We start from the raw sequence: 61368 nt of genomic DNA, 5'->3' as shown, positions 1-61368 counted from the left end.
TGTGTTGTTGATAACCTGCTGAACTGAAGCAGTGATTTCTGTCAGTGGAGGAGTCGGAGTGCGTCCTGGTAGGAAGGATAGATTTTGCTGTCCTTCTCATAGAATTAAAACTTGGAGAAAACTGATGCACAACCATAGCAGTGGGTGATTGGCACTTTGGCTTGGGTGGCACACAACCTTCACAAGAGCAGCTGCTCCTCCCAGCAGGGGGCCAGGAGGGCAAACGCCACCCCATGCAGTCAGCAGCAAAGCCAGAGAAGCTCAGACCTTGTATGAGCCCCAGCATGGGGAGTTCTACAGCAAGAGATCATCCTGGACACCACCACTGGCCAAGGAAGTGTGTCTCCACCTGTAAACAGCTGCAGGACTTCAGCGGGAAAACACTGAACCCGTAGCCCTCTGCATAGTTTGTGTGGCACATGCAATGTCTGTTAAGGAGAGGGAAGAGAAATACTGATGAAAAACGAGAAATACTGATGAAAAACGAGAAATACTGATGAAAAACGAGAAATACTGATGAAAAATGAGAAATACTGATGAAAAATGAGAAATACTGGTAAACAGTTTGCAAAAGAAAACTGAATTAGGTGTAAGAAAACATAAGCCTCATGTGCATGGAACTCATGTTTAAATGTGGTGTTTTGATGTTGTTTATAGATGTGAAAGTTGCTTGTCCCTTATCATGAATTTTTCTTTGTTTCAGGTAGGAATGAATTGATAGCCAGATACATCAAACTTAGAACAGGGAAGACACGGACCAGGAAGCAGGTAAAATAACCCAGTGGGGAAGTATTCATGTCAGCGAATGATAAAATATGGCATTTTTGGCTGCAGTGGCTGTGTGTGCTTCAGCTCTGATGAGATGATGTATTGACTTCACTGTTCAAATTAAATACGTGTTGTTTAGAAAATATTTAAAACTATGGTTTCTTTATGTTGTGCATCATTTCAGTGGCGATTTGAGGAGGTATTTTTTTATTAACCTACGTATACATGAAGCTATTATTCCCCGTACTTGGGGGAAAAAAAAGTCGGAACTGAAAGCAGAAGCATGGCATTGTGCCTTTTTTCTCTGTAAGGACAAATGCAGAATATCATGATTATTTTGAGATGGTGAATAATGTAACTTGTAAAAGTCCAGATAATTTGCCTATATAATAGAGGTTATGATCCCTGGATACGAGAGGTAGATAGATATGAAACTATCTAGCAGGACTGATCGTAATCATGCTCTCAGCTCATGGGCCCTAGTAGCTACAGGATGAAAAAATAACACAAAAAATCCCCTAAGAGCCTTCAGGCTCCTGGTCTGTGACCACCCTAAGATTTCATTCATCAAAGAGTCAGAATAAACCTCTAACCAGTTGTAAGGTGGGGTTTTTTTTGAGGTGATTATCACATAACCATTAACTTATACAACTAAATCCTTTATAATATCCATGGTGATCAGCAGCCTCACGGAAGGCACACACTGTATGTAGTTAATGCAGTGGTTACTAAACCCTTGCACTGTTTAAAATGCTTCGCAAATCGCAGAGTCCCCTCGCTTTCTCTAACGCCAAGTGCCAGATTCCCCTTCTCCCCATCCACGTGCGTGACAAAGGGGACGGCAGAGGCATATACGCTTGCATGCTACGTGTGTTTTGTAGTACAGGGAAAGGTGATGCTGAGTCGGCACGCACAAAGGTGGCCTGCTGCCAGCGCTCAGATTTAAAGCACTTTGAACTGGGTGATATTTTGCCCTGGGTGGTATCCTTTGTCAGTCAGGAAGAAAACATATGTACAAGGGATGAAAAAAATAGTGAGAAAGGAGGGAAGCTGCAGCACGTGGAGAAGGAACAAACAAAAGATGGGCAAAGAAATCTGCAGTAAAAGACAAATTCCCAAGTTCTGCATAGCGCCCATGTGAGCTCCAGGAGTCGGGGGTTATGCTGGGATATTAAAGTTGCATCATGAGTCAAATTGCAGACCTTGGGGCTACATTCTTGGCCAGCATGTGCTGGTGGAACTGTGACGAATCCAAGAGGGCTGTGGTGGCTTACGTATGTCCTGCCTCCATACTTGTACATCCCTCTATAGCAATTCATAAATCATGTTAGACCAAGTGTTTAGGGAAGTTCGATTGTCATTACTTTTGAGTTTCAACTGAGCACTTAAATGTTATGATTGTGCTTCTTGTATAACCTTTAACACCGCTAATATCCCACTGAAAGCAAAACAAATGAACGCGTGTGAAAACTTCATCTACACGTTTGACTGCAAAATTGCTTAGTAGGCAATAGTATAACTGAATTACTGCAAACCATTTCCTGAGCTGCTTCCCAAAGAAGTCTGAAGGTGGCCTTCAGGGTCTGTGCTCATTTATCCATTACTGTTTGCTTCCCTACTGAAAATACAGACTTTTTGGTCCTATTGTCATGGAATAGTCTTCTAGAGGGAGGAAAACAAGCTCTGTTTCTCCTTTTCTTTTGCTTTGTTCTTTCCCAGACAGGACCTATAACTAACTTAGGAAAAATGTGCAACATCTGATATGGTATGCCCTGGGCCAAATAAGAGTAAGAGATTTATCTGTAGCAGTTGTTACCATCACTGCAGGTTTTAAACCTTCACACAGAGGGATGTAGGATGCATGCTACCGAGCAATGCTTGCAGCAGCATCATTAAACCCTCATCATCAATGGAACGGATTTCAGTATGTGCCTGAGTAATCAGGAATGTGAATTTGGGCCCGGACCCTTAGCTGCACAGGCAAAATGAGGCAACGACCAATAACTGGTCTTGTGCAGGACTGGGTTTACACAGGTTTCTTACCAAAATGTAATGACGATGGGCCAAACCTGGATATCACTCAAGCTGATGTCAGTTAGTGGTCCCCACTTACATGTGTGTTTCTTGGGCAGACTTGATGCTGAGGTTATTAAGGAAGCCAGCACAGGTTCAGGGAACCTATGTTGTGCCAGTATTTTATCGTTCATACCAGCATTTAAAGCATTTCACGTGGGATCAAAATACAGCCTGAGGCTCCTCGTTGGAGTTGCAGAACACAATAAATAATGAATAAAAATTCTTGGTGCCAAGTTACGTCTCAGGCCTAGTGGCAAATGGTCAGAGTGGGCATCTGCATGTCTGACAGATGGGGTAGAAATCCTGTAAGCTCCCCGCGCAGGAGCGTAGGGCCTGGCCACGGATGGGATCGGTACCAAAGCACATGGGCTGTGTCCAACTGCGAACTGTGTCTTCTGTCTTGTAGCTGAATGCACAACCTGGTAGGGTATGATTTATTTTATTTTTTTCTTTTTTTACTCTTTCTTTTTTTTCCCCTTAATCAAGTCACTGCAGTGATGACCGGTATTGTTAAGCCTTGGTGCTAAGAGCTTGGTATCTGGCTGGGAATGTGGTATCTTTAACAGCAGAGCTTACTGAAGATGCAAATAACTTCCTCCCTTCAGAAAAGTTTTGTGGGTTGTTTTGGTTTTTTTTTTTTTTTTAAGTAGATGTTTTAAATTTGATTTGCTTTTTGTTTTTCTTTTGTTTGTTGTTTTTTTTCCCCCCTATAAACCTGAACAATGTAGGTGTCTAGTCACATACAGGTCTTAGCAAGAAAGAAAGTTCGAGAAATTCAAGCCGCCATTAAGGTACGTTTGGCTTGCCCAGTTGTAGGGGGCTTTTCATCTCCATGGTTACAGGCTTTTCCTTTGTTTCCTCCCTTCCCCTACCCTGCAGGTGTCTAGTCACATTCAGGTTCTTGCCAGAAGGAAATCTCGTGATTTTCATTCCAAGCTGAAGGTATGCGCTTTTCTGCTTTTGGGCTTGTGGTTGCTATGCCTGTCCCTTCCTCCTCCCCGCGGTGATGGGTGAGCGCCTGGTGCTGCTGTGCCTGTAACCTCCTTTTCCTGCATGTGGTAGCTGTGTTGCGTCTCTTTGTGTTTAATCTCCAGTTCCTGCACTAGCATCCACATTAAAAAACGTTGTTTTAACACTGTCCAAATGCAAAGTGCACTACTCTCTGTAACAGCTCAGCATCTAAACCTGTCTCTAACCCGTTAGTCTATTTTTTTTAACAGTTTAGTGCTAGGAGTGTATTTAAATACATGGGGGTTTTGTGCAGTTGTGTAGACACTTTTTCTTTTTTGCTTTTTCCAGAGGGGTAATTGGGGTAATTGTTTTCCATTCCCAAATGTTTTTTGTCTGTGCTTTTGAAATACTACCAAGAATACTCAAAATAGATCATTTATTCGAAGTGCCAGAGAGCACAGCTCATCGAGATTGCTCAAACTGTAAGGTGTTTCTAGAGAATCACCTAGTATCACCTCAAGTTATGTACTATTTACAAGATTCCCTGAAATTTAATTTTTTAAGTAAAATATTGACATTTAATCTTTGGAGAGCCTCAGTCAGAGTCCTGTTCAGGGAATATCAAGTATGTTTGTTTAATCTGACATGATGAATTGTACATGTCCCTGTTTTGCCTGCTTTCCATAAAGAAAAATATATTCTAAGGCTAAAAAGAAACTCTTGTAAATGCATAATAGGGGTTTCTTGGACTGCTTGTTTTTTTCAAGATCTCCAGTGGACATTCTGGGATGTGTTTTGTTTTGTTTTCACATTATTTAAAAGTGGAAGAGGGGGTTTTGCAGTTTTTGCTCGTTTTTTGGTTTTTTTTTTCTTTTTAATAAAAAGCAAAAGAACTTGTAAATCTTTTACTTCCCTCCTTTTTTCTTTTTGTCGATTTCCCCACACTCCTCCCCCCCGAGATGAGAAGAAATCACGTTTTTGTTCTGGCTTAAAAGCAAAATGTTTCAGAAAGTAATTTCACGATCCTAAGCGGTGAGCACTGCAGATGCTTACCACGATCCTGGAACTGCAGCGTGTAAATAACAGCCTGGCTTTGTAGCAGGCCTCCTTGACAGAAGCACTGGGTTTTTCGTCCGCAGTGGGCAGCATGCTGGCAAGCTTGTATGGCTGTTGGTGGCTGGCTTTTTAGCTGCACTGGCTGAGCAGTTGGGGTTCATAAAGAACGACTAAGACAACTTAAACATACTGCTTTTTAACCGAGGGTGCAATAATACAGAGATATGTGGCATTTTAAGCTTAAATTGTCAATTCTTGATGCCTAAAAGTAAGTAAGTAAAGAGGTGGCCTTACTTTCAGAGGTGCTCAGCACCAGCAGCTCTCAGGGAGTTTCGTAGGACTGGTGAGCGCTCAAGGCTACAGAAGACAGGAAGCCCACTTAAATACCAAAACCCAGGCCTAGGAGCCTAACAGAAATATTGGAGTTACTCTTCTAAAATATCTCCCTTTCTGAATGGCCAAAACAGCTTAAAATATGAAGGTGCTTACAAAGCAAAAACCCACTTTTAAGTACTGCACCTGCTGTCTGACTTTTGTTGAAGCTTTCCAAAGAAAAAAGGAAGTTAGCTAAACCCTAATAATATTTGAGACCTCTAGCCTCGATACCACTTGCAGTAAGTAGAGATCCAAAGGGTTTTTCATTTTAAGGAGTCTCCTCAAGAAGGGAAGATCCGTTAGGGCAACAAAATACTTTGTAAGGGCTTCCTTCCGCCTGTGGTGCCTCTTCACAGCTGTCAGCGGGGAGCTGTCGTTTTGGTGCAAGGAATTGCTTGCTTCAGGAAGAGTCTCCCATCTCCACACCCCTCATACTCTGCAGGGGCATTTGCTTTGACCCTGCACTACACGGTGAGGATGGAGTGCACACTGTTGACAAGGTTTGTCAGCCCCTGGCCTTGCCACCTTCCAGGCATCACTGATGGCAACAGCTGTCCCAGCCCTTCCCCAACTTCTTTTGCTGGCCAGTGGGCCCCGCTCTGCTCCTCCCGCTCTTGCTCCTGCCCAGGTACTCATGCTGGCCCCAGGATTTAGCTCCCCAGGAGCCCTGACACAGCCCTGGTGACTCCTCCATGGAGCCCAGCCTGAGGGGTGACCAGAAAGGGCAGACCAGGCTTCCCACATCTCCCTCTTCTTTTTCTTGCCATTCTTAGTCTCAGTGAACTAGGTGCCATGGCATGACATCTGCCCCCTTGCACAGGATCCTTCCAGAGAAGTTGCAGCATCCCACAGACCTTGTTCTTCCCACACAGAAGAGATGAAACTTTGGTGCAGGAAGGTGCTGTAGGGAATCTGCCTTTATGAGAAAGAGAGCCCTCACTTTTTCTGCTGGGGAGCTGCAGTTACTCCCTGGAAGTGGAGAAGCTGCTGAATTTGGACCTGAGATGGAATGTCACTCCTCCAGAGATTTTGTTAGTGTTCCTGTCTGGTTTTCTTACTATTTCTGTATTTAACCATCTGTATGAGCTAGTGTCCTTTGAAAACTGTCTGAGAGGGACATCACTGATGTGAAAGGAAGACAAAGTGAACACATCTACAAGTGCCCACTATTCCAACAGGGGCCATTTTGGCAGCAGCCTGGACCTCCCCACAGACCTCCTCGGGAAGATGATGGAGTCTCATTTTTCTGGAGCGGGAGCTGTCCATGCTTCCTCTTGAAGGGGTGACCAACAAGAAGATAGCCAAGGGAAGCACTGCTTCCAACCTGGGCCAATCTCATCCTTTTAACAATGAGCTGGCACTTGCAATTGCTCTCTAAAACCTGTGACTGGTGGCATCCAGGGGAGCAGTTGCTGCTAAAAGCCCACATGCATCTGATGTCCAGTTTCCTACCTACGATGTGAGGTGAAAGCACTCTGTGGATTAACGAAGACGTCCTTCATGACAGTTCACAGCTACATGTTCAGTCAGCTCTGATGGGAGGCCATCTCCCATGTTTCTTTCTCTTTGCCACCAGACATCCTCTCTGTGCACCTCTCATGCATACCCGAGGCCGGGTATTGCGGAGAAGCTGATTGTTCCTTATGTGCCAGTGCTGCTTTAGCTGACATAATCACAGGCAAGATGTTGAGGATTTCAGGGGAATGTCATGGAGGCTCTTGTCCCCCAGCTGACATCTGTTGCTAGAAGTTTTCTTCATAATGCCTTTTCTTACCCATCTTTCGGGATGTGGCCGATCTGTGCCATTGACCTTAGTTTCTGGTCTTTTAGTTTTGAAGAGGAGTATAACAAATAACTCTTGTTCCCCAAGTACCTGCTGAGTTTATTTGATACCAAGACATCTTTCTGTCTTGCCTTGGTCTGAATCTTGCTCATGTCAAGGAAAGGACTTGGGTGAATCTTCTTGTGTTTATCTTCTGCAAAATCCAGATGGATGGAAGGATTTCAGAATAGAATATTACTGAAGCCTACCTAGTAGACTGAAATCTCACCTGCATGCCATAAAGTCTGCATGGTCCAGCAAAGTCTGTTTTCTTTGATGCCTACAGTCACTCTGGATGGATGGATCTTTAGTGTGCAAGAAAGTGAAGATTTGCCTGTAAATGCTATTGCTGCATTTCAAGACCACCAGTAGAGAATGTCCCATAAGCCCTTCCAGGGATGTTGTACATTTAATTTTATCTTTTTTTATTGCAGGAAAATATATCTGGTTTAGAGATTTTAATCTAATTTTCTGAAGTTTTTGAAGTCTTCCTCAAGTTAGAGGAATTTCATCTCATGAAAATGGAGAAGCTGAGATAAAGCTGTCCTTGGAGACAGATCTGAAAGGCAGCTTCTCTTCATGACATTTCCTTTCATGCAGAGGCTGGAGGAAGCAAAGCAGAAGTTTTACACTCTAATGTGTTTCTGTGTCAAATGCACCAGTCCATAGTGTTAGGTTGCAACATTTCCCATCTTTGCCCTGTCAGGGAGCCAAAGTCACCTCTGTCCATTCAGGAGAAAAGATGGATTGGCAGTTGAGCATAAATAGAAAGTAAAGGTCTTCACAGCAGGATATACATCTATCTTACACTTTCATTTCAAATATTTTTTCATAGTGCAAGATTAATTAGACACAGACAAAAAAACCCCATTGAAATACCTACAGTTTATATTTATTACATGTTTTAAAATCCATTATTCTACATTCTGCATTGAGGGATAAGAAGAAAATATTGTTGTCAATTATAAAATGCTAAAGATAGCTCTATACTTTTTAAAAGAACAATGATAAAAGCCTTGAAATATTCCCTTTGATGTGAATGGAGTCTTCAGCATTTTGAAATACAATAAGATGGATTAATTGCTACTCATTAGGCAGCAAGTTGGGACAGCTTTGAATGCGCATTCTCTTCTTGGCATTAGCTATTGCCTGGCTGAAATAGCCAGCTTTTGTATTTACTCCTGTCTTCTCTAATAATAAGCAAATTGGAGATCAGGGCTAGAAACACTGAAGTGTTCTCTATCTTTTGTCCAGAACAATTGTATATTGTCATGATTTGTTTATCTTTTTTGAGCTACAGCTAATTATTGCAAAGTTTATTTGAATCAATACGAGATCTGAGCAGAAATAACATCTGCAAAATTGCTTATTAGGAATCTATTTTATGTGTTAGTATTACTGTAATATCCATTTTGTAAGCAAATTGTTGTTTCTTCTCTTATGTATTTTAATAATATTATTATTATTTTATTTTTCCTTACAGTTTTGTGTTTTAAGTATTGGTACAGGTTTTAGGGTTTCTTGAATTAATGCTGTGTTCTGTTTTGCTTACTTTTCCTTGTACTCTGATTTTTTTCTCCCAAAGTCATAGATTAACATAGTATTCAAAGCCCCATTTATCATTCTAGGATAACAGTTTTTATTTTTTGCTGTAGAACTTGTTTGAACTGATTGAATTATTCATCTGTTTATGTTGGATTAAAAGAAAGTCAAGCACAAATCCTTTTGTGCTTGTCATGTAGAACTCTTGTTTCATGTGGGGCTTTTATAGTTATTAAGATTAATAATTGGATGATACTGGGAATTACGATTATCTAATTTAACTATGTATTTTGCATTCCAAAACTAATGGGTGAAAAATAAACCTCAAGGGCCTGATTCATTAAAAGTTATAGTCTCCTTGCATTAGATTCTTAGCGCTCACACTCTTCCAAAAACAAAGTGTTTGCAACTGCAGCCAGAAGCAGTTGGCTGAAATGTGAGGCAGATCCTGATCTCCATTACAGTGGTGGCATTTTAGGGGTTTAGTGGAACTAGACCAGATTACCACTGATTGTACTCTAAATCCGTTTTGGTAATGTTCATTGCTAATTATGTACGACTGCACAGAAGAAGGACTGCTGCCTTCCCTTCCCCTTCTAAAAAGGAAGGCAGCAGTCTAAGAGTGCAGTCTGTTACTTACTACAGTGTCATTCCTGGGCAGCAGCAATCCCTTCAGACCTCATAAATGAAGTTGGTGCAAGCCAGGCCAGGGCCAGATGGGACCTATCCAAGGAATACCTTAAGCTCCAGCAGCATTTAGTGATTCAGTAGGAAATACTGTCCCCCCAAGCCTCTGCCGAACCTCAGCATGGGACTCTGCAGCACCTGGGGCCAAACTCTTATTTTATGTACATCAGCGTAAACCTCATTGACCCAAAAGTATTTATTCCACCTTGACACAGCAGCACAAGTGAGAGCAAACCCAAAGCCTTTTGTCTTGGACAAGATAGGAAATCAAAGTCTTAACTATTTGCAGTCATTAAAAATCCCACAACGTTCCTGTTTAGAGTAGGGGTGTTAACCCATTTGTCCTGGCCAAATTCCAACCTGGGTAATTACTGTAATCTGCCTGTTTAAATTACCCCTGCCGTTTTAATTGGATATATTACTTCTCTTGCTGCCTAAACTGTGATGTAATACCATTGTGTGTTATTAATCAGTTACCAAGTTTCGTCCCAGAAGCGGCCGTATTGCAGTGATAGGTAAAAAGACTCATTCCCTCCTGGTTACGAGCACTCTCCATTACAGCATAAAAAAACCCCAACATGTATTTGGGTTTTTAAGTGGCAGACAAGCTAATATTTCAGTTTAAATAAACAGCTTTAAAATGTGGTTTTCCCATTTGTTTTTGAAGACTATGAAGTCTGCCTGATTATACAAGCACAGGCCACCACCTTGCAGCTCTCTGAAATGTTCCTGGAACAAAAGGGACTCTTGGCAATCGAAGTGAGGGCCTCTTATGTATTTGTATTTGATTTTGTATTTTATTTCTTTCATGTTTGAGGGTGAAGATACAGTTACTTTGAGAAAAACTGATCTTCCAAACATGGAGAAGTTCCTAAGCCTACAAAAGGTCAAACTTCCCGTTGATGTGTGTTGGCCTGAGGCTGTTGATGTGCAGTGGAGCTGGCAGATTTGTCACCGTTGGGAAACTTTGTAGGAGTCATTGAAACTGTTCAACACTAGCCCTACTAGTATAATAGGAAGAGCTGTATGTCTGAGCTGTCATCCTAAATGTTTTTGCTTTCTCTCCATCCTCCTGTAATGTAATCAGTCAAAGTGGATGAGATGAATAGCCACCACAAAATGCAGAACGTTCTAGGGTGAAAAGCAGCAGTTAGTAAGAAGGAAGGCACGTCCCTTCTCATGTTATGAAACAAAAGATGTTTTCTCCCTCTGAAAATCCTTGTCACTGTTCCTAAAATTCTGGATCACCAGACTTGGTGCTAATGGCAGCTGAGAGCTCCACAGGACGGTCTAAGTGTCCCTCCTTCTGTGAACAGAACAGATCTTGAAGGAAGTGTGACTCTGAAAATTTTTCGTTAGTTCATCTGTTACGGTGGGATTTACCTGCCCTGACCATTGCCATGGGGTGTCCAGGCTCCTGTTCTAGGCCCTGGACAGGGATAACATTACAGAAAGTAACACACTCCAGTTGGTTTTGATGCCTGGTAAGCAAGGTATACATCATCTCCTCCTCCAGTAGGTGCTTACTGCACTGACAATAGCAGGGGGTTAGCCAGGTGCCTTAGATTGGAGACTTCAGATGGCTAAAGCGAGGCAAGATGAACTATGTCATAGGTATATCATTAACCCTGGGCTCATGCAACTCCCAGGTATAGTTTTTTATATTCCTAACAAAACTTTTACTTTCCAATTCTTCTTTAGTTTAGATCCACCTAATAGCAGCCATTATATCAGCACAACAGTATGAGTTTAGGAACTCGGCAGGAGCATACGTGCTGGATGCTCCTTCCCATGGTGGCCCTGGCATGGCTGGCTGCAGTCAGGAGGCAGTGCAGGAGGGGGAAGGCTGTAGTGCTACAACAGCTCTGGAGAACAAGAAGATAGTCACAAAAGCAGTGCTCACGCAGTTTTGGAGGTTACTAGGACCCAAACGTCTCTTGAATCATGCATTTCACACACCAGGGTATTGATCCCCTTTATGTTTGGTTTTGTTATGATTCAGTAAACCGTGGGTGAGACTTACATGGTTTGGCATTTCCAAGCCAGCTCACCTGGAAAGAAAAAGAAAGGGGGAAAAGGAACAAAAGTCTGGTGGGGCTAGCATCTCTGTGTTGCTTAAGGACAATTCCTCATGTTTTCATGATGGATGGTCCTTCTTACCCTGCAGGAAAGCAGAGGGGTTGGCTTTCTGAACAGCTGTGTGAATGTCAGGACACTGCCACCTCTTCACACCCACCAAAGCATCTTTTAGCCCAGTGATCTGCAGACACCCAAAGGCAGGCAGTATAATGTGACATGCACAAACCTCCCAAGCACACCTGGGGCAGGCAGTGGTGAGTGCCAGTAACCAGCAGAGCCAGAGCTGACTTCCAGCTTTTACCCGGCAAACTGGTTGTGGTTGTATGGGAAAGCTACAACTTGGAGAAACCAAGTTGTGTTCACGCACTGATGGGTACCGTGTCCCCCTGCCTCCTGCCCACCGCGCAGCCACAGGGCAGAAGTTGCTCCGTGGGTGCACTGTCAGCTGTGGTGAGGCAGTCCTGAAGCTTAGGCAGGTCAGAAAGCAGTGCCCAGTGCTGCTGTGCGGGACACAGTGGGGGTGAGTCCGCAGGTGGTAACGCTGCTGCAGGTAGTGGGTTGCACTTCAGGCTCTCATCCTGTGCGGTGCGGAGGGGGACAGTGCTGGAGCAGCTACTCCCCTGCTCCACCTGCCGCTCTCCCAGGCTGCATCCCGCAGGGGCTCCTCGCAACAGCTTGGGGAAACAAGCTCAGCAAAAATCCCCTTCACTCGCTCGCTGCAGCTTTCACGCAGGGAGGTGGTGTTATTTCTCCCCAGCGTTGTTAGGGGTTTTTAATCCTTTTTATTTGTTTTCCTTTTAATGAATCAGTCCCTGGGTGAAAATAATGCATTTGTTTAAAGCTGATATTTGATGTTGAGCAAACAGCTCTTCCTTTTATCTCTGCTATTTTGTTCATATTTTGCTAAGAGTCTGCTGTTCTACACAAGCATTTTAATAAACTGTTTGTTGTTGTATCCAGGTAACAAGCATGGTAAGTATTTTAACTAAACCAAGTATTATGTACCTTAGCTGTGCTTGGCAGATTTTTTGGCTAGCTTTTTCCTGTACTTTCAGCCTGTGCTATTTCTAAAGGAGCTATTCAGAGGAGGAAACTGCTCACCTGTAGTACTACTACATATAAGCTTTAGAGGGAGCATATGTGCAAAGTCATATATCATATATAAGAGCATGCACCTCTTGCCAGCATGCTTGCTACTTTGCTTGTAAAATAAAACCAGGAAAAAAAAAACCCCAAACAAAATTCTTGCCTAATACTGCTTGTGTTCCTTCATTCTAAGTCACATACTTAAATATTAGCACTTATTAATACAGTACTTCTGGAGGAGGAGCCCCACTTTACCAGATAGTAACAGTCTGCTGTTTACTTATTTTACCTGACCTAAGATATCCACTTAGTTAACGCTGTTGCATTAAGAAGCTTTCCTTTTCTATTCCATGATCATATGTGTTTGGCAGTGGCTAGGACTCCAAATGCTGCTCTAATACAAGTAATTGATAACAACCCATCTTTTCCTCAACTTGTTTCTGTATGCTTAAAAACAACGGAAGTTTCACGGCTGATTATTTTCTTTGGGAACACTGTAAATCAGTAAAATACCACAATTGGAAGTTTAAAATATTATGTATATTTTTGTGATCTAACTTTTAAAATACTTGATGTAAAACAGAATCTAAAATGTTTCTCAATCTGTCAGCATGAAGAAAGATCTATCATTGCGAATCAGTCGCAGTTCTGTGTTCTCATTTTACAGTGTAATACAAAAGGCAAACTCCTCTTTGATCTAAATGATAGAGCTCCCATCTCAGTGCTCCCTGTCCTGCAGGCAGAGCCTTACCAGCATACTGTGTTTAGTCCAGCCTGATTTAAAATCAGCAGAATTTGCCCAGATAAACAAGTGGGCAAAAGTTTGCTCTCCTAGAGCTTCCTGCTTGTTGGCAGAGCAGACTCTGAGAACTCAGGTCTACCACGCATGTCTGAGAGGAGGTTTTGCCTTGAGGTTGTTTGAGTGTTAGCCTCTGTGCTGTATTTTTTTTTTTCCCCTGCATGGTTTGCTATTTTTGCATTTTCTGTGTGGCTTTTTAAGTTTTTAGTTATGTGCTTGTAGCTGCAGTTATTTAACATCATTTGTTGTGCCAAATGTTTTAAGACTCCATGTAATTGTCATATTAAAGGATCAGACAGCAAAGGACAAAGCACTCCAGCACATGGCAGCAATGTCATCAGCTCAGATAGTCTCAGCTACTGCTATTCACAACAAGCTGGGCCTGCCAGGAATTCCCCGTCCTACATTTCCTGGGGCACCTGGGGTAAGTTGTTAGCTGAGTCCCAAAAAATCCCTGTGTTCTCTAACAATGTTCAGTAGAAAATTAAGGCTGAATGAATGGATTAATACTTTTCACTTGTGTTTGCAAAAGGAATCATGCTTGTTCAGAAATATCCGAAGTCTTTCAACAAAGAAAACAATTATGGGTCTGTTTGTTTTTCCTCTTTAGTTTTGGCCGGGTATGATTCAAACGGGGCAGCCTGGATCCTCACAAGAGTAAGTCTGAAAATTTAAATATGCTTCTACTTGCAGCGTGGGGCTGGCTTGTGCACTTCACTGCCAGAGGATATCAGTGAGGCAAGACCTAGCAAATTTTTCCAGAGGAGGAGGAAAAGAAGAACCTTTTCGGCGATGTGAACTCACATTCAGAAAGTTATAAGTGATCCTCGACTTCAAAGCTAAAGCTGAATACGTAATGGACACGCTCCTTTTTCTCCTATTCCATGCTGACATGCGATGATAATACCAGAAAAGCAGCTGGTTAGGTTTTGTCTGTGAATAAGTTTCCGGCACATATACTTCCATCCTTTTTTAAATGTATGAGCAATACTAGAGGCAGGGCGCATGTATTTTTCTGCAGGGCAGATGGCTGCATGAGGCCCATTAGTGGTCAGTGGGGTTACTGCCCTTTGGCACGATGGTAGCAGCACCATACAGAGAAGGAAGCCTCTGCCACTCTGTCAGGTGTTATGTTTTCTGCCCTGCAGTGATCTCTGGAGCAGTGTTTCCTAGCCTTATTTTTCAGCTTCTCCTCACATTTTTCCTTTGAAGTCCATGGGAGTGTTTGTGCCCCTGTAGTTCAATGTCCTCTGGATTTATTAGGAGTCAAAGCAATCATCATCCATGTCTGCTGCACACTTGCGATGGGTGGCTCAGGTTTCCTGCTGCGTGACTGAGTGCAGATGAGCTGCTTGCTTGAAGATGTTGGGTGTAATTCTCCTTCTCCTCTCTCTCTCTTGCCTTTTTACTGTCTGTCTGCTAAATACGCTATTGTCGTGGTTCAAGGAAGAGATATGTATGTTTGTCGGTGAAGGTCATTAACAATGTATTTTCTTATGCAGTGTGACTAATGGAGTTTACTGTGGATGGCATGGTGTATGATATTTGTGTAACTCTTTATTCCAGCGTAAAGCCATTTGTTCAGCAGGCCTATCCTATACAGCCATCAGTCACAGCTCCCATTTCAGGTAATTCTTCCGTTTATACTCTCCTTTAAAAAGACTTGATTGCGTACTGAATGTGATGTATTAATTCCTGAGACAGACAGAGCCACTACTCGATGTCTAACATTCCCTGTAGCCAGACCAAACACCAGTTCAGTGTCCAATTAGCTGATTAATAGCTTTAAGCTTATTATACCTGAGGGAAAACCACTGGGTTTGGGGTTTTGGTTTTTTGGTTGAGGGTAGGTTTTTTTACATTTCGAGTAGGAAGCACTAATACATACGCAAGGAGTTGTGATATGTGGTCTTCAGTCAGCATTCTATGTGATAGGTAAATGCTTTGTAAAAAATGAGCAATAGGATGCATGTTTCTTTTTTTAATAACTAAAACTTGCTTCCATCTGTAATGAGAATAAGCCTTAATTTATTTTAAACTGTGGCTAAAAACTCTTCCAGAACTATGTATGTTTAGACTTAAGTATAAAACATCTCTTTGCATTTGGTAGTTGGTAACTCTTCCCGCTCCTGAAGGTCCTGCTCTGCCTGGTACAACTTTGATAAATACCTAATGTTTATTCTGACTTCCATTGCTCTGATGAGGCCCTTCCCATGGCTACTTCCCTACTCCTTTTCCCAACTCGGTTTCATGGCTGACTTCAGAACAGATCATTATTTCTTTGCAGATGATAACTAATTTTGTGTCTCCCTTGCCAAATGACACCATGTCTCTGCCTCTTTGAACTGCAGTTTTCTGACTCTTACCGGTGTTTTTATAATTTTCTAACTTGCTGCCATTTAATCTTTAAAACTAAGACTATCTTTCTGCATCCTTGACTACTTCCTTTTTCTTGATACTCCTAATCTATAACATCGTTTTTTAAGGCAGACCTTTCGAATCATCTTCTTTTATTCTTCCATGTTGTCTCTCAGAATAGGATTCTTAGTATTTCTAAATCAGTCAAAACTTATGCATGAGTTTTTGCTTCATTAGAAGTTCTGTTCATGTCTAACCAGTCACGTTTGTAATTCCCTATTTTATACAAGTCTCACATCTTCATTACCTGAATTTGAGGGTTGCAGTCAGGTACCATACCCCTGTTGCAGGATATGGATACACATTACCTGTGACCTCTCCCTTGTGTTCAACCTAGTTTGGGATTATGTTTGTTTTCTAACCTTTGATGCTTCTCCCCTGCCATCTTTGTGCCCACATCATTCCCAAGATCAGTTTTGCCTTTGAGCTGCTGCCTTTTCCTTCTTCCTTTACTGTTTTGTTTCCTTCTCATCTAATTTTCCATGATAAGGAGCAAGAGATAGCATTTATTCCTTCCCTTGAGGTGAATGGAGATGGTAGTTAACAACCCTTCTCTCTCTAGATCATGTAATTCCCTCTTTATTATCAATTTAAAACCTTCTTTTTCTTTTTAGGGTATGATTCAGCTCTCTACAGTAATTATTTATTATTATCTGTAATAATGCTCCCTAAGAGCTCCAAAAGAAGTCAAGGACCCAATGTGCCAATACATACTAAGAGACAATCCCTACCTTGGAAACCTTATACTCTAAATAGAAGGGGGGAATTGAGAGTGGCAGAAGAAATAAGCAAAAAGAGAGGTGATTTACGTGTAACATGTGGCATATTAGGAGCCAGAGATGGAGGCCAGTTCTCTTGACTCCCAAGGCAGCAATATCTCCTGTGAGTCTTGCTGCCAGTTTCCAAGGAAGGGTCAGCTGCAAGTCTACATGAAGTCTCTATAAATCTCTATAATCTAGTATATAATTCGAATAAAAATTCTGCAGTAGGTTACAAGGAAACAAAGAAATAGATCTTTTATTTGCACCATTATTAGTTTGCTGGGTTGAGACCTCTTTTTCCACATACTATTCTGTGTTTTTCCAATTTTAACTTGTTCTGAATTCATTATTTGCTAAAATTTATATAAACATCCATGGGCTACATGCATAATTCTTGATTATATTTGATTCAGAAAATATAAACTGAGGAATTATCAACTTCTTCATGAAAATGGCTCCTTTATTTTAGGGTTTGAGCCTACATCAGCTCCAGCCCCCTCAGTCCCTGCATGGCAGGGCCGATCGATTGGTACGACCAAGCTCAGGCTGGTGGAGTTTTCGGCTTTCCTTGAACAGCAGAGGGATCCTGAATCAGTAAGTGTTGTCCTTGTGTCTGCTGATCTTCAGCTTTTCCCCATTGCTCCCCACCCTCTGAGGATGCTTTCCAGGATTAAGCCAGATGGAATACTGTATCAACTTTTTTTAATTGAGGTTACCTATCTAAATGTTCAATCATTCCCTCTCCCTTGATCTTTAATTGTGTCTTAGGGTCAACTCCAATGTTAGGATTTTTTTTTTTTTTTTTATTTTTTTAAATTTTAGGAAGCTTTTGGTTTTGTTTTTATTTTCAGACTGTGCACTATACCTGCAAGGGTAGTTTATGAAGTTGGCTGTAATGTTTCATTTACTCCAGTAAGCTTTGGACCTTCATATTAATCATCATATGTTTGCCCAGAACATTTGTTAGTAGCCTAGCAGTATTTCTACTGCATTGCAAATAAATCAAAAGAGCTTCTTTTGGCTCAAAGCTGAGAATTTTTACTGAGATAATTTCTGAAAAGCAAATACTGTCATGAATAGAGATATTGACGGGCCATTCTTGTTCAGATTCCTGGTAAAATGCAGTAGCTTGGAGCAGAGAGAAGCTATCACTTGTTCTTTATAATTCAGCGCTGGAAAACCATAGCATTTATGGGCTCTGGCCAGGGGTATTATCCAGGGAGTGTTTGCTCTGTATAATGGAGGTTGGAGACATAGCCCAGAAACCTTACAACAGAGGAATGCTCCTGGCGGAGAAATGTCCAAGTGAAAACATACCCTATCTCAGCTATTCATACACTGAGTATGTGGCAGTGTGTTGTTTGCTAAATGTCACTTTTTGCCAGGTTGAATTAACTTTGAGGGAGGAAATGTTTGGCAGCAGGTACAGTTATATCAGCACTTACCTGGCTATTAGATTCTTCATGGTTTCCCTGGAATCCGTTTGCCTGCCTGTGGCCATGATTTCCAGGCTCTCCAGCAGTCCCGGCTCTGGTGGGCTAAAGCTTCATCTTAGTGTTCTCCAGATTAATCCACAGCTGGAATGCCTTCTCCAGCTCCAGCCCTGAATTCATCCAGACAGTGGTTTGTATTTCCAATGCAGAAACACAGCATCCAGGGTTTCTCATCAGGCAGCTGTATCGATACACAGCTTCTGGAGTCCTTGGCTTGCTGATTCTGTGTAACGTGTCCTGCTGATTTATGGGCTCTGCCATATCCAGATTGTTGCACACCAGGATGTGTGCCTTGAGGTTACCAGGAAAACAGGATGTGGCCATGTAATGCTTAGTGTTACTGTGCTGTTTTATCAATGAAATGGCATTTCAGTGCATTTTGATTTTCTGTTTCGCTAGTATACCACCTAATTATCCTTGTCCAATAGGTTTCTGTAACACAAAACTATTTGCAAAACCCACGGGCTTATATGGGATATAGCCTTTGTGTATCTGCATGGCTTTACATAAAAGAGAGTGAGTGAGTTCAGCAACGAAGTAACTTCTATGTCTTTCCCTGTAAGAAAGATCTCTGAAGCCTGCTCATAACAGGTAACATGTGGTTGCCTGTCACACCACGGGTGCCTGTGACATGAAACCAACTGAGTGATGTGAATACATTTGCAACACGACTGACAGGACAAAACTGAGAAGCCGCGGCTTTGGCAGGATGCGGAGCTGCGGGTCCCGCTCTGCCGTGGTGGCAGGGCTGGGAGCCGGCTGTGTTCACACGCGGTGTGTGGGCTCGCAGCCTGGGGACGTGTTGGGGCTCTCGTTTTTCAGGCAGGTGCAGGCTCCGGGGAATGCAACACATCCACTTGCAGAGGAAGAGTGGAGGCCTGAATAGAAACACGGTTACTCAGGGCTGCCCCATAAATACTGTCAAGACTTTTTTAGAGCAAGCTAATATTATTTGGAATTCCTGAGGGTGCAGTGAGGCCCACCAGAGCTTGTCCCAGCTTGCTGCTGAGAAACAACCTTTTAGATGCAGAGCATTTATGCAGGAGGTTTACTAGAGAAGCAAGAGCGTCAAACTACCCAGACTTACTTTGTAGAACTAGTTACTCGTGTGCTGTAGCATTGCAAAAATGAGACACGTAGAAAAGTCAGTTCCCAGTCATGCATTTATCCCAAATTCGATTGTTCTTTGCACCCATGCTGCAAGTGCCATGGGGCAGCGGTGTGCGAGGGCTGTGTGGGGACAGCCTGGACACACCAGGCAGGTGCTGTGGGGAGCTGAGCCCCCATGGGCAGCATGTCACCACCACTGCCCAGGAAAGGGGAGTCAGGAGAAGGGGAAGCATTGCTTAGATCAAAGTAAGTAAATTTGATGATTTGGATCTTAAAACAAGGGTGTAGCATAGTATGGGAAGTCCTCCCTGGTGAGAGCCAATCCCCAGCCTCATTTAGTGCTGTTGAAAATGTGAATTCTGCTTGTAGTTTTGTACACTTTTGTGTTGCTGTAGCATTTTTGTTGCAGATACGGTTTGCGCAGTGTAGAAAGGATGGAGTTTCTATTACTTTTTAAGTAACAAAATGAACAAGCCAGGCAAGATAACGTGTTTTGCGCAATGTGCATATGAAGTCATGTAGGCCTGTGCTGTGATTGCAGCGTCTCCTGCACACCAATATAGGTAGGTATGTGCTGCTATGCGAGAGCCATGTAAGAGTTCTCATGTACCTTCTGAAAAGAGATAGTTACATGTTCATGAACCTCTGGCTTTTTACAGAAAATAACATAAAGTATTATTTTGATCAAATGTGTTTCCAACATTTCATTAAAAAAAAGATGACCCTTCCTCCCTCTCTCCCCCAGCCCCAAACCAGGCCAGAAAGCCTCACAGTATTGGGGTAAATAGACCAATACCACCTTAAAATGTAATCGGGAAGGTTACTGAAAAAGACTTGTTTGACATAGCACCTCAGGCCAGGACTCAATGGTCCTGGGAGGCCCCTTGGAGGCTGTATTCCTGTACAGCAATTAGAAATTTAGGTCTGTCTGCCCGTGGTAACTCACAGCAACTTCAGTGGGGCTGTGCATGGGCACAAAGGTCCATTCCCACAGGGAATTCACCGTTAAACATTTCTGGGGTTCTTCCAGTGGCAGTTGGTTTGTAAAAGTACAAAAGCCCCTCCATGTCAGGCAGTTATGTTAATTCAGAGTGAGCGTTCTGGGGGGTTGGGAATGGTCTTCTTAGAGCCCTGTCACTTGTGGAGGGCTATTGACTTTTTCCCCTTGTCTAACCACAAACTTGTTCTCTTTACAAAAGAAAAAAATATAGAAAGGAAGCAATAAGCAACCCGTACTGTAACTGCGTGGCAGGAGATAGACTGGGAGACAAGAAGGCACAGTTGCAAAACCTTGGAATACTGAGTCTGCCGTTAAGGATGGATAAAATTGCTTCTCCTTTCACATGAAAATCGATTCAGTTTTCAAACGTCAAGCTGTATTTTCCTTTTGTGGCATTTTGTGGTCAAATACAATTCCTAAATGGTGCATAAAAGCTGTCCGGGTAGGTCCAAGCATTTCAGTTACCTTTTTGCTTACCCTATATAACTATATTGTTGCTTCAAGATAGGTTTTTGTTAATGGAGGCTTTCCATTTTTACTGCAGTGGTTCTGTGAAAACTCAGGACAAATGTTTAAGCCAAGTAATCCCATGTTCCCTAACAAGCATAAACTGAGTATGCAAGCAGATGAGAAGGGATGTAGGCAATTGACCGTTACACAAGTAGCTATAAAATGCAAAGACTCTAACTCTGCAATAATAGTTCCAATTATTTTATTATATATATATTCAAGCTGCCTTTTCAATCAAGGAACAACCCTATCACCACCCAACAAAAACAGCCCTTTCTTCTCTTCCTTTTTGAAGTTTCTCACTCTTGCTGCCACATTCATTTTGAGTGGAAGCGCTTCAGACAGCTTTATATCTAAAATACCTATATAGGGCTATAAATACCATGGCTGATGGGCATTTTCAGTATTAATCCACCTATCTCAAGTGTCAGATTGTGTTAGGTCCAAAATTCAAAATGTATTTTTAAAAGTGGTGAAGAAATAAAATATTCTTTATGTTTTAATTCAGGTTTTATTGTTGTTGTAAAAGGGCTTTGTGAGCCCAGGGAGAATTGTTCCTGAGAACCAGAAAGTGAAAGCAATTGCGCAAGGGCCATAAAACCAGCCTGCCATCATTAGCCAAACACAGTAAAATTCACCAAAGTTAATCAAACCACCTAGGTGATGAAAAACAAATGAGATCTTTTCAAAAGAAGCCCTCCATTTTTGAACAGTACCCATTGTTACAAACATGGTTTATCCATGCTGTATTTCCTGTGAACAGTGTAAAAACCAATTCAGCAGTTTGATCGTAAGGAAGCCATCAGTTTAGCATCTTTGTGATGTGAAAGGACGAGGAAGCAAACCACATTAGGATGAACATCCTGGAGGGGCAGACCATCTGAATGCAAGGGTCATTTCTTCTGCAGTGCTGGAAAAGTGAATGGCCCTGGGAAGCGAAAGTCATACGCTGTGAAGTGTTCATGCTCAGGTGTCTGTAGTTACTGAAGTGTTCATACTCAGGTGTCTGTAGTTACTGAAGTGTTCATGCTCAGGTGTCTGTAGTTACTGAAGTGTTCATACTCAGGTGTCTGTAGTTACTGAAGTGTTCATACTCAGGTGTCTGTAGTTACTGAAGTGTTCATACTCAGGTGTCTGTAGTTACAAGTGCCAAGAAACCACTTTAAGGGGGTCCAGTATTGACACAGGCTCCAATCTTGAAATCACAGCAGATGTGGAATCACAGCAGAGCTCCTGCCCAGTGATGTTGCTGGGGGACCCCATGGAGATGTGGCAGGAGGCCTCAGCCCAGTTGTAGGGTCCAGGGCTTGGGTCCTGGGGTGAAAATATGGGTAGAGAGGCTGAGCACAATTTATTCCTTGAAGTCGGCCCATATTGAGTGCTGATGCTGTGCGGGAAGACTTCTGGGGCCTCACTGCTTTTGCTGCTGCCTTCACACACGCTCCCTCCCTTTCTTCAAAACCCACCGCTGCTGCTGGCAATCCCTCAGCAGAATTGGAAGGCTGCTTTTACATAACTGAAAGGCAGCTCTGGTCCCAGCAGCAATGCAGCCAGTACCCCAGCCCTGCCCATGCCCCAGCCCGTGCTCTCACACAGCCCGGGCGCTGAAAGCAGGCAGGGTAGGGGCAGGTCCCTGACCAGGGAGGTGTGAAATGGGTGAGGAGGGAAGGAGCCAGCGTGTAAGGTTGTGGGGTGGCTGGAGCAGAGCCTCGTGCGCAGCCCCTGCAATGAGCCCAGGAGTGATGTAAAATCAGGGGTCACCACAGCACGGGGCCCTTTGCCTCCCACCGCCTTGCACGGAGCTGTATCCGTGCGAGGAGGAGCTAGGAGATGTGTGTGCTATGGCTGTTCATCTCCCCTGCCCTGCCTGTGTGCTGGATGCTTGTGCTCACCCCAATGGCTTTGCACCTGGCAGTGCCTCTGTCCCGCATTGTCCCGTCTTGTTCCATTGCAGCTTCCCCCACCCCTACACCCACCCCAAAATTGTTTAGCTGGGCTGCAAAGTCACGCTCTCCAAAGCTGGGAGCTGTCCTCGTGGGCCTGCTCTACAATGCAGCAGTTAATGGCATGCTCCCATTTGTTCGTTCCTGCGTCATTCAGTGTAGATGGCCCTTCTTTGATAAGTAGTTTGTTTTCTTCTGTTGTTGAAATGCGTGGCCCTGTGCCCTGCCTAACCTCCCCTCCAAACAGAATTAGTAATTCCTCCATTTGCATGTCGCAGATGTATTAGTGCAGTCATTTTTTAGATGAAGGAGCATTATTACCCACATTTGACAAACCAAGAACTTCAGGTGCAAAAGAATGAATGGGCCACTGATTTTGAGGGTCCCTTTTGATTTGTCGTGAGCCTGATTTTGCAGAATACTTAGCATTATTGAGGGCTTCCTATATTCAGGCATAATTTTCCCATCTAAGCACGCAGCACTTCTGGAATTGGAACTGTAGGGTCTTAAATCAGACAGGCCAGAACTGAAGAACGCATCTTCACTGTTGCAGGAAAGCTGTGCGAGCACCTTGCTCAACCAGGAAGTCCCAGCTTCACACTGGGACTCCTGTGGCAGTAGCTGGGAAGTACTGGGCAGCATTAACACGTCAGGGGTGGGAACTGCCCTCATTCATCACCTACCTCCCCATTTGTGCAACCGTAACAAAGCCAAAGATCTTTTACTTCACATTCCCGATTCAATTCCTGAGCAGATCCAGGAAGGAGTCTGAATGGATGGAGGTCCTTGAAAGACTAGGTAGACCGTGTATCTTAGCATACAAGCACAGAAAGTTCAATTAACGTTTCACATGAAAGCATTAAAAGTCTCCCTGGAAGGAGTTGCTACAGACTCCAGTTACAGCATTAAAATGTTACAAATATAACTTCCAACCTGGTTTAGTGGCAGACGACAGCAACAGGAATGGAACATTCAGTTACCCGTGTTGGGGATAGAAATAAGAGAAATTGTTGTCAGATGTACATCAGCATGAGAGAAAAGACCACCAGATGTACCAGATAGAGTGAGTCAGCAGAGCCGAGGCTGGGCAGTGCACGGGTCAGAGCCACACGCAGGCTCTGTGGTTGTTGGTAATCAACCCATCCCACCTGGCTCCTGTTTCCCTCCAAAAGTGCAGTTGCTGCACAGCAGTGGTACATACTCAGAGGATGGGTTGGACTGGTCTGCGGAGGTACAGAAAGGGAATCACTGCCCAGTGCCAGACCCTTGAGCAGTGTGAAAGGGTTGGCTTCACATCTGCGCCTTAGCCACCTCTGTTTGATAAACAACTTAGTCCTATACGGGCTTGTCAAGGCTTGGCGTTAGCTCCACAGGTGTGGAGAAGCACAGGGATGTGGCAGAGGGAGCTATAGCAACTCGCAAACCTGCATTTCTTGGACTGGAAAGGCTGTTGCCTTAGAATGTAAGTGCAAAATTCATGAGGAACTGTTAACAAATACATATGCTGGCTGATAAAACAAATGTAGGTGTTTTGTCTTTGTTCTGCACCAGCTTAAATGCTTGCATCCCCTGCCATTGGCAATTTGTCTTGGTTCTTTTAAATTCCTAAATGGATTATACTTTTTCTTGTGGTATTATTTGACAACAGTCATATTTCATGGCTTTACTGCATTCTTTGCATAGTTAGAATTTTTTTAAGGAAAGGAGCTCAGTAAGAGGTGGCCATCTCTAGGGCATGTCGTGTAATGCAGATGTTGAAGACAGCTGAAAATGTTCTTTGTATTTTTCTGTAGTTTTTATTCTCAGAAAATACAGGATTTGACCTATGATGGTTTACAGCATCTAAAGCAGATTAACACCCCAATGCCAGATGCAAATCCTTTAAATGCTGTAGTGTGAGTAAATTCCTCAGCATTTAATGTAGTTCAGTGGCTCTGGAATACTCAGTCTAAAATATCAGTGATTTCTCAATATAATGAGGATATTTTTAAGCTTTCAGGCACTAATCGGCTCAAAAATATAAGCATAAAACTTAGCTTCTTTGCTTTTATCTGTGCATTAATTCCTGTCATGGAATATGTTTGTATAAAACCAGCAGGGATCATTTCAGTATCCCTTTACCTTGCTCTGAATATTAGATTATCATTTGTTAGTTCATAGAAATATGCCATATCTAATTAGGTTAGTAATGATTGTACTTAGCACAGGAATTGCAGCAACATAAGGAGAAAATAATCACACGCTGCAGTATCAAAATAAACATTTTTGTCCTAGGAATGTTGTCAGGTGATGTCATACCATCTGTCCAGCTGTACCCATTCGGAAATCTTGCTGCAGCAGCATCTGGTGCTTTGGCGAGCCCTGCACACAACTGTGGTAGCTTTACAGCTGCCTTTAGCTTTGCTTTTACATTTGAACAGTATTTAGAATTCATGCTCCGTGTTCCTGTAAATGTGTTTGCTTTTACCGAAGTTCTGGGTACTGAGCACTTCGTGTGTTTTCCTGGTTTGCAGAAAAAGGCGCGTGAATTGTCTTGGGAATTTGCAGTTGCCAAACTGTAAAGTAGAGCTGTCCCTTCCTCCTTCACTCCACAGCCACCTTTGGGATTGGGAGAGAGACACCCTTTTGGGGAGGACACTTTCCGAGGTGCCAGAGAACGCGAGCCCTCGGTTCTGTTCCTGTAGAAATGTGGTTACTTTTACAACCTGGACCAACTCCACCAGCGAAGACTGAGAGGAAACAGTCCCAAATTAAATACTAACCTGGTCACTAATGGTTGGAATGGTTTTTTTCAAGCCCTTACTCTGAAGGAAGGAGAGCAGAGAGAAGCTTTGGGGCATCTCACATCCCCGGGGAGAGCACAACTGGGCGCTCCTAGGCAGGCTAGGAGGGTGCTGGGAGAAGGGAAGTGTTTGGGGTTAAGTTTTCAGAGAAGACTGAAGTGCTTCTGGGGAATGCTCATCATTCTCCTTGAAAAACGGAGGTGTTCGCTTGCTTGCGGATAGGCTTCCGTCCCTAGCCAAGTTCAGTGACCCACTGTGCGCCCCGTCCTCCTGCACTTCACCACTGGTAGTTTGGGAGAGCAACAGGAGCAGGTTCCTGGACTTCCTTTCTTGTGTTCCTGGCAGTTTCCAGGTATAGGGGGCCCTGACACATTTTACTAAGTTTTTCAGCTGTCAGCAAGACACGTAAGAAATGTTCAGCATGACTTTTAGTTCTTTACTCAAAGTACTGCCAGCTGAATGTGTGACAGTAGCGTCCAAAACGCAAAAGTTGGAGCCATGGTGCTTCCTTATATTCTTTTGTTTTGTTAGTTTTATCATGTTAAAACGTCTCCTTATTCCGCTTTTGCCACTACTGGGTAAAGTAACATGTTCAATCTGCCCGCGGACACTGCTATGGTAGGAACCCATGGTTGGCAACCATTATGCTTTCCTGATTGTGTGTAAATGATCAGTGTGCTGCCAGCTAGAGCAGTGCTGTGTGAGGGCTAGCTGGCACACAACCATGGGCACACTCAGTCCTGCATGCGTGCATTCAGCTCACCACCACCCATTTATTTCTCTGCCATGTCTGTTCTCCTCTTCAAGGCAGAAACAGCTTCTTTGGATCAGCTCTATCCCTTTTAGGCTCCACCTGCACTAACTAAAGGCTGGGCAAGTTTTCCACTTGTGCACAGAAGCAGCTTGGCTGGCATTTTTGTGCAAGAGGGCTACAAGGAAAATCTGTGGAAGTGGTGCTCTCGGACTTGGATTGGCTTGTGCAAACACCTTAGCAAAGTGTTACGCTTCCCTTTTTCCTTCCACAGAATTAAAACATGAATAGAGCCCTGTAAAAAAGAACAGACAATGCCTCATTTTTGGCCCATGCACAGATGAGTGGTCTCTGATTCTAAATTCAGATTTCACTGTACTAGCTGATTTCTAAACAGATTTCAGTTTAATTTCCTAAGTGCAGAAATCTAGCCAGTCCATTTCCTTTTCCCCAGAGTTTTGCACATCTGCTAGGGAAGACTCTGCTTACACCGAAGGAAGGCTCTGAGTGGTTGTCCAATTAATTTAGATTTGTCATTTCAATTTGTTCATTCGGCAGGTATATTGTAAACAAAACAGCTTAAATGAGTCTGGTTGGGGCTTTTAAATATTTTATCTGTGCTTAGCTTTTGGGAATTGCCCCTTATATGCAGCATCTGTTCCATATGACAGGGTTTTCTAGTGTTCCCTGACTGTATATCAGCTTTCCTTCAACTGAGTTAGCAAGATGTTTTGTGATCTGCATGGTTAAAAACACCAGCGTTCAATCCTGCCACTCTCAAGCTCCTTTGGTCTGCTCACACGACACTGTGAACCGCTGATCGACTGCCAGAGGGGGTTTGGGGTTCAGCCTTCTGCTTCCATTTCAGGTGCTGAGAGGTGCTCTCGTCTTGGAGAAACGGCAGCCCCTAAAAGTCCATGTTGGATCAGCAGGGGGCTGCTGGGGACTTCACCGGGCCATGATTTCCCCCAGGCAGGGAAGGGGTTGCTGAGGTGATTGCTGTGATTATAATGAGGTGTGATGGGATGAAGTTAGGAAATAGGAAATTGAAGCTGAATGTGTTTTGGCAGAGATGGTCATCTATGGAGCTAGCTCCCGAGGGAAGTGGTAGAAGTTTGGCTCTTTAATATTACATGGTCAAAATACTGGAGGGAGGACATACAATGAGGACCACTTCTATATTAACAGCAACACAGATTCTTGTTATTGTCGTTCTGCAGTTAAAGGAAAATCCCTTCCATTTCTATTAGTTAAATGGCATTAGCCTACGCTATAGTTTGAGGTTGGGGGTTTTTTTAATAGACAAACAGGAGGTGTGTATGTGCGGGCTATGTGGCACTGGCAGAAACTGAAGCTCTGAGGACATGGGACATTAAAAGGCGTGGTTTAAAGAAGCAGAAATAGGCTTTCCTGGTGAGCATATTCATCTTATTATGCTCTGCAAAGGGCTCTTTATCACTGTGCTGCCGCTGGGTCTTTCAGCATGCACTACTCTCTTGAAGATGACCATGTCTTCTGGTTTGCAGTGGAGACATGGGTTTTTGATGTTGATCCTTGTTCACAAGGGGCTAGAACACAGTCACTAAAGCTGTTCATGGAAATCATACTGCAGAAAATCATAGTCCCAGGAGTAACGTGTGAGTCATTTAATCCATCAAAGCACACCACCCTCCACAGGAGCACACGCAGACCCACGCGTGTTCTTTTTGTACAGCACTGATTTTCCTGTTTCTTTCTTGCAGTACAATAAACACCTCTTCGTACACATTGGACACGCTAACCATTCTTACAGTGACCCATTGCTTGAGTCGGTGGACATTCGTCAGATTTATGACAAATTCCCTGAGAAGAAGGGCGGCCTGAAGGAACTGTTTGGGAAGGGGCCCCAAAACGCTTTCTTCCTCGTAAAGTTCTGGGTGAGTAACACATGACATGGAGAACGTCTCTTGTCAATAAGGCCTGTGATCAGCATTTAGCACCCTTCAAGGTGCCTAGGGAAATTTCTTCGGCTGTCAATTAAAAGTGCAAAGCTGTATATCCTTCAGGTAGAACAGTGGCCCAGAGCCACCCTTGTTTTCAGCTCCACGAGAAGTCTGTGTTGCGGACAACATGTGAAGGCAGATGGGTGCCTCAATTGTGCCGGACGCAGCTGCTGGGCAGGAGCAAACAGGTACCAGGAGCCCTGGGTTGGAAATGGGGAACTGCCATCTAGTGGTCCAAGGAAAACGAGAAAGACGCAGGAATCGAGACTGCTTTTTAGTGAATCAGATGTTGAACCCCTGCCAAATGCAGATAGTACAAGCATCAGTCCTGCAATCAGTCCACACTTCTGCAGATAAGACCAAGTAGGATTTGATCTGAGTGTGCACCAGGATGACTGTGAGTTTGGAAGGGTTCCAGGGTATTTCTTAAACTGGTTTTGGTTGCTAGAGCACATCTGCTTTACCCTCGCCTTTCTGTTAGTCAGCCATGGGACTCTGCTCCAAATGTTGTATCTGTTCGTATCAGGTGTGAGTTAGAATGAAGAAAGAAATTGAATGGAAGGCTGAGATGTTGTATATTGATCCAGTCATGGTAAGTTTCATTGACACATCAGATTTTTCTTATTGTATGTAAAAAAAAATCTCATGTTAGTGATGCTAAAGATTCATCCACAAGATTCATCAAATCTCTAGGCTGTACCTTATGCTTATGTTAGAGCTTTTTCTACTCGTTAATTTGTTGGGGTGTTTTTGGTGGTATGCTCCTTTCAGAGCAACAGTTATCATCGAAGTATTTAAAATCTGTCTTTTAAAACCTGGGCATATTCAGGGTTTAATTACAGGGTGGACAGGTTGAGGCTGAAACCAGGAAAGGTTGGTCTGGAGTCACTGCTTGTGGTCAGATTTCTTGGTGTTTATTACTTTCAGTTAAAGTTTCTCTGTGGCCTGAAATGCTCTCCACCTTGTACATAGCCCAGGCTTCATATTTGCCAAGAGTTTCTGTGGCACCAGATTTGGAAGTGGAAACTGGGAATGAGGGGGACTCTCTTTTCTCAAATCTGGGTGTAGAAGGAGCTGTGCTGGACTGCAGAAGAAATCCTTTGAGAAATTCATGGGGCTTAAAATGGGGCATAGAAGCTGTAGATCAAGCATTTCAGGGCTGGCTGAGGAAGAAGGGCAGGAACAGAAGGCAGCACAAACTGGAGCTGAAATACAAGCAGGTACCAGGAGCCTGGTAAAAGCAGGTGAGAGTGTAGAGTCAGGAAGAAGGAGGAAGAGGGAGCATTTGAGATAAGGACTCCGCAGGGATGCATAGGGATGGAAGCACGCAGCAAAACCAGGTATGTGAGAGGGGAACGGGACAAGCACAAGGGCAGAAGAAATCTGGCTGCAGAGGAGTAGAGTTTGGAGGACTAAATACATTTCCTTGCAAAACTTGGGCTTGAACTGAGGACCATCATCTCACCAATCTACTTTGCATAATAAATGCTTATGAAACCCATGGGCAAAAATGAATGTCACCTCACTGGCCTGTTCTCAGTTCCCACAGAGAGTGACAAGCCTCAGACTTTGTATTAGACATGGAAGCAGCAGAGATCTGGGGTACGGTCATTGATCTTGTATATTACACTTTTTCTCAATGTGGAAACCAATTTTCAGCCATGCTGAATGCTCGAAGATGTACCTAGAGCCAGTAGAGATCTTCTTTGGATCATTAAGGTCTTCTCTGCTTGACCTCCTACAAGCAGTGCGCACCTTTAAGACTCTTACCTCAGTTTCCCATCTGTAATATGGGGGTGAGACTATCCCTTCACCTTAGGTGATCACTGAGCAATCACACTCATGTCTGTTTATAAAAATCAAGATAATGCCATGAGGAAAACCTTTATAAAATTAATAATTCTGTGTTCAGTACAGGTTTTGAGTAGTGTGCAGGAAATGGGGCCTGGGTGACTGAATAATGAAGAAATATTGTAGAGATGCTCAGAGGGTGAGTGTGCAGTTGTGTAGCTGGACTGTATCATGATGCAGTTCAGCAGTCAGGTTGTACGGGCAACTTCAACATTTCCTAACCTCACTGTGCCTTCCACTGTAATGGTCTTTTAATACAATTCTGTGTTGTATTAACTTAGAGACTAAAAACCGTACAGTGCTAACATCCTTCTGAGTTATACATTAAAAATGTGATGAGAAACTCTTCCTGAGATATGACCTGAAAATAGGCCAGTGGATTTTCTCTCTCATTGAGTGAGGCAGATGGAAGGCATGAGATGCAGTGTTTGGGTATAGCGAGAGTTATGACGAATGCCCTCTTAGGAATAAACTTCACACCGGTGCTCCCCATCTAGAAATACATACAGGAAAACCAGAAGAAGGCTGTGTAATGAGTCATGATAATTAGATCCTAACCTGCCAGCTCGCTGTCCTTCATTTCTTTCACCCCAGTAGGGCATTTCTTCAGAAAAAAGGGTGCTGTTCCCATTTTTATGGGAAGTGATGAAAAACTGTTCTAAACAGCCACCTATTTCCAGTGTAAAGCTGACAAAGGTTGCTGACAGTGGTGTTGACCCTATCAGTAACTTCAAGTTTATTAATATGGAAATAGATTTTTTCTATTTTTGTCCTTTTGAATTAGTTATCCACTTCTGAATCAGTATCTGTATCTCTCCTTATTATCCGCTACCTCCTCCTACTCTGAAAGTTCAATTTCTCCCAGGTTCTGTTCATGTGGTGTGGTTATTGCTTACTCACAATTCCCTCTCTCACCCTTTATTTAACCATTTCCCCCTTCCCATCCTTTCTGTTGTCTTCTGCCTTCATTATCATTTAACCATCTATAGTTTGGTCAGTGCTGTAAGCTAGTGCATCCCAGCATCAGTGTCCAGTGACAGCTCCCATTTTGGTGGAACTTGATTGTAATAGGAGTAAAAGAAGAACATGAATTTGTGTCACATAAATTAAGTACAGGTGAGCAAACACTGTAAGGAGAATCAACAGAAGAAGACCAGGACTGTGAGTGAAAGAAGTCAAGGGAAACCAGGAGAGAAGGCAGGTGTCGCAGCATGTGTATGTTTGAAAGCAAAGGTGAGGATTTGGTGCCAGCAGGGCTGGTAAGCGTGTAAATGGCTATAAGAGAAGCCAGAATGTTGCTGGAGGCAGCACGAAGGGGGTTTTTTTTTAGACATTTAAGTCTAGTGTGGAAAGGAAAGATGGGAAACAGTAAGACCAGAGACAAGCACTTGCATTGAGGATAACTGAGGCAGAAAGTGGCTTAGCTCTGGTAGCTGGAGAGTACTCCTCTTGTTCTTTCCCCTTTAGTTCTGCTTGAGGCTTCTCAGCAGCATGTTTTTTCCTGTGATGAAGGTAATAAGGTTTGATTACAAAAAAGTAGGAGGGAAAGGTCTGGGATCTTGCAATAAGACATTTGGCAATTGTGGAGTTGACTCTGCAAAGCATCACAGGTATGGAGTACAAAGCAAAGCATTGCTTTGGTTTGCAGAGGTTTATTGGTTCAGACAGATTGTATCTCCTGTGAAACACAGCCTGGTACTAGGAAGGGGTGAGCTTCTGGCCTCAGTCCTGCTGACACATCTGGATGTCACAATTTTGGGCCTCTTCCTACCTAACAGGGCAGGAGGTACAAAAGGAAGAGACTTCTCCTTTTACAGCACCTCACCCAACCAACCCTACAGCCCTGCAAAGCAATTTCCTGGTCCTTGTCTTGCACCTTGAATGCAGTGATTCTTCTGTTTATCCCATGTACTCACTGGGAACCAGAGAATTCAAGGAAGTCACCCCAGAGATGGGCTTTCACTGTAACAGACAGAAGGAGCTTTACTTGGTATGTTGTGCACTCAGTACAGTGAGTAAACAAGGAACAACATACTAATGATATAGCACAGGAAATTTGCGTGACAGTGATATGAAACCAGAGATTTACAGGGATATAAAATGAAAACAAAAATCAATGGTCTTAAATAAATGCAAAATGTATTTCCTAGAACACTGACATGGAATTCAGACAAAGCTGCAGAGTATCTGCAGATGAAGCCTTTCCCTGGGCGCAGACTGAGTGCACGACTCTGCTTCTGTTACCTTAGTCACTACCAAAATAAGCCCAATCTGTGTAAAACAATCGGGCATGATTCATGCCATCTAATCTTAATCTGAGTGAGGAAAGGCAACGTGTCTGTTGGTTAGTTTGTACTTAAACTGTTTTTGTGACTTCAGAAAGGCCCCAAAGTTTTCTGGTCTTTGAAGTTCTGATTAGCCTATCTAAAAGCTAAAGCAGCACATGTTGCCTCTGTTGGTTTCTTTTATTGATTGAAGTTCTACTCATATTGATATCCAATGCAGTCTCCACTGATTGCTCACTACTATTCTTAAATTTTCTAATACAAAATAATACAGCTGTAAGACTTCAAACTAAATGATAGATTGCATCTCCAGCTTTACCTCTCAAACGTTATTGCTGGCCTTGCCTGTTGAAACCACAGTGCTGATTGCCCAGCACTCTGCCTCCCCTGGCTCTCTGCTTTCTTTTGCGGGAGGTTGATGGCAACATCTGTCCCACTCACACCACCTCCCTTTTGAATCCAGTATTTCTTAGCTATACCTCCAACAAATGCCTTCATTTTGACCCTGCTGTTATGATCACATACATCTCCATTGATTCCAGCAAGGGAATTGCCCTAGGAAGGCATGATTCTATACCTATCTACCTTCGGCCCCTGCTAGCTTTGCCAGATCTGTAACTTGTCCTTGTCTAGCTCTACTTCACCCAGCAATCACTTTTCACTACCAGGAGCATCTTTAACATCAACTCAGCAGTGTGTATCTGCCTCCTGCAGATTCTTCTGGTTTAGCTAGTTATCTCTCTCTCATGTTTTGCCTCAATCCCCAGTTGCAAATTCTGAGGCAAGGATTCTCTTTTTGCAGAACATTTCTATGTAACCCACAGTATTGAGCAGTGGGTCCGTGCCTCCATTGGGATTCTCAGTGCTGGTGAAGCCCACCTTGCAATAGCATGGCCATGGATTTTGTGTCTCTGACGCTGCCAAATGCTCTGTGCCAACCTGAACACTGACTTCTGCAGCTACAGGAACAGATAAAGGAGGAGGGATATTTTCCAAGTAGTGACACAGGAAAAAACCAGCTCACACAAATTAATATTGGGCTGTTGGGCTGTCTAGAGAGCTGATCCACTGGCTTAATTTTGAATGTTTGTGGTAGTTGGAACTATTCTTCAAACTGAGGAAAGCTTAGTCAGAGCTCAGTGCAACTCTGAAATAAAGACCTAAACTCATCTGAAGATGCATGGATGATATTAATTGATGTTTAAAATGAATGCCTCTATTTGCAGGAATCTGCAATGCAAACTAGGAGTTCTAGAAAGTAATGCATATTATAATTAGGGCAAGCTTTTAAAGATGCTTTGAAGTCCTAAACATTTTTGAAATTCAAATGTGGGATGGAAATAAAGGAATCTACACAATAAAGGGGCATTAAATTATGTCCCCCAAAATTTCACTGTTTTATAGATGTAAATATATGCCATAATTAGTGGTAAGTAACATGAGGAGGATAGTTAAGTTTATTCCTATTCTTATTCAAAACAGCTGTGGCATGAAAAATAATGCTCCTTCTCTTTGTGATACACTGGAACAAACAATTTACCCATGTAATCAGTGTTCAGAAATGGCTTGCGCTTGTGGCCTCCTCCCACCCCCTCCTGAATTTATCCCCATGTGCCTCCAGCCGTCTTAAAAGGTGCAGAGGAGAGTCTTTGTGCCCTTTGTGGCTACTGCCACCATTACGGCCACTGCCTTTTTTCGTTTATTTCTATTTTTACATGTAATTTATATTGCATAACCTGGAATCTTGGATTTCCCTCCGCACACACAGACACACATGCACACTCGCCAGCTTTGACTGGCAAACGATCTGCAACTCGCAAATGGGATCCGCAATGCAAACGGCTCTATGGCCAGCATGCAAATGTATGCAAAACAAATTAGATATGGAAGAAAGCAGACATCCATTTTCTCTTCCCCAACACAACCCTCTCGGTGCAGGGAGCTCACGTGGTGCCTGTGGAGGACCCCTTCGCAGATTGATGCAGGGGCATTAGCACTAGAGGCTGGATAATGAGTGGAAGGGCCGAGCAGCTGGGAAGCTGGAGCCAGCTTGGCCTGTCCATCACGAGCCCAACCATGTGGCAGACCTGGACGCGATTCCTGAGCTGCAGCGTAACGCGCGGCGAAACGTGCCAGCGACCCAGATGCTCCCGTTGTTGGAAAAACTTGCTTCACAATTTGGAATCTCTGCTCTTTGATCAGTCTTTGGAGAGGAGGAGGAGGGGAGGCATGGTGCGGTCATAGGAGTAACACACCTCTCTGCAGTCAGCAGTTGCTAAAGCCTATATATTGTTAATAAGTGACCTTCTGTGCTTAATGTTAACTGCTGAATGCCAGCATAAATTGCTCTGGCCCTCCCCAGATCCCACTGTTTCCAGTAGGTACTGTTTTCCTTCTACTCAGCAGGAAGGATTTAGGCTCGACTCAGCAATTTTTGCTGGAGTTGCTTTTTTGTTAGCCAAAGCTGTTATTATTGCACAAGTGCTCTACCCTCTGCCCCTCACCTTTAACACAGAGCCTTAGAGCTCTTCCAAAGTGGATGCGAAGATTTTGTTTTAATTATTTATTTTTACTCTATTTTGGTTGCAGCCAGCTCTGTTTTGGTGCCTGCTCTGGAAGAGGCTTCTCCAAGCAGCACGTCAGATGCTTGGTGCTCTTAATATTTGATATTTTCACTGCTATCCATTGACAAGCTATGCTTTATTAATGAATTAATCATGCTCTTACACAACCCCTGTGGGTTGCCAGAAAAGCTGAGTGCTTCTCCCACCTCCAAATGTATTCAGCTAATATAAATCTCAGCGCTTAGAAAGAAATCAAAATTAGAGTTTTACTCTTGAAAGAAAAAAAAACCCAAACAAACAGAATCCATTTGTGGTTTTAAGTTGTTGGGGTTCTTTTCCTAAATTGCATAGATCTTGTATTTTAAAATTCAGTGAGTAAATGGACTCCTGTTCATCACATATGATCATACCATATTTGAAATGCCATAATATTTGAAGTCATGCAAATATATTTGGAATTCAAAAGGTTATTTATCTGTATTTGCTACAACAGTGCTCACCAACCCTAATTCCTGGGGCCATGGGTCAGAGCGTAGTTGCATGTGAAGGTGTACGGAAGGGAAAGCTGGTTTAGAGCCCGGGAAGACACTGTTCAGATCTGACTCTGAACTGCAAGAGAACAGCTAGAGACAGAGCACCAAGGAAATAATGAGACAAAGGTGGCTGCAGCACGGGAGGCTGCAGGCAGCGCTCCAGAAGCCTGACTGTTGTCACATTTTTCACAGGCATCATTGGAAAAGGAAATTATGAGGAAAGGGTTAATTGAGGTGAGTAAGATAAATCACAATATTTCAGTTTTGCTGTTACTATATTTATCTAGTCTTGCTACTTCCATATTATTATAGGCAGTGAACCTCACTAAGTAATGTGGCTCTCTGGACAACAAGCCTGCTTGAACTAGAGCATGCCTGTTAGATATTTAGCTTGGTTAAGAAAGACCCCTAGTAATAGTGATTCCACCACATCCGAAAATCCTGCCGATATTTCATTGCCATCAAGGTTACCAGCCTCTGCCTTGTTTCTCATTAGCTTTTGTGCAGCTTTAGCTTTCTGTCTTCTAATGTCGTTTTCTGCAAGATTTAATCTATCAGAAGACTCTTCCCCATGTAGCAACTTGTAGGCTATGACAAAGTCGTGGAAAAACTTCCCTTGGAAAAAGTAAGTAGATGGAGTTTCATTAGTCATTCACTACAAAGGATGTTTTCCAGACCTGAAATCATTCTTGTAACTCCTTTCTGAACACTTTCCAATTTTCCAACATCCTTTCGAAAATGTAGACACAAGAACTGGAATCAATACTGTAGTAAGAGGCCTGCTAAATCTGAATACCAGGGTAACGCATCACCTTACTCCTGCTCAGAGCTACATCTTCAACTCCCACAGCCAGAGCAGTGTCCATTTTTAGCACAGCCTTTCAGCTTTTTTAGTCTCATAACCTTGGGTGGGAGGAAGAAACTGAATTTTAATTGTGACCCACTTCGGTCAGTTCAAGGAACACAATTCTGCTTTCAGGTGTATGTGTTCAGACAAATCCCTTGCTGTGTAAGCTATAAATATTATTAGCAAGTCCTGCACCATCATTTTTTAACCAAAGTTTTGTGTTTTAAGCAGTGATATTTTTTCCTTCTTTTCATAAGGAATTCAGCAGGGAACAGAGCTTTCAACACCTGGTTCAGAATACTTCCTCTTAGCAATGATAGGCAGTCCTCCCCTGTGTTCATGGATTTGGCCTCAGTGAAAAAGTTTGAACCCAGACTGAGGGGAAAGATTTGCTTTAGTATGTGAGAACAGACAAAATTCTTTCAGCGTAAAAGAGGCTTTGGTGAAGTATTTATTTGATGTTGCTAACTCCTAGGATTTTTATGTTGGTGTTACACTTTCTGGAGGTGTCTTAAAGCTTCAGTTCTCAGCAGTCTGTAATTCGTTTTACATGAAAACTGTTGTTTTCAAGGAAGGACAGAATTTTCTTTTCAAACAAAACACCTTCGTTGTGTGCTACACTCAAAAATAATCAAAGTGCACATAAAGATAATTCACATCTATATTATCATCATGGGACTCTTGCAACAACGTCGTGATTGCATGAGAGTAAATCATGACATTTGAGTTATAATCTCAAGTTCCTCACCGATACATCGGTGCCCCAGCCTGTATTTTCTGTGTACACGGGACTCGTGGTGGTTTCAGCACGAGTTGGAAGATGTGGGTGTGATCAACAGGGTGCCAGATGGCCACATGTGTTACTTCTCCAGGTTAAATGTCAGCATGTAAATACAACAACTCGATATTTTTTTCAGTGGGCTGCAAAATCAGAAGGCAGCATATAAAAAGTTATTCCTTGTTTTAACTCTCTAAACAGTTGTTACTGCAGCTTGAAATATAAGGTGTCTGACGACGTGAAATTGTGAGGAGTGGTGTGGTTATGGTTTCTTAAATATTTTGCCTGTATCTGAAAGGAAAAAACAAAAAGAGGAAAATGTGTTGCTAGTAAAATTGTAATTGTTTTAGCAGCAGGAATAACCACTTGAAAAGATCATATTATTATTGTTTATTGTTGTTGGTTTTGTTGTTGTGAACAGTGCAATTGTTTTATAAGAAATCCTTATTTTTCAGACATTCCAGAGGAGCAGCTGTGGCATGGCTGATGGCTGCTACAGTTTGTCATGTTTAGATGTTTGTCATGTTTCGATTTCAAGCCAGCTGTGATGGCAAATTGCTTATTTACAATTAGCTCAGAACAATCTCTTACAGCTCACTGTGAACACGCTGCTTTAGATGGACATTAAACATAACTGCTGACCGCATGCAAAACATGTGAAAGAAACAAGGTGGAACAGCGATAGGATTTCTTTCTGTTATGCAAAATACATGACTTTAGGGCTGTTTGTGTTACTGCATGTAAACCTCAGGAGACTTCACTGATTAATTTACCAAAGCCAGCCCGGAGTAATCTTAGACCTGTGTCTTCTGTGTACCACAAACTAGCTCAGTCTGTGCTATTATCAGCATATTGCCTCAGAATATTGTACCACAAATAAGGACTATAGACACTAAGTAGAATTAATGAGTTGTTGCCTAATTAAAAATTAAATAGCAGTTACAAATGACCTGAGCTATAGCAAAGGCAGGATTATAAACGTTCCACACTAAGTAGCAAAAAATCACGGACTCATAGAACAGTTTGGGTTGGAAGGGACCTTAAAGCTCATCTAGTTCCAACCCCCTGCCATGGGCAGGGACACCTTCCACTAGAGCAGGTTGCTCCAAGCCCCTGTGTCCAACCTGGCCTTGAACACTGCCAGGGATGGGGCATACATAAAATGGGGCTTATAAAAAGTCTCAAGGTAGACACGAAGGTATCTGTCAGAATTTTGGTGTTATTTCTATAGTAGCAACAAAAACAAGCAGAGCTTGACTTGCAAGTGAAACAGCTGCCAAAGTGCATTTCCCTGCTAAAATGCTCATCTCAGAGTAAGTTAAAAATTCAGGCACTTAGATGCAGTAGCTGATCAGCTATTTCCACATAAAAAGAAAACCCTGCCCACTTTCTCCTTGGGCACCAATGATGTCAGCAGAGCTAATGCCTAAATCAACAAATCCAGCTGTGGATCTCCCTAGACTCTGCCTGTATCCATATTAGTGCTCTTTTAAGTTAAGGGCTTTTGAAAATGGATTCATGATTACAAAGAGCACAGTGGCAGAACAGCTTCAGTGCCACTGCTGCAGGCCCTGGAGGCTGGGATCAGCATGTGACCTGTGCTGTTGCTTTGTAGCCAAATTAATCATGCTGTGCACAGGACTTGGATTCAGATATAAATAATTAAAGGTATCACTGTTCCTCACTTGATCCTGCAAGCCTCAGTCTCTGTTGCTAGCTATCAGAGGCAGCTGGATAGCTATTCAGGCTGCAGAGAAATACTGAAAGGAATAAAATACTTGCAGTAATAGTTTGTTGGTGTGGAGGCACGGCTCACTGCGCACACGGCTCGTGTGGAGCCTGAGTTGCATCATACAGCTCTGCGAAGTCAAGTATTTTGCTGAATCAGGGCCATATGGTTCGACAGAGCCTTATCAGAGATTGATTCCCGTGCTGTGCAGCTGCCTCCCTTTGCCGTGAGCATTTCATTGCTTTAAGAAAGGCAAAGGAGAAAGTGAACTGTGTCCCCTCAGGAGGGGGGTGGCTGGGTGAGTTGAGTCTGCAGAGCAGGTTCCTTCCAGAGAAGTTGGCTCTGGAGCCAGGCTCCTCGCAGGCGATCGTTCCCTTTGCTCCAGGGACTTCATCAGCTCTCTGCCAGGCAAGAACATCACCTGTAGCCCAGAGAAATACTGGGTCGTCCTTTGTTGTTTAAAGTTTGATGAAATTGCTGCTTCCCTAAGGTTTTTACTGCAACAATGAGGCAGGTATTTTCATGTCAGACTCCTTCCACTGTCACTCTTGTCACCGTGAAACTCCCCTCCCTCTCTCCCCGTTATTGCTGAACAGTGAGCTGGTTGGTTACAGCTTATGCTATTGGCATTGTCAACTGAAAAATAAGATCTTCAACATCTATTATTTTTTCCCAACAGGCTGACTTAAACTGCAACATTCAAGATGATACAGGAGCATTTTATGGTGTCACTAGTCAGTACGAGAGTTCAGAAAACATGACAATCACCTGTTCCACCAAAGTCTGCTCGTTTGGAAAGCAAGTAGTAGAAAAAGTAGAGGTGGGTGTTGTGATGTGTGGGATGATCCTGTTTCCCTTTCATTTCACTGAGGCTTTTCTCTCTCTTGTCTTTACCTTGCTCTTATCTGGATTTTATTTTCTTCCTCTAATCCTTGCTGAAAGAGTATTTTCCTTCCAGACAGTGTTTGGGTTCATTTTAAGCACCGTGTGAATGGTGACACTACAGTTGCCTGAGGAGAACTGTATGGCATGGTCAGGTTACTAGGTGGCTTACTGTGTAACCATACTGCAGGTGTTTAACTTGCCTTCTCTGTACTAAGCCCCACACCCATAGCTGTTATCTGCAATGCAGTTTCTGTACAGGAATTGTAGCCTAGAGCTGCAATCGAGCCTTTGTAGATGTCCTGGTTGCCGTTTATGCCTTTCTTCTTATAATCAATATATTTTTCTGTGCATGGTGACCATAAGTTTTCCACCATTTCCATTATTCCAGGAGTAGAGAAAGCCCCAAATCCCCACAAGCCACAGAGTAGCTCACTGAGCAGCTGGGCAGCAGGAGTCCAAGAGCCGCAGCCTTCCCCTCCTTCAGCCCTTTGTGAGTCCCTGCAATCTAAATCAGGGACTCAGCTTTCTTCCAACTGTAGTCTTGCATCTTTCCGTAATGCGTAAATTACCTATTACATCATGCAATAATATAGCTGTGTGTGTAGAACAATGCACAAACATATAAGCTTATTTTTGCTGTTCCCTTTGCAGACAGTTGCCTTGAAACTACTGTAAAATCATCTTAGCACAAAGTTTTCTGCCCAGTTCATTTTTACTTACCTTGGACTTAACCTTTGTGTAAGCCTCAGCTGTTCAGTTTTTTAATTCACAAGTTAGAGGACAAGTAGTGATATTACAACTTTAAATAATTAAGGGCCCTTGAATTTTTAGAGGGAGTCAGCAAGTAGGAGCGTGTGTGTCTGAGAGACGTTCTCTCTGTCTAGACAAAGAAAGAAAAAACCCCCAGATTTAGCATTTACTCTTTTGCTGTTTCTGAATTATCTTTTAGTCTAAACACTCTTTTTTTTTTTCTTAGACTGAATATGCAAGGTTTGAGAATGGCCGGTTCGTGTACAGAATAAACCGCTCTCCAATGTGTGAATACATGATCAACTTCATACACAAGCTGAAGCATTTACCAGAGAAATACATGATGAACAGCGTGTTGGAAAACTTTACGATTTTATTGGTATGGACTCACTTTTTATGTTTCCATCTCTAAAACGCTCTCAGGCTTTGCAAGGCTTTCTTAACTTGTCACATGGAGAAGCAGTTTCCAAAGCCCTTAGTCGAGTTGCTTACTAAACAAATCATCCCACTGAGTTCAGAGTAGTACTCATGGAATTGTGCACTGTAGACACTAAGGATGAAAAGCTAAGCAAGCTGGCTGAGAACGTGAACAAACATCTCTGTTACTTTCAAAACCCTCAGCTTACTGCTCTCCTTTTCTCATACTATTTAGTGTTTATAGAGAGCCTGAGGCAGTAACTTTGAACCAGCCCATTCATCTGGTGTCTTCTCACTGAGATGTCAGTTATAAAACTGCAAATGTCAGTGGTGTTAATTAGTTCTCGGGCCAGGAAGGCATGCAGTAATGGCTACACCCAAGAGGTGATCTAAAGCATGAAGAAAAGGCCACGTAGTGTGGCCTTTAAGCCAGTTTCATCCAGTTACCCAGCTAGTTTTCAGTGTGGCTTTGCAGTGGCATCTCAGCCAAGCACTTGGAGCCATGTGCTGCTGCTGCTGCTGCCACAGGATTTGGGAAGGACTGAGCGGTGGTGGCACAGGAAGAGGTAGGACCACGAGCACAGCAGCATGTGCTGCCTGCTCAGCTGCCTTTGGCAAGCAAACACAAGGTGACAAGGGCGCGTTGCCTTCCCTTTGCTGAAGTGGGGCTCAGGTGGAGGAAGGCTGAGCCAAGACCACGTTGGTGGCGGCTCCTGGCCAAGCAGCCAGGGTGGGGTGAATGCCAGTGCCCTGTGCCAGGAGCTCCAGCCCCAGCACACGGCCCCGGAGGTTGGTTTAAATGGTCAAAGAGAGCACGAGAAGACACATTTAAAACAGGCACATCTGAACATTGTCTAAATGAAGCCATTCATCTCTGGCGTTGGGCCTGGTGTTTCCAAGTTTGTAATGTAGTGTCTACCTCTTCCTTCCCCTCAAACAGGTTGTAACAAACAGGGATACACAAGAAACCCTGCTCTGCATGGCTTGTGTATTTGAAGTGTCAAACAGCGAACATGGAGCACAGCATCATATCTACAGGCTTGTAAAGGACTGAGCAGTTATTTATATATACACTTCATTTCACTTCTTTATCAAAACACAGACTGTAAACCTCAACACTAAGTGGCAGTGCCTCTGGCCCAACTTTCACCCACATTTTTCTAAATCCTGTTTTAGTGAAGTCATTTTTAATGTGTTCATATATAATTGTAGCTGTGAAATTCTGGTACAGTTGTAAAAATTATTTCTAAAACTAAGTGTTCTTCAAATTTGTAAACCACAGTTCTTTGGGAAAAACTGTATTTAAGAACCTACCGCCTCTGTCTGTGGAGGCCTATTTTTAATTCTGATAGAAAAATGTATGACAGAGCATTTGCCATGGGGAAAAACTGACAGCATTTATAAGGATTTATTTTGGGTTTTTTTCCAACATGAAATACTTGTTTTACAATGCAAGTGAAATTGAAATGGATCTTTAGCTATAACTGTAAATGAGTACACAAAGTTAATAATCTTTATAGAATTATCTTTGTAACTAATTAGGGTGGAAGATATGGACGAATGTAATTCACTAAATTATTTTTTAAACTGAAGCATTTTTCTGTTTGAAACCAAATGAAAAACATAGCCTTAAGAAATGCCTGATAGAAACAGACAGGTCCTAAAATTAGGCAAATTTTGTATTTTTTTCTCAACGCTAAAACTAATCTTCTAATCCATGAAACTTTCAAACAGGTATTGCAGAGAAAGAAACGTCATCCCTTACCCCTAACATATCTAGTGTATTTTAAAAGAGTATAAAGTTGTATTGTACTAATATGAAAATTTGATTATTTAATGAAAAAGATGGCTCATTTTGCAATAAGTAGGTAAATACTGAAGATTTAGACTTGCATTATATGTAGTCTTGTGTGTGCGGTTCTATTTTATATGGACGACTATGTTTTCTAGTAAGTTGAGCAAAAAACTTGCAACTCTGAAATTAACAGAGGAACAGAAACAACTGACATTGTGACAGCATCGTGTAGTTTGTAAATGGAAAGCAAAACACTAATGTGTTTGAAAGAAGAGTATGTACGTACACCTCTGAAAGGATCAACAGCTTTAATATCTATGAGACGCTAGAAAAATCACAACCACCATCAGGCGAAGAAGATTAGAAAGCGGAGAGGTTTCTTCTCCTTTTCCTCTTGATCATGGTGCTCTCACACCTCTCCCAGTTGTCTCTCCAGTTCTGACTGGAGAAGACCCTTTATGAAAGAAAAACCACGTATGTTACCACGGGGGGGGGTCTGATGTCCTCTTGCATCCAGATGGGGTAGTATTCATCCTTCTGATATATTCAGGGAAGACTCCAGGAAGTGAAGTACAGCTGGAGGTATTTTAATACTGTAAGGATTCAAACCATGGATGTGGGTGTGAGTGATTGATTGTCTGAGGTACGCACACGTGAGAGAACTAATCTCATTCCTCCTGGCTACACCAGAAAGTGTTGCTCACTGTCTTTTCTCCTGCTGCATACCTAAGCGCTGCCCATCAGTTGCCCAAGCAGCGGTTGTTTCAGCAGGTGCTGAGCCAGCAGCAGGTTCTCACAAAAAACATTTGTCTGAAAGGCTGAGGGCTGCCCGGCCAAGCACAAACCACCTTAAAGATTAATCCTGAGCTATCAGCAAAGTGTTCTTGGGAAGGTCTTTTGCAGTCCTGAATCAAAGAATTTAACGTTTAGCAGGCCCCTTCTCCCTGCCCTTCACAATACGTGCCTGTGCACTATTGAAGTGTAGAATTTACTCCCAGGCACAGTGCTGTAGTCTTCAAAAAAGACCGTCTTTTTTTAGTTATTATTATTATACTTCTGCAGCATAGGGCTTTCTGTTAGAACTGCCTTTTGTCAATTATCTAGTCTAGAATATAGGCTAGGTGCAACAGTCAGACCATGTTCATACTTAACTCTGGTGAGGACCCCGGTTAGAGGATGATACAGCCATCCCCAAGGAGAAGGGTGACTGCTTAAATTCCTTAGCCTGCCGCTGATCCAGCTTTCGCGGGTGGCTCTCTGCTGTGATGTCTAGCTGTTACCTGCTTGTGGATATTAGGGCTGATGATCTTTCGGTTTATATTCTGTGAACTGAACAGATAAATATGTCCATGGTAAGGTCTCTTAACACTCATTTTGAACACTAACAATCACATCAGGAAAAGCACTGCATTGTAACAGCCTAACGGTAGCCCTTTATTCTAAGCACTTGGTGTTACAAGTCAAAAACTACTTCTTTTTGTTTTATTTTGTTCTAAAGTTGTCTTTTATTTAGGGTTTGAATTATGGGTTTGGTGATTTTTTAATATTTTTTTTTAATAACAAGCAAACTCTTTGAGGCATATAAAATATGTAAGTCAATTTGCAAAACCAGGTACAGGTTTTTTAACAGAATCTGGCACACTACATATGCCATAACAATAGGGTATAAAGTCACACTGTTTATTGGTGTTCACGTATGTAATATTAGGGAACCTACTTCCATTGTCTTTTCTTTACACTTCTGTAAATGATCCATACCCTGTATACGTTAATTCTTAAAAGCCTTAATCCTTCAACTGTTCAGTGTGGGGTGTGTAGTCCAACAGGCTGCCTGTAAACTGTGAGCTCTTTTGTAAGCTGGAAGTACTTATCTTGTTACTGTTACTTTTTTGTAGGAACCTTTTAATTGAGAGCTGCCAAAGCATTACAATATGCAGTGCCTTAGCATTATATTAGACGTACCTTTAGCCTCTTAACGTAAATCTTATATATTGTTTTACTAATTGGTTCCATTTTTAAAAATATCTGTATTTTTTCCCACAGAATTGCTCTTTGACTGCTTGGTCTAAAAGTCAGTCCCATCACTACGCAGTTAAATGCCTATACCAAAAGGAAAGGTTACAGATTCTTAGTTCTCCGTGCAAAATGAATTGTATTAATAAATGCTGCCTTTTTAAATTTCATGACCAAATAATTAATTGTGACTCTTCTGCACTCTAGCATGAAAGTGCCTTTGGTTTGAAATTCCAGCTTAGAAAAGTGCTGCCATAATAATGACAATTTGTAGAGAGACCAAAAATATTTAGTTATCACCGTAATGCCTTTGGTTTATTGGAATAAGTTGAATCTACAGGCCTCCATTCTCAAAAGAGCACCATTTCTAGCAAAGTATTTTTGCTAACGATCAACCTGCTGAAGAATAATCTACTGTTTGCCATTTCTGACAGCATTGCAAACCAGCAACTGATTTGTCTGTGATACAAAAATGAGAATGCTTCAATTTATAGTCTCTTCATCCAGTTGTGCATCTGCATAATGAGAGGATCCATACACTGCAGAATTTCAGACAGTGGACAAATATGACTTTATTGTTCTCCTCTAATAATATTTTGGTATCTGTGAAGATTTTTTTGTTTAGACAGAAGATTTTGTTTACAAAGTTGTGCATGCTGAAAGTCAGATGCATAAAACAAGATGGAAACGGAGAACAGAGAACAGCTAGGGTAAATGCAATTGTGTGTTTCTAAGCATTGAGATGTTGAGCGTGAGCGTTGGGGATGCAGGTGCTGTTAGAGAAACTCTGGCCAGCACAATTCAAAACACAGGGTTGTTTTGGTTTGGTTTTCTCCCAGTTGATGTCTTGGAAAAAATAATTAGCTCCTCTTAATACTGTGTCTGCATTTCATACCTTCTGCGAACGGGGGCCATACTGCACAGCGCAACTAAAAGTGATGGCAAGAGGAGCAAGATTTAAGAAAACGATGTTAGAAAGAACAAATATCAGCAAAACCAAAAGCTGTCAGAAGGATTATATAGTTGTGAATACAATTTTAACTTGATTTTTAAAGTATTTGATGAAAACTAAGATTAACTTTTTATATATAGAAATATTGTGACACTGTGTGGTAAATATTGTGATAATTCAAGTTCCCCATCTCTAAAATATTATTTTTGTTATTCCTTCAAGGTCTAAATCTCACTTACCTCTACGAGACAAGTAATCCTGTTGAAGTCAATGAGACTGAGGTAGGGCAAAGACACTTTCGCCCCACAAGTAGAGCAGATGATATACCACCAAACATTTCAGCTGTGCTAGTCAATATTTGCGATAAGCCACACTTCCGTCTCATTCAAATATTAAAATAAACATAACGGTACCATTTTGTGCTGTTAAAAATTACTACTAACAAATGTAGTTTTACTTACTTGAATTCCAAAAGGATTTTATTTAGGTACTGCACCACTATTTTGAAGGAATTGCAGATCTAATGCCTGTTTCTCACTTTCCCTTTCACTGCAGCTACAGCTCATTAAGTCTGGCAGTAGCTTCCTCTGTTGAGACCTCCACAGGCCTCAGCAGTGGAGCTGTTTGGAATAATGAAGGGTGTACATTAGCGTTGAATGTAAGTAACTGTCCAGTTCAAGGCAGGTACAGCATTTGACGTACTAATCCAGATCTATTTATTTCTCCACTGCAAGTCCTAGGGCATACTTGTGTTCCGAAGCAGTTCCCCTAACACTTTTCCTGGATCACTCGCTCAGTCATACTGAGAAACCTTTTGTCTGCCCCTTACTTGACCCACGCCGATACACGTAGCCAGTCCCACAGCAGATGTGTATGACAGAGCCCAGTTCTGTACTTTTCTCAGGACGATCTCTTTTCCCCGCTCTCATCTTTCATAACCAGAAGTTTAGCCCCCTGAAAAAGATTGAGGCTGGATAAGTCAAAGTACAAGAAACACTCTGGACATCATCATCTTTTTAACTTTTCAGGTCATTCTTGCTGAGATCATGTAATTAGTTTTAGTGTGTAAATTAAATCTTAAATGCACTCAGTCGACTAAAAGGAGATGGATCCCTGTTACCTCCTTACAGAATATGTGTTTTTGGTTTTGTTTTGTTTTATGGGCCTCCTATTCAGGCTCATGACTGCAAACAAAAAATACAATATGTGCCTGAAAAAAAAAAAAAGACAAAAGAATTTTATAACATTGAAAACCTGAATAGCCTTTAATTCTTCAGTACATTTTATGTAAAACAGGTTGGGGTTTGTTTTGTTTTGGGGTTTTTTTGCCATGTGCATTTGTTCACATTTGTAAATGACTTAATGGAATTCTCACTTTATGTTTATTTGTGTAATGTGTATAAAATGGGTTTGTGACTTAAGCATATTCATATATGGTCAGTGGTTACTTTAATATTGTACTGCTGCTGGTAACTTTTGATGTAGAACTTGCCTTTTGACGATAAAGTACCTCTAGGTTAGACAGCGAGGGAAGGCTCTTGGAAAAAAGTGAATGTTCTCCAATGTTTTCTTAACATATTTGCAGAAGCTTTCAAAAGGAGTTTCAGTCAAACCTCTTGGCAGTACAGTATTCTTGTATTTGTTATTGTCTGTGTGTAGGTACTGGTACCTTTTTTTGTTTAAAATGTTTTAAGTGTTGGCTTTAAAGTGACTTTATCTTTAGTATGATAGTAATATGAAAATTATAGGGTTTGTGTGCAGAGAATTTTTTTATAAAGTGCTTTGTAAAAAAACAAATGTATTCTAGCTTTCGCGGTACATATGTGTGATAACTTTAATATCCATGACAGTTAAGTGCAATTATTTCATCACTCTAAAAATGCTATTTTTGTGTCGGTTACTGCAGGTGTTTTCATGTCTTTGCAAAGTGACACATTTTGATGCCTTCTTGATAAAGTGGTAGAATTTTTTGTAGCTTTCTAGAAACTTTGTATTCATACAGTATCGATTGAAAATAAAGAAAATGAAAGTGTTTTGTGCATTTAGCTTAATCTCTTACATCGATCTCTTTCTTAACCTGGGGTGCACCTTCCACAGGCAATAGCTGTGTACCTACCTAAAGGGGCAAGGGACATGCGGCAGAGTTTAGGGAGGGCGCTCAAGGCTGGCACATCTGGAAGCCGTGTTCAACAATGAGCCCGTACGCGTTCTGGCATCTCATCGGCAGGAAAGGTGACTGCCTCCAGCCTGTGTGTCTTCCTAAAGGAGCAGTGGTGGATTTTATTGAAACAGGATTGCTTCCAGAAGGACACTGAGGTCCTAAAAATGCGACATCTTTCAAGAGACTGATTACTTGTTTTTTCCCAAACCACTCGCCCCCGAGCCGGCAGCTGTACCTGCTACGATGAGAGGATGAAACGGGATCAACTTGGCTGACGCATTCATGAAGTGAAACCACCTAGCTAGGAAAAAAACAAAAAAGGAGAGGGGAATAAGAGGGATATTCTGGATCAAGTGAAGTCAATGGGAACATGACCAGGACTTGGCAGAGAAAAGAAAAGAAGTACATCTGGCTCCTCTTCTGCTTCAAAAGGAGAGCGGTGGCGTTTGAATAAACCACACGCCCCTCCCACACACCCAATGCTCCTTTTGGGTGGCAGATGTTCCGCTGCCATTTCTTAAATGCCAGCAGAGCATCCCCCATGTGCAAGATGAATGGGTTGGAAACAACACACAGATTTGCTCTGGTTTGACCCTGTTTTCCCTTCTTTGTTCCCCATTATGTATTCAGCTCCAGCCCTTTGAAGCGGGTTGTCTGCTTCAGATGTAACCTGGTTCTTAATTAAGGTTCTGCTTCTTCATTAATTTAGGTTAAAAACCTTCCACCTTTGGGAAGAACGTCGTGCAGCATTTCAGGTTGGGTGTCCCCACGTAATGTCATACCTTTAGTTTATGGACGAGCTGCCTGCAGCAGAAGCCACAGCGTCTCCCTGGCTCAGCACAGGCTGGTTTACAGGGGCAGGGGACAAAGCAGCGGACCAGTGAGTCCATGCCCCTTTCTGAAGTGTAGAATGATGAGCTCTATGTAGGCCATGGACTTCTTTTTATTTCAAGAGGCAGCCCATTTGACACTACAAATACAGAACACAACGCTCACAAACCCAAGAGTAAAAGGAGGGTGCAGAGCTAGGCAGCGTGTTAGCAGATGTCTGCAGTCCCCCCCCACAGCTCTAGCTGTTCATCCCAACCCTGACCTTTTGCAGCCTTACTATTATTGTCTGGGGCCCTTGGAGCAGAAACAGCTCAACAATCTGTTACACCAAACAGCACTGACTTAGCAATGTTCCTAAAAAATTGCCTACCTTGTAGAGAGGTGTAACAATTAATTGGGTAACGGTTATAAAGTGCTGTATGATTGCTGCTGGTTTGGGAGGGATAGAGCTCTGCTGGAGGCACTAGAAACTTGGGGAAGGTGGGAAGGGCAGGGGAGAGTGGGGAGAGAGGACAGTACTAGGAGTGGAGGGAAAAGAGGATCTAGAAACCCAGAGTGCAAGTGACTGAAAAACTGAGTAACAGGGTATTGCTTGTCAAAGCAAATGAAAAGCTGACAACAGGAAAAAATAGGAAGAAAGAAAGGAAAGGATCATTTGAAGACCCACCACCACCACCAAGGTCCATCAGAAGAAGGAGGGAAAACTAAGACTAAGAAAAAAGCTACAACAAAACAGACATTCACCTTCTAGGTCAGTGAATAGAGTTGCCTTCCTCTACCCCATATTGCTTCTTATTAGCCCATTCCAGTTTTGGGACTTATCCTCTTTAAGCTTACGGGAAGAGGCTGCTGTAGGCCTCTTTTCTTTTGTGTGCCTCACCGCAGAGAACCAATAACGTCCAAAATACCTCAGCAGCAAGGCATCCTGTAGCCTCCCTGGTAGCTGAAGAGCCATCAGCTTGGTTTCAGCTGGAAAACAGCGAGCAAGAGGGAGAGAGCGAGCGGAAGCAGTAGCCACAACAGTACCTGAAACAACCACCTGAGTGCAAGTGACTGGTCTCAGGTTATCCAGCACTGCTGATTTCTCAAGGCACCTTCCTTATGTATGTGTGTGGTTCTGGGGGTGTGTGCAGAGTCCATTATAGGTTTAGGTTGATGAATTTCAAAAGCATGGCTTTGCTTGCCCCTCACTCTATCCTAGAGGTGAGGGTGTAAACAGGTAACTCTGATGCTATTAAATCGGAGCAGAAGACAAACAAAAAAGGTTATTTTTTTCTCATAAGTCTGCTTCTAAATATCTTTATCACACACGCAGGGAGCGGTTTTGGAGCCTTAGACATTATATCTTTTCCCTAACTATAAGGTCAGTGTCCCACTACAGATGGCGGGGGGGGGGACACCAGAGCAAACGATGCAGGAGCCATGACTGATGTACATGTCCCTTTTCACTCCTCTTACACAGTGCCAAGAGGGATTAGCTCGCTGCTCATGCTTCCCTTGCAACGCACCTCAACGCTTTGCTTTGCCTTCTGGACCCCCAGCAAAGACCCGGCAGCAGCTTTCAGACTTACTTACTCTCTGTTTGAGCAGTGCTCCGAGCTGCACGTCCTGCCCCAAGCACGCAGCTTTATAAGAAATATTTAAAGACCCTTGTCCTTTTTTTTTTTTTTCCCAATTTCTCAATTTGAGGAGCCCAAAGAAAACGCTTTTTTCCCCAGACTTTTAATAATTCCTTTCTGTTAAGACCATACGTTCTCTTTACAGTGTTAGCAGAGAATTTATTTTTTCCAAGACACTTGCCTTTTCTCACCCTTTCACCTGTGACATTAAACTTCCTACTGAGCATTATACTTGGCAAAATGTACAAAAGGAGCATCCCGGTTACAACCGTTCCCTCCAGTACACTGTGAGAACACTTCCTTTTTGTCGCAGCTCTGCATTATTTGAAGGGGATGGAGAGGGAAATACCCATGTCCCTGTGATGTTTGGCCTTTCCATTAGTTTTAAACTGAACCCAAATACGACAAACTCCGGCGATGAAGTACTAGATTTAACCACATTCCATACATATTACACCAACCCCCAGCACAGAGAATGTGATGGCTTCATTGTGAAATAAATACATGTGTTGGTTTTACTATGACTATATTGTATTTTTAATAGGGTTTAATCTAAGCTTTATCGTCAGAACACCATGATGGGTGGAAACTCGACAGCGCAGTTCACCTTCAGAGTTTACTGCAATAATGTGGGAGACAAAACACTAGTCTCAGCAGGGTTTGTGCTCCCTTATCTCCTCCAATGATCTCCTGTTTTGAGGGAGGTGGTGGTGAGTAATGTTTGGGAGGTGCCCCAAGACTCCCCAGTGATAGGCTCTGGATGAGCATGAAGGAGCAAGTAGATGTGGCGCAGCAACAAGCAGCCTCCAAAACCTTTGGCTTTCCTGCCCACTCTCACCTATCTCCCAGCCAGCAAAAGGCCACAACATCATGTGGGCAGGGAACCGACACGCGCGGGGAGTCTCCAGATCCGAGACCCCCAGTTTTGCACAAGTTTTCTCCGACTGCTCCCTTCTCTGAAAGGCTGTCACTTGAGACCAAGATCACTTGAGACCAGGATCACTTGAGACAACCAGGATCACTTGAGACCAGGATCACTTGAGACAACTAGGATCACTTGAGACAACCAGGATCACTTGAGACCAGGATTACTTGAGACCAGGATCACTTGAGACCAGGATCACTTGAGACCAGGATTACTTGAGACTAGGATCACTTGAGACCAGGATTACTTGAGACCAGGATCACTTGAGACCAGGATCACTTGAGACCAGGATCACTTAAGACCAGGATCACTTGAGACTAGGACCACCAGGCTACGACTCCCCCTCGCTCTGCACGAGGCACCGCAGCACCTGCAGAGCGCTCAGACACAACTATGGTGTCAGCTTGTCTTTTTTCCCATGCAAATAAAACATCTTCCTGTGAAGAATGTTGATGCTAGAAGTGTCACAAAGGTAACAGCCGCTCTGAGAGCAAGTCTAAGGGCTCGAGAGCCACCAAGAGGAGACAAAGAGGGCAGCCATGGGTGGTCAGGCAGGCTGTCTCCATGCGCCCTGCTCCAGGCCAGTGTGGTTCCTCAGCTTGGGAGAGGTGAGAGGCGTCTATCCCTGCAAACTGTAGTAGTACCAAGGGAATAGGTGCAAGCACAGTGGAGAAAGTCAGCTTGAAGGTACCTGAACACTAATGGAAGGGAAGTGTTAACCATGGGCATCAGCTATGATATGAAGATGAAGCTGATGAAGTAGGAGATAGGGTAAAGGTTGTTCCAGAGATCTGCAGAGGAGAAGGCTTTTCCACTACCTCTGGTCAGACACATAAAAGAGCAGAGGCAAAAGTTGGTGTTAATCAACTGGAGGCAGCTGGAAAAGTGTCAGAGAAAAAGGAATGAACCCAGAGGACCAGACTGAGGAAAGCGTACAGAGTCCTCATTAATGTGAATTAATATGAATATGGCAAGTAAACTGGCAGGGAACCACTGCAAGATAGAAGTGGAGAACAACTTCATACAATCCCTGAAACACTGAAAGAACGAGTGCAGAGCTCTGTGTGTTCAAGTGGCTGGACAGTTGCAGGTGACCACTGCCAACATCAGAAGTTACCGCACAAATTAGGCTTTCTCGGGTGCGCCTGTGAGATGCATGGGAAAGCTGTGGATGAGCAGCAGACACATTTACAGATAAGAAAGATCTGGGAGGGGGTGGAGAGTTCAAGATGAGGGCTGCCCACAGGTTCCCTGCAAGGGAAGCAGATGAGGTCGAAGGAAGAAAGGAGATAAAAGCCATGGAGATAGAGATGCTCAGTATGGACCTGTGAAGTGGTCTGTCAGCTCCAGCAACCAGATCTTCCCTGCTAGAAGCGTGTGTGGTGGTAAGAGGCAGTGTGGTGTGCTTGTGTCTGCAAAACAGGGGGAGCAGGGAAGCGATGAGACTAACAGCTCTCCAAACACACACTCATGGCTGGAAAAACAACGTGTCATCTGGAGCTCGTATTCAGATGCCTGTTGACAAGACAGACAAGTATCTATGTGTAAGAGATGGTCACGATTACAAACAAGGTATGTGGACACTGATACCTGCACCATATGACTTAGAAATCTGTGCAGAGTGGACGGTTTGCTACCCTCACAGTCCCCAAACAACAGGCATGTAATCATGCAATAGGGGTGTCCGGTTTCTCTAAAAAACAGAAAAAGAGGAATTCTGTATAATATTCAAGCTTTGTGTTCAAAGGTTAAACACAAAGATGCTGTTCAGCCATTGGAAAAGTACCTGATGAGAAGCTGGGACTCTGGGCTCAGAGTATGTGCTGCTCAGCTCTGCTGAAAACTAGAAAACAGCCTTGGTGCTGAGAGTGTGCACAGCCCCACATCATGTAGGAAATGCCAGGAATACAGAGATGCCATGGTAAGAGGCAAAAGAGTAGAAATTCCTCTGCCAGAAAGTGAACAAAAAAGCCTGACCAAGATATCACCCAAAATGTCTTTAAAAGAAACATTTATTCTTACTCCCTTTCATTTCAAAATTGTATCAATCAACTGGATTTAAGCCTACACATGACACCAAAGCTGGTTTTTTGTGCTTATACAAAGTATTCCTTTGCGATCTGAACATCTGACAAAGTCCCTCAGCCTGGAAGGCTCATGCATGTCCCAAATGTTCTCCTCGGACTCTCCACCGAAGTGGCCCAAATCTCTGGGGATGCCCAAGAGAAGGATGGCCCTAAAACAACAGGTAGATCTTGAAGGATTCTGGTGCTTGCTGCTTCATTGCACTCTAATGTAGAGCATGGGGTGGCAGTGAGCCTCATCAGGCTTTGCTGTAGTTATTTCATGGCTGCAGCATGTCTCAATCTGTTTACCTGCAAGTACTAGGTATAACCAGGTTAGGTAAGACCATTACCACGGTACATAACCTTTGGACTTTGGCTTGAGGCTTCTACATTCCCTTCTGGAGAAAGCACATCGTATTTCACTGTCCATTTTATTTCTTTCTCCTTTATTACAGTTGTGCTTAGTACCCAATACAGATTGATTTTCCTGGAGGCACAAACAAGCAGATAGAATCTAGAGGATGTTTAAATAAAGGGAATCATTGTAAATGGTCCTTGAATTAATAAATATATATAAAGATAAATAAGCATAGAGATATACAGGACATACAGGTAGTGCAGACAAATCATGACCCATCTGTCTAGTGTGCTCTGTTTATGTGTGCACTCAATGCTAGGATATCCTCGAAAGCAACAGGCCTTCATTTTTCTGCATGTACTTGTGATCCTAGCTGGGAAACAGGGAATTTTCCATCATCTCAAGTAAGTGAAGGATAGATCCCCAGATAATATATTGCACCTAATACAGAGTTTACCCTAAAAGAATACCTAAAAGTCACAGTCTACCTTCCCGACCAGCTGAGTTTAAGCTGACGAAATATGCACTTCCTCTGTAGCCTCTACCAATTAGCACGAAAGAAAAGAACTAACAACTTAAAGATGCTCCTGACCTGAAGGCAGAGGGTGTCACTGTTGTTTTTTAAGAGAAACTTCTCACCTTTCTTCCCCTGCTCCCATATCCCTGCCAGCCAGCGACCTTCCTTTGATCTTGCTGTAGATCTTGAAGGTCATCTCCCTTCTAATTTCTGGGTCTGTGTTCAGAAAGAACAACTGCAGCATTCATCATGAGGAACTATGAACAGCAAATACTTCCGAGGCTTCCTTGGAGATGGGCTGATCCCTCCCTGCCTAACAGAAGCCTGAGTGGGACCCTCAGCACAAGGTGAACAGGACTTGGTACGGCATTTGATTTTTCTCAGTCTTCTCTAGCACACAGTCTGAATACATAACACAGGTCTTTATCCATTAACATGAATTAGGCACCAAGGTTGGAAAGATTTGATCCACCTGAACAACTGCTACAAAAAAATAACTTTTGTCCTCCTCCCCTTTCTCACTGTGGTCTAGTTCAGCAACATAATTCGGCACCTGGGCATAGCTTGTATCTATCACCTCTGTCTATAGGTATTTTTAGGGAACTACTAATATAGAAGCACATGTAGCATTGTCTTTTCCATTCTGTTCCAAAGTTCTCCCCTCTACCTGCAGCATCCTACCTGTCACTTTCAGTTGCTAAGTCAACTAAACATTCAGCTCTGCTGAAAAGAAGGAGAACTGTACCAGTTACCACAACATAAGGACTTCTGCTCAGACAGCAAAGGTAACATTAAAAAGCAGACAACAACAAAACCCCAAACAAACAAAAAACCCCATGCACAAAAACCCTCCCTTTCATTACCAGTTCTATTTCAAGTCAATTGTTTATTTCTCTGTATTTCTGCACATCCCTGCCAACACAGTAAGCCATATATTCTCTCGGCTTGGATCCAGTTGGTTCTGAATTCTCTATCGCCTGGCCTGTGTCACACAGCACGTGCAATAATAGAAGAGGCCCTCCTGGAGACCTCTATGTAACTCTGGAGTAGTACAAACAGAAATGTAAAACACTAATTTACTTCCAGCCTTGCTTCCAGCTACTGTTGAAGGTAGGTCACTGGAAGAGACTGGCTTGGATTTTAGTCAGTCAAACTATCTTCGTATCCCTCTGAAGAAGAGCAAGGCCAAACGCTGCAGATAGATACTGCCCTTCCAAGAGATGCTCAGTGGCTTTGCCAGTCCAGGAATACAGCTGCACTGCGATACGCTGGCATGAGATGGTTTAAAAGCTGAGTGAGGCATCTCAATTGAATCACACAGCTCAAGGGAAACCAAGACTACTGAGCATATAGAAACCATCTGACTCTCCACAGAAAGTTATTACTCAAAAGTATTTTGTGCTTACCAAATAATCTGATCTCTGGTTACTGCAAAATGGTTTTCCTTCTCTCTTTGAACTGAATTTCAATGTGTCCTTGCATGAAGCGCATAATGAAGCACATGCCTACAGCAAGTGCTGTTTAAAGCTCTGTCCTTTATTCCTGTAGCCGTTTCCAGGATATGCAAAGCTGCCGTATAAAGCACCTCAGGCTTTATCACAGACTCCTTCTTCTTTGTCACCTTTTGCCCAGGGGTTGACACTTGGCTAGACAGGATTTAGCGCAAGTACAACCCTCCAGATCTCCCCTTCTCCCAGCCAGGCAGGTGAGAGTTGTGCCTCACTGGAGGGCAGACATGATGGGGCTTGTAACCTGAAGGCAGCACACAGCATTTTAGGAGAACTGTAAGGCACAAATCCAAAGATTAACTCCTTCATCTCCCAAAAGCGTGCCTTCTAACAGGCAAAGAGAAACACCAAAGACACACATCCCACTGCTGATGTCAATGCTGTAGAAACACAACTGCCCAAGTTACACCACAAAAGCTGATGGAGATTTGTATTCCTGTTCAAAAATCCCACCCTCGGGGAAGTGGGACATTTGAAAGCGATTATCAGGCTTGCAGCTCATTCTTGGTGGCTGGTGACTCACCCTGGGCATTTCTTGTGCAGCCTGAACGCAGCCTTACAAGGGAAATATGAAGTGGGATTTTCGTCTCTTTCTGAAGGGCTGTCCAGGAAGGACCCCTCCTGTTACTTACCTTCCAACTGTTAGATGCAGAAAGCTTTCCAGGCCCAGTGGTACAAGGCCACTCAAGACGGGATGCCAGCAGCGTGGGGCAGCTTGCATAAGGGGCCAGGCTCTCATGAGCATCTCTTAGTCATGCCTGTGAGATTTCTCTGCCGCTCCACCCTGCAGCCCAGGGAGGCATCACTATTTTTCCAGTTCTGCCTTTGCTGAATAACTCAGCTAACAGCATCAGATGAAGTAGCGATTTTCTGATGTTTGGCCAAGCTGTTAACATTGTCATTCTAGCACATTTTAACAAGTAGAGACAGGTCTGGGTATTAGTCATATTTCTACAGGCATTTTTTTTGTCTTTGTCTCTTTCTTTCTTTTCTGTCTTATCCATTTTACTGGGCTTCAAAGCCCTCAGTGGAAACAGATGTGTGAATGTTATAAAATTGCATTTCTAAATCAGTGCTTTTTTGTGACTTTATATAAGTTGTATGTCAAAAGGCACTGCAAACAGGAAGGCCAACTCTCTGCATTCAGAAAGGCTACAATAAGGAATTACAGTCTGGGAAATAAGCACCTAGTCTTAGGATATCCCTGAATTAAAACTGTCCTCCCAGCCCTAACTCAGGTTCCATGTATACACACATTATTCTGCAGAGTACAATCTCCAAATGGATGTATTGGTTTTGGTGGTACACCTGAAGGCATAAGCTGGTCAATACTTTATAACACCCTAGCATCATCAGTGTATCGTGGAGAAGGCTTTTATAGTATGTGAAAACTTCAGAAGCACGTGTTTGTTTTCCTGGGCCTCCTCTGAGCAGAAGTTCGGCCCGCAGTCCTCAGCAAGGCATGTTTCAGAGAACTTCACCGAAAGCCTAGACTTGAGTTAAAGGGTGGTACACAAAGAGTTTCTGAAGAAACTCTTGGGTTGAGCTCTGTTTCTTAGCAAAGTATTGGGCTGCTACTCTACCTTGCCTATACAGCATGAAGTGCTCCAAGTAACACAAGAAAGCATCCCGTTTCTACCCTCTGTGCAAAGTCAGGCTCATTTGCAGTCTGGGATGTACTTGTTACACATGAAGCAAACACAAATAAAAATCACTAAGGGATGGTAATGATTAGTTACGGACAACAGAGATGTGAAGCTTGTTACCAGCACCCGTCACTCCTGCTATGTGACTGATCCTTACGGAGCAGCCCAGGCATGGTGCGGGGCTGTGCAGCTCTGAGACAGCAGCTGAGCAGAGCGCATCCCTGCCCTCAGCCTGCCCGCTCCTTTGTGGCCCAACAGGCTGCAGCAAACGTGACAGCAGGGCATGCACTCAGCAGAGCAACAGATTGCAAAGCATCCGGCAATACCGGGGCCACGTACGTGTGGCAAAATGTGCTACGCTACCAAGAGGCAAGCCGCCTGCTGCACGGCGGCGAGGCGGGCTGCATAGCATTAGCACCGGTGACAACAGGGCACTCATTGTGTGGGACAACAAGTCACACAGAGAATGTGCAAATGTGACTGGTTGGGCCCACTTAACATATGCACAGCAGAGCGACATATGGCAACTGGTGACTTCCCTGCCACAGATGCTGAAGGGCTTTGTTTCATACAGTGCGTGGTGCAGAGCCAGTACAGCATTCCCCGCTTGCTGCGGAGCGGTCTGAGTGCCAGCAGCGCTCTTCCCCCACCTCCAGGCGCTGAGGAATCCCGGTGCCTGGAGTGCTTCTGGCTGTGCGGAGCAGACCTGCTGGTACTGAAACCCTACCCACCAGCCAAAGCCTAGGGCATGCTGAGAAATAGGTTTAATTTAAAACCAGGGTGGAGATAGACCCCCATTTCAACCGCTTGTGCCATTTGCATTTGGGTTTCCATTCACATATATATATCATTGCAGCTTGAAACAAACTGATTCTAAAACTGTTTGCTTTTTCACTAGCGCCTTTGTTTTCAATAGTTTATTAATTATATAAACAGATAACTAGTTTATGATAAATAGTGAAAAATATGTTCTTTTTTCACCTCTGTTAAGTAAAAGTTTAAATGGAGGTTAAATAGGACAATGCAAAATTATGTTCTCCTGGCCACGAGACTGACACGAAATAGAAAAGGAGGGAAAATACGGAGGAAGTTTGTGAAATCCCGGTATGGGTTGTAGCTGTGCTCACCTGTGCAGAGCCATGAGACAAGCAGAGCCTGGTAACTACAGCACCAAACTCGGGCTAAGATACAGAGATCTGCTCTCATCTCTGCTACTGACCACCGGCAAATCACTTCAAGTCAACATGCCTCAGAAATAAAGACGTGATCCTCATCCCAGTGCACTGCTTTGCAATTGCCTGCTGCAGAGCAGGAGATGCGGTAGGAGCTGACCTTACAACACTGAATCGTTTCACGTGGGCCACAGAAAACTCATCAACAGTAACAAACAGTAACAGCATCTGTCAAGCTGAGGACACAGGGGTCAAAATCTTTGCATCTTATTCCCTACTGCTGGCATTATCAGTCTTTGCTCACTTGTCATTTTATGTGTTTCCATGGTGAAGAGGAATCCAAATCCACACAGATTTAAAACGCTTTGTATACAAACACGCCAAGCAACCAAAGCCAGATGAAAACTAAGTGCAACCTCCTGCCATGAGATGAGGGTTGATACAGACTCTGTCCTCCGCAGATTTCTGCTTGACCAGACTGTGAGATGCAGAACCAGGCTAGGACATGGAGTTGGCAGGCACCACCACCTCCCACCAGAGAACAGCTTGAGAGCTGCCCAGCTGAGAGCAGTTTTCTTTGCTTTATGCACCTTTTGTTTTTTAAGAACTACTGAAGGAAACATGCTGCTTCAAACTGGGGCTGTGGTGTAGCCATACTCTCAGTCAAGGCCACACGTTGCTACTACCATGTTGCAGGAGCAAGCAGCAAAGTGACAACCATGAATCTCTAATCATGAAAGACTATCTTTGAAGACTGGAAGCACACGGACATCATCAACATATGGCTTCACCTGTCAGCAAAAACATGATTAGGGTGTCCTTTCAATGAAAATGATGGAAATTAACTGACCAATCCATAAATGGTGGGAGGGTTACAGGGAGTTACTAGCCTCAATCCAATTGTATAGATACGTGAAATTAGGAAAGGAAAAGGAGGGAAGACTCCACCATAACTTCTGGGATCAGCCAACGGGCTGAACCTGTCTTCTCCCCCATAGGGATGCCTATTGGGTAAGAACTTTCTATTACGCACGCTAAATGACTAAGGTTAAGCTGTTATTAGTGATCATACTCTGGTCGTGTATCACTTTAAGCTTGGTTTTGCAGACCGTATCTTACCACTGGCAGTCTCTGAACCTTATCCTGTCACAAACTTGTTTAATAAAAGACTTCAGCTGAAGTCCATTTTGTGTGAGTCTCCAGATACTTGAATATTTGAAATAAGGGATTTGACTTGGTGACACTGTCGGTGCAGGTCCCTGAATAGGTTAGATGGATCATCCTCCAATTCAGTGGGCTGTCCAGTAAGGTCCCCACAATGGGACACAGATAAGCTGGTCAGGCACAAGGGTCTTATCTTTCTTGGACACTGGCAGGCTGGTCAAATATAAAGGCTTTGAGGAACCCTTGTATTTGATTACAACCTCCCTTGTAATGTGACAGTGTTGGGGTGCAGGACAGATTTGGACAAGAAGGTGCAAGCACAACTCTTACACATAAACAGTCGACCAAGTCTGAGACTAGGACTGGATGTAGCTGCATCCAGCCACTCCGATATCTGAGGATCAGCTGGAAAGCAACGCGGTCCTTTCTGAACCTTGTGGCTCAATGAGAGGTCTCCCTTGCACATCCTGTCCACTGTCCTAAGGCAACCACCCATTCTGTGACAAGTGCTGAGAACAGTTTGAGGATAACGCTTTACAACTGTGCATCTCTGTCGTACCCAGACTGCCCAAAGATCACCAGAAGGATGAGCTCTATGATCCTCAAATGAATTTGCCACTGTAATCCTCAGTGGACCACTGAGTTGCTGCACTTGTACGCAAAAATACGAGCACATGCCCTATGTCTGACTAGTTCTGACTACACCATATTTACTCTGCCAACACGGACCATCTGAGCAACAACTGTCCAACACTTCCAAGGCTGCACCAGACCCCTCCGGACACGTGCTGTGGCGTTGGTGCACACTTTTGCAGTGCTCAGCCAAATCCCTCCAGCCCACTAGCTCATCACTCAAAACTCCTGTTTCACCCGCTCTGTTGGAGCAAAATCCAGACGAACAGCCTCAGTCTTCAAACTTGGCCTGGAAAACAGCCGTGCTGGGGAACAACACAAGGTACACTCAGGGAAAACTGGATTTTCAGTAGTCCTATCTCTGTCTGAGGATGAACCGAGCGGGAAATGGCATGCGGAGGAAGTTTTACCTTGAGACTAGCTCCCTCTGCAGCCGAACTGTCAGCACCCAGAACATGGCACGGCTCAGACAAACGTTTAACTGCTACTCGCAACTGGAAAAACTTTGTGGGAATGAACGGAGTCAGCCTGGGAAATCCGTGATCCTCATCCATGAGGTTGTTAGCTTGTCTCATGATGTCACAGGGATGGTCTATAATTACCCAGGTGATTCAGACTGAAAGCAGGCGGACTTTCAATTTAAAATCAAGTCAGTGGAAGAAACATCACATCAAAAGCTTCTGATAAAGTGGCAAACCAAGAGGTATTTCTGAATTTCCTGGAATAACGGAGAGCCGAATCCGGCTCTAACAAACAAACCACGCAAACTCTCTGCAGCACTTCCCAGTTGCTCCCTCCAGCAAGGAAGACCCGTTCCTGGTAGGCACTCCTCCAGCACAGCGACAGGAGGGGTAAACGCGGCTGCCCCATCACAGTGCGGGAGGGGAGCAGAGCGGAGCGACTGCAGCCACGCAGCTCCCGCACCCCACGGCCCCGGCCTGGCAGCTGGGGGGTCCCTGGGGGCTCCCACACTGCTGCAGAGACCGGCGTGTAGCAGACCCAGCCAACAGCCCCGGGATCCTGCAGCGGGACCACCACTTGTGAGGCTGGGCAGCACAATGCGTTTCCTGCCCCACGTCGCTCCTACATGTAGACCCCTTTCTCAAGGTGTACAAAGGAGCTGCCATCCCTGGAAATGCTTTCAGCTGCGCTCAGATGCTTCTCTAACAAACACGTTCTCGTTGACACACAGGGTGAGCATGAAGCAGGAATTAAGCCAGGGAAATTCCACAGTTCATATTATACAGGAAATCAGATTAGATTATCACTGTGGATCCTACAGGGCTTAAACCTGTGATTCTGCTAGTGGGTTAATAGCTTCTCTGTCTCACCTCATGAGAGTAAAAACCTCCCCGTGTAGCTGGAAGACCTGTTTTA

The 61368-nt window shown here is 43.3% G+C and overlaps 1 protein-coding gene across 5 annotated transcripts; it reads left to right on the top strand.

The window, feature by feature from the left end:
* Window positions 1-702: 702 nt before the first annotated feature.
* Window positions 703-42356, top strand: TEAD1 (TEA domain family member 1 (SV40 transcriptional enhancer factor)). Of its 5 annotated transcripts, XM_010013284.1 has the most exons (11): window positions 703-768; window positions 3724-3786; window positions 12317-12328; window positions 13531-13665; window positions 13852-13898; window positions 14808-14869; window positions 16890-17014; window positions 27753-27926; window positions 39259-39399; window positions 40441-40593; window positions 41572-42356. In XM_010013284.1, exons 3-11 carry the CDS (start codon window positions 12326-12328, stop codon window positions 41683-41685), a joined length of 954 nt encoding a protein of 317 aa, XP_010011586.1. In that variant the 5' UTR covers window positions 703-768; window positions 3724-3786; window positions 12317-12325; the 3' UTR covers window positions 41686-42356. The 5 variants fall into 5 exon arrangements, with proteins under 5 accessions (XP_010011586.1, XP_010011588.1, XP_010011590.1 ...); XM_010013286.1 differs by lacking the exon at window positions 12317-12328 and having other exon boundaries at window positions 709-768; XM_010013288.1 differs by lacking the exons at window positions 3724-3786; window positions 12317-12328 and adding an exon at window positions 3573-3635 and having other exon boundaries at window positions 709-768; window positions 13531-13656.
* The last annotated feature ends 19012 nt before the right edge of the window (window positions 42357-61368 follow it).

The sequence above is a fragment of the Nestor notabilis genome, unplaced genomic scaffold (assembly GCF_000696875.1).
Source record: "Nestor notabilis isolate BGI_N333 unplaced genomic scaffold, ASM69687v1 scaffold5614, whole genome shotgun sequence".
In the NCBI taxonomy this organism is placed as follows: Eukaryota; Metazoa; Chordata; class Aves; order Psittaciformes; family Psittacidae; genus Nestor; species Nestor notabilis.
This window is presented reverse-complemented; position numbering and strand designations above follow the sequence as displayed.

What these genes read in the sequence shown, in the direction of transcription:
- TEAD1 (XM_010013284.1), top strand. An exon ending in CATTTCCTGGGGCACCTGGG is followed by an intron (nt 13,666 to 13,851) that starts GTAAGTTGTTAG and finishes TTTCCTCTTTAG; the next exon opens with TTTTGGCCGGGTATGATTCA. An exon ending in TCTTCCTCGTAAAGTTCTGG is followed by an intron (nt 27,927 to 39,258) that starts GTGAGTAACACA and finishes TTTTCCCAACAG; the next exon opens with GCTGACTTAAACTGCAACAT.